Here is a 72,089-nt window from a genome sequence, read left to right as displayed (position 1 = left end):
TGATATGATTTTTAAAGGGTTTTTTCGAATAAAGAATCTAAAAAAAACTTCAAAGATCAATAGAAAGCCATTTAAGATGAATGCACCACATGCCCTTACAACCTTCTTGGGTAAAGAATAATGATAAAAAAGGTGATCAAGAACTACGCTTGAAAGCACAGTATTACCAAGCACATTCATTGTTCATAAACACCCGCACAATACCATGAGAATGTCTACTACAACATATAACAATTTTGACTTTAGAATAAGAAACCCAAAGCATATCTCATTTCATTTCCTTGCACCAAGAAGATAATAGAGATTTTTCAATTTTAGAGATAAAAAGTGTACATACTTTCCAAAATTTATCTCTCAATCAAAATTTCAGCATAGTGTTCCCTTATTTTTAAAACCAAAAGGTCCCTTTACAAAGCCAACAGGGGTCCTTATATAGACATAGAGGTTAATAACCACCTTTCTGTGGTTAGTAACTACCCCCCAAATACATGATTTGGGGGAGGTTAATTAACTTGCACAAAATTAACCTTAAATGACAAAGATCACTAATTGAAATGTATGGTTTAGATCATGTCTTTAGAAGGTTAAATCATCAACTCGTTGACTTATTTGATGCAGACTCTTTTTCATGATCGTTGCCAAGTTGGATGTATTGAGTATTGACAAAGAAACAATCCTTAATAACATCAATCCTTATTTTAGATAGTGATACTACAATCCTAACTTCCCATCGATATAGATTATAGAATTTTCAATCCTTTTGAGGCTGATTTTGATGATCCATTATCATATCCACTGGTTGATGCTTTATCGACTCTGAACCATTGACTTGATATATGCAAACCGTGATATAGTTGAATGGGGCATTGTGTCCAAAGTTAGATATAATGGAACAATTCTCTTTTCCATGGCAACCATCATGAGGCTGCACCTGTTCCTTGTAAAACTCACACAGAGAAAATGAAATAGTCAAAGTAGCAGCAAGGAGAGTAAAGGAACACCATTGTGGGATGTCTTCATATTTGCGGATCAATTTAGTATGGATATCAGGGGGACTGCTTCTAGATGTTGTGGCCCTTTGCCATATTTCCCTTCCATAGAAGAAAGAAACATGTGTGACTGTGGAAGCACTTTTCTTGTAGGTTGTCTGATCCAACTGAAATTTGTTGTTCACAATTGCTGTAATATTGTAGGTCTGGCCTTTAGCATCGAATAAATCTTTGCTAAAAATTAGAAAGTTCCTGGCGTTGTATGCATTAGTTCTCCAATAAGCCGAATGTATAAGAAAGTACACAACCAGGATATAACTCACAAACACATTGACAATAGCAAAGAATGGGGTAACCAAGGGACTGTAGAGGAACGCTGCAATTGTGCTCCAATCCAAGGCAAAAGTACCAAGTCCCAGTCCGTTCATTCCAGATCCAATATGTTGTACTGTCACCGAAGTAAGAGTCTTCAATCTGATTGATAATGGAGCTTTTAAGGGATCCTCATCTATAGCCCAGTTGGCATCTCATGTCCGCTTCAGTCCTTCCCATACAGTTGAGTTACTCTATTCCAAATGGACCTCTTGAAGATCACCATCTCCATCCTCATACCCAATTAACACAGAGAACCAATGATCAGTCGATCCTTCATTCACGTGGAACGTAATCTTCTTTCCATGATACTTGTATGGTACCCGTTTGAATAAGATGCGCAACACTCCTACATTACGAAGATCAGAAGCTTTGGAAGGAGTAGCTGCTATACCTGAAAGCATTCTCCACATCCTTCGCCTCCTTTGAACAAATCAGGGCTTACTACAGTTATCGTGGATGCAAAGGGCATTGCTTTGACAAGGCTACCGTACCCGCATACTCCAAATCTCTTGCGCTAAATGCTTTGGCAATATTCAGTATGAGTAGGCATTGAAAACGATAGACCACAAATGCTTTGAAAACTATCCAATGTTGAAATGGAACATTCATCTCATGGCATGAGACGTAGCACTCACTCTTCTAAGACTTCAAATCTCCCAAGCAAGAAACTCCAACTCCGTCGATTCATAACCATATTTTGTGATTGCTGGGAAAACTGTGGGTTCGAGGGTGATCTAGATATAATTTTATTTGATGATTTTATTCATTGGATCTGATATGTCTATGTTTCTTGGTGCCTCATCTTGAAACATATAAAATCTATGACCTTCATGATTGTTATCGAAACGGTCACCCACGTCCACAAAAATTCTATTACACCCCATTCTACCATAAAAATCCGTAAGAAAATCACCAGAAAATCTATGACCTGGCAAATAGACTTCGGGAAATATTTTGATATTGTACCCATTTCCTTGTGTTGGGGTCCAAGATTTTCAACAGAGGACAGAATATTCTAAAGAGATACGTGATTTCTTCAATCGAAACAGCAGAAGCCAAGCCACATTCTTTTGATGTCTCCGGAAGAAATTCCCACCTGTCTTCATCTATCGTGTAAACTAAACTTGGAATAGGATGCACGTGCCTGTCTTCATCTATATTGAAGAAAGAACTTGGTGGAATATAAACTCTACAGATACGGTGAATTCAAGGTTCAAATGACGTAGGATCCTTGGCATTTCATTCCCTACATGCCACCGAGCAGAGCAAAAATCATAGACCAATACACAATCACCTATCACCACTAGTTTTCTTCTTCAATAAACCAAACGAGAACATGGTGTAAGTTTAAATTCAGCAGGCATGGGAGGAAGCCTTTGCCAAGAGCTCCCAACAGGATCGTACTTTGTTATCCCACCGTGCTGAAGTAAACATATTAACTTATCAGATTTCTCACCGTTAATTCTATCTTTGCAGAAGCTGTCACTTTCTATCACTTCCCTCAATTCCTGGCTATAGTGCAAGGCTTCCAAGGCCGCGTCAAGAAATCCATTCTGGGCATATCCGGCAATTATTACATTTTATGAGACCACGTCTCTTTCAGGCATTTTGTCAAACACTAGGCGTGCCTCCTGAATTCTCTTTCAATTATCCTTTGATGGATTATCCCCCGTTCCAAAGCTCCCCTTATCTGATTCCAGATTAACCTCAACTCCAGTCCAGTACACCTTTCGAAATGACTCATCGAATTTGAATATATCAATCTTTGATCTCTCTTTGGCATAAAGAGGCATAGATCTGGTACCTTCATCGAAAGCCAGCAAGTTGAATCCTCTGCTGAATGCATGACTAGGATGGCCCATGTTATTCATATTACAACCAATCTTGGGACAACGATACAGATACAAGGAGGATTCTGTAAGATTGTGGATGAAGACCATTAGCTCTCCTGACTTGAGGATGACTACTTTGAATAATCTTTACTGGTGAGGGTTGACGACTGCTAACCCTACTAATCCTCTGCACACTAGGATAACTAGATGCCAGCAGTTGCTATTAATCTCAGATATGTCTTTCTTTTTTTTTATTGGAGCCAGTTCACCAACATTATAAACAATGGCAAGCGGATGTTCCCCCTCAACTGATAACATCACCTTAAGCTCAACTTGTTGCGCAAATGGATTCATCCACGAAGATTTAATGGTCCTAACTTTTTCAATATATCGGGTCACTAGACTGTCACTCTTTGCCGTGAACATTTTCTTCTTTAATTCCTGCACAAACTCATCCTCGACTTCTCATAGAAGAATTTTAAACAGGATAGAGAAATTTTCAAACAAGTTAATAACCATTTCAAAGAGGTTAAGAAACATGCATTTTTGGAGAGGTTAATTAACCTACTCCAAAATGCTCAATTTGTAAGTTATCATTAACCCATTTGAAGGTTAAGAAATACATGTTTTTGGAAAGGTTAATTAACCTGCTCCAAAATGCACGATTTGAAAGTTATCATTAACTTTTTTGAGAGGTTAATGGTTAATGATGAACTTGAAAATGTGTAATTTGGGTCTCTCCATTAACCTGTAATAACTTGGGGTTCAAAAGTCGGATTTTAAAAATTTCAAGTGTTGGGCGAAGTTGGGAACAATCCGAAGACATGAAGATTTAGAAACTCACAAAAACTCAGAGATAAAATAACCATTCCAATGATTAAAATGGGACATATTTCACACATAACCAGGGGATTGACAGGATCAAAAAATTGAAACACTTTATAACCGGGCAACAACTTTATCATTGTATATATTGTTCGATACAATTATCCAATTGTGTGTTGTCTTTGATGTTACAAAAATATCATACTAGTTATCTATTAGCCTTTACTGAGCTCAATTGGTTTACAAGATGATTTTCTATCTCTACCGAACATTCCTAGATTTTACCTTGCGCAGACAGTGTCTACCGAGCTCACTCGGTCGTCGAAAGATTTTGTAGTAGAAGTTAGTGTTTACCGAGCTGTCAAGGTTAGCAAAGAAAAGTTAATGTTTACCAAGTTCACTCAATAACCAAAGGATTTCATAGGATTCATAGTGTTAACCAAGTTTTTTATGGTGAACTTAGAAAATTATTTTCTGGAACACTGTTTATCGAGCAGGGTCAGCTAGTGAAGGAATTTGTTAATTTATGAATTTAGGATTAAATATTTTAATTATTATTTCCAACCAACTAGGTTAATGATTATAGGTGATTGTAACTTGCAAATGAACTAATTTGATAATCTGAATGATCTATATGAAAGGTCAAGTTGCGAATTCTAAGTGTGTGAAGTGGAATTGATATGATATTAATGTGAAGGTGAACTAATAATTTGTGAGAGAAAATTTTGAAGGATGGTCAGATATCCTTGAGGAGCATGAAAGCTATATAGGATCAAGAAGGATCTAATGGTGCAAAACAGAGATCTGTAATCAGCAATTTTAGTTACATCTCATTTAAGCCATTTCATTATTACTTTCTAATAATTGTAACAGTGATTTCAAAATATCTTAATAGAGTTGGTCTAACAGACATTTTGTAAATCCTCTAACAAGGTGACAGTTTTGTTGAATTGTTCTAAAGACCTCTAATAAGGCCACTCCTAATAGGGTGATTAAATCCTCTAATAGGGTCACACCTAATAGTGTGTTTTGTAACCTTTAACAGGGTTGGCTCTTAACAGGCCTCACTTAAAAAGAGTAAAAATTAGTAGCTAGTTACATTGGTTGTTTTTTCCATATTAGGTTTCCATGTTAAATATTGGTGTCTCTTGTGTTCATGCTATTACTTTTATGGTTGCAAGTTGTTTCATGCATGATAAGATCTGTTAAAGTTAGAATTCATTTTATTTACCGAGTTATACCATTTTTATGAATGTTTATCGAGTAAAAATAGTAAGTGATTTATTACACATAAAAGGGATCTGTTGATTTGTTTTTGTGGTAACTAATTCACCACTCCTCTCAGTTACTCCATCGACATTTTCAACATTTGGTATTAGAGAATTTGGTTCTTGCAGGAAAGGGTTTCAAGGACCTAAACTAAAGAACAAAATGTCTTACAAAAGAGAAATTCCAAGACTTAACAAGGAAAACTTTTTAGCATGGCAGAGACTTATGAGACATCATCTGGCTTCCATTAGTGATACAAGACTAAATTACCTTGATGCAGAATATGTATAACATGTTGGCACATTATCTTTCAATGGCATTGCTAAGCATAAGATGCATAACAATATGATGATAGATATTGCTTATGCCTTAGGCTATGAAGAATTTGATGAAATCAAGGACTGCAAGACTACTCATGCAATGTGGAACTAGCTAAGGAAAATTTATGGAGGTGATGACAATGTGAGGAGAGCCAAAGTAGAAAGCCCAAGAGGACAGTTTGATCAGATGAGAATGAGAGAGGATGGGAACATTGCAAAATATGTTGAAAGGATCAAGGCAAGTGTTAGTGCAATTAGAGCCTCTAGAGGAGAAATCAAAGAAGATATAGTTATAAGTAAAGTTCTTAGAACATTACTTCTTGTTTATGCAATCAGAGTATCTGCAATTCAAGAAAGAAGATGTGAAGAAAATCACAAGATAAATCTGGATTGCATAGTGGGAAAATTGACAACATTTGAACTAGATAATTTTGACAATTATGTTCTAGCTTCCAAGAACATTGAATCTGCATTTGAAGCCAAACTTTCACTCTAGTCAAATAGTGAAGAAGAATCAAAAGAAAGTTTTGAGAGTGATCTTGAAGTGGTTGAGGCATTTCTTGCAAAGAAATATTCAAGAAGTAGAGGGAAATCAAAGGTAAAGTTCCTTTAATCTATTTTTCAGGTGAAGAAATAGGTCATATTGCAGCTAGGTTCCCAAGCAAGCAGAACAAGGAAGAAAAGAAAGGTCACAAGTGTGATGACAAGAAGAATTTCAAGAGTCACAAATCTTTCAAGGACAAAGGTAAGAAGACATGTTTTATGGCTAAAGATTCTAAAGATTCAGATAGTAGTGAAGATGAAATTGTTTACATTGCTGTAAAAGATGAATTTGATAATGATGATGAAGAAGATGCGATGGCACTTATCTCTCATGTGAGAAAAAATGATACATGAATTATAGATAGTAGATGTTCACATCATATGAATCGTGATAAAGAAAAATTTGAAAACTTTGAAGACTATGATTGTGGAGTGTAAGGTTTGGTAATAATGAACGTTTTTGTATGAAAGGAAGAGGTGGAATTTCTTTAACCAAAGAACTTGTATGTGATAATGCATGTTGGGTTGAAGGACTGAAACACAATCTGTTGAGTGTAGTACAGCGAATTAACATTGGATTCAAGGTGGAATTCATGCATGGAAAAGCAATATTGTTGGATGACAAAGGAAAGCTGATTGGATCAGGCAAACAAACAAAAGGTAACCTATTCTATCTTGAACTTGGTGAATGCTCATGCTTTATTGCTCAAGTTGAAGAAATTTGGTTATGGCATAAAAGGTTGTCTCATGTAAACTTTGACAACATGGTGAAAATAAGAAAATTCAGGAAAGTAAGAGGCATTTCTAATTTGAAAAAACCTGATGTTGGTCTATGTAAGAATTGCCAGATTGGTAAGATGGGAAAGACTAGCTTTAAAAGTAAAAATTATTAGTTTGAAGATATTTTGGAAATTGTGCATACTAATTTATGTGCACCCATTAGAGTAGAAAGTTATATTGGAGAAAATTTCTTTATTGTTTTTGTCGATGACTACTCTGTAATGATGACTGTTATGTAGTTAAGAGAGAAGTCAGAGAAATTTGAGAAGTTCAAATGGTATTTAGCAAGAGTAGAAAAGGAAACAGGGAAAAGATTGAAATGCTTGAGATCAAATAGAGGTGGAGAATTCATTTCAAACGAATTCAATAACTTTTGCATTAAAAGAAGAATCAAACTGCAAGTATCAACTCCTAGAACTCCTGAGAAAAATGGAATAGTTGTAAGGAGAAATAGATCTATCATGGATTGTGCAAGAACCTTGATGATTGAAATGAACATTGCTATCAAATACTAGAAGGAAGCAATCAACACTACAGTTGATACCTTAAACCAAGTACAATTGAAGAAGGACTCATTTAAAACCCCTTATGAGTTATGGTATGGCTAAAAACCTAATGTAAGCTATCTTAAAGTATTTGGAAGCAAATGTTACATTCTGAAAGAATTTAGAAAAGACAAATTTGATGCTAAAGGTGATGAAGGAATATTCTTAGGATATTCTTCCAAAAGCAAGGCATATAGATGTTTGAATTTGTCTACTCACAAGGTTATAGGAAGTACACATATGAAAGTTGATGAGTTTATAGAAAAGACAACAGAAGAAAGCAAGAGGGAACCTAAAGATTTCTAGAGATTTGTTTTTATTGACACATTGCCAGACACATCTGTCAATAGAAAGATAGTATCTACTAAGCCCAACATAGCTACTGAGTTTGAAATAGTTCAAACCAAGTCACAAGCACTTGATTCACAGATTGAAGCTATCGAGTGAATAGCTACCGAGCCCAAGAAATGAGAACTTGAAGTTGAGCTCAAGAAGATACTAATGCAATTCATTCAAAAGGCAAGGAATCTGTGTTGGCCAAATATGTTAGGAGGCATCACACACTAGATCAAACTATTGGAAACAAATCGAAAGGTACCATGACAAGAAGTAAGCTAAAAGGTACATGTTTGCTTGCTGATTTTGAACCTGGAAATGTCAAAGATGCATTGGAAAATGAAAGTTGGATTGAGGCTATGAATGAAGAAATAGAGCAAATAGAGAAGAATAAAACCTAGACTCTTGTACCTAGGCCTAAAGACAAAAATTTTATTAGAACTAAATGGGTATTCAGGAATAAGTTGAATGAAGATGGACATGTATCAAGAAACAAAGCTAGATTGGTGTGCAAAGGATATTCTCAAGAAGAAGGTGTAGACTATGGATAGACATTTTCTCCTATTGCAAGGTTGGAAGGTGTTAGAAAACTACTTGCATATGCAACACATAAAGGATTTAAAGTTTATCAAATGGATGTCAAGTCTACATTTCTCAATGGTATTCTTGATGAAGAAGCCTATATTGAGCAACCTGAAGGCTTCATTGATCTACAAAAAAAGGACATGGTCTGTAAGTTACACAAAGCACTGTATGTTCTAAAAAAAGCTCCTAGAGCATGGTATGAAAGATTGTATAACTATCTTATTCAGATACATTTTTAAAGGACTAATGATAACAATAGTTTGTAGATAAAGCAAGGATCAGACAACAAGATTTTTTTCATAGAAATATTTGTGGATGATACTTTGTTTATAGGGAATGATGATTAATGTAAAGAATTCTAAGAGAAAATGAACAAAGAATATGAAATGTCTATGTTTGGAGAGATTAAATTCTTTGTTGGTCTTCAGATTCAAAAAAGAAAGAATGGTATCTATATCACTCAGTCAAAGTATATCAAGGAAATACTCAAGAAATTTGGTATGGAAGACCAGATATTGCTTTAGCAGTTGGTATAATAGCAAGATTCTCAGCTAAACCCAGAGAAAATCATATGATGGCAGTAAAAAGGATCTTGAGATACTTGAAAGGAACTAAAGATTATGGATTATGGTATAAAATTGGAGGAAACCTGGATTTGAAAGTATTTACTAATGCTGATCGGGTAGGAAAAATTGATGACAAAAAGAGTACAAGTGGAGGTACATTCTTTATTGGTAAAATATTGGTATCTTGGACAAGTAAAAAGAAAAATTGCACATCCCAATCAATAGCAGAGGTAGAGTATGTTGCAGCAACAGTGAACTATTCTAACATTGTTTTATTTAAACAATTATTGGAAGACATGAAGGTAGAAATCAAATAACTAGTTGTCATGTTCTGTGATAACACAAGTGAAATTAACATTTCAAAGAATCTAGTGATGCATTCCAAAACCAAGCATATTGCTATAAGCATCACTTTGTCAGAGAATCGGTGCAGGATAAGGAAATCACACTGGAATATGTCCATATAAAGGAACAGATTGCTGACATATTCACAAAGCCACTACCTAAGGATGCATTATTTTATCTAAGAGGTAAGTTAGGGGTCATTCCCCTATGTGAAGCTCACTAAAATAAAGTTTTAGTGTGATGTATCAACAAGAACTAAGTTGAAGATCTATTAGTTGATGTAGTAGAGTCAAGGAATCATTGCATATGAATCAGTACTTAAGGTATACCAAAATTTAATTTGTTGTCTTTGGCATGTGTTGTCAAAGAGGGAAAATTTACTATTATACCTTTCTAAAATTTGATTAAAGATGAAGGTAAGAAAGAGTTTTTACTATTATATCTTTTTAGAATCAATTAGAGGAGAGTTTTCTTTCAGAGAGGGAGACTCTTGTAAATACTTGAGCTATAAAATTCAAGAGGGAGAAACTTTCTATCAGAGAAAGTCTTGTTCTCAAATTTTATCATGCTATGACATGTTGTGTTGCCATCAATGCAAAAGAGAGAGATTGTTGGATACAATTATCCAATTGTGTGTTGTCTTTGGTGTTACAAAAATGTCATACTAGTTATCTATCAGCCTTTATTGAGCTCAATTGGTTTACAAGATAATTTTGTGTGTCTACTGAGCATTCCTAGACTTTACCTTGTTTAGACAGTGTCTACCAAGCTCACTCAGTCATCAAGAGATTTTGCAACAAAAGTCAGTGTTTACTGAGCTCTCAAGATTAACAAAGGAAAGTTAATGTTTACCAAGTTAACTAGGTGACCAAAGGATCTCATAGCATTTTTAGTGTTAACTGAGTTTCGGATGGTTAACTCAAGCAATTTTTTTCTAGAATAGTGTTTACCCAGAAAGGTCGACCAATGAGGGAATTTTTTAATTTGTGAATTCAAGCTTAAATGTTTTAAGCATTATTTCTATCCGACTATGTTAATGATTATAGGTGATTGTAACTTGCAAATGAGCTAACTTGATCATCTGAATGATATATATAAAAGGTCAAGTTGTGAATTCTATGTGTATGAAGTGGAAATTATATGATATGAATGTGAAGGTGAATTGATTATTTGTGAGAGAAAATTTTGAAGGATGGTCAGATATCCTTGAGGAGTAGCAAAGCTATATATGATCAAGGATGATCTAATGGTGCAGAAAAAAGATCCATAATCAGCAATTTTAGTTGCATCTCATTCAGGTCATTTCATTATTACTTTCTAATCATTGTAATAGTGATTCCAAAATCTCTTAACAGAGATGGTCTAATAGCCATTTTTGAAATCTTCTAATAAGGTGATAGTTCTATTGAATTGTTCTAAATACCTCTAACAAGGCCACTCCTAACAGGGTGATTAAATCCTCTAATAGGGTCACACCTAATAGTGTGTTTTGTAACCTTTGATAGGGTTGGCTCCTAATAGTGCTCACTTCAAAAGAGTGAAAATTAGTAGCTAGTTATATTGGTGGTTTTTTCCATATTGGGTTTCCATGTTAAATAATGGCGTCTTTTGTGTTCATGCTATTACTTTTATGGTTGCAAATTGTTTCATGCATGACAAGATCTATTAAAATTAGCACTCATTTCATTTATTGAGTTACAACATTTTTATGAATGTTTATCGAGCAATAGCAGTAACTGATTCATTAGACATCTAAGGGATTTGTGGGCTTTTTTTTGTAGTAACTGATTCATCCCCCATCTCAATTACTTCATCAACATTTTCAAAATATATGACTTCACAAGATCAGCGTGCTCATCATCTTGAGGTTGATGAGGCTCTTGTTGTGACTCGTCCTATTGTGGCTCTTGATGTGACTCCTAATGCAACTCTTGATGTGGATCCTAATGTGGTTCTTGTTGTGGCTCCTGGTGCAATTCATTGTGTTGCTCATGGTGGGGTTCATGTTGTAGCTTGTATAGCTTGTTGTAGGGCTTGAGGTGGGGATTATGTTGTAGCTCCTGGTGTGACTCCTCATGTAGGTCCTAGCGTATTGTAGCTCTTGGTGTGACTCCTCTGGTGTGGCTCCTGGTGTAGCTCTTATTGGAAGTCCTGGTGTAGCTCCTACTAGAGGTCTTGTTGTGGCTCCTAATATGCCACCTCCATGCATTAATATTGATGCAGTATTTGCATTTGTAGATTAAGAGGATTTTAGATGAGAGTAGTCTATATTGTCCTCTGGTGATGGTCTATATAGAGACATATGTGCAATCATATGTAGGAGTTTACAAGAGCTCACTACTAGATTTAGAGCTCATCATTCATTTACTCCTTATGTATTAGCTACCATATCTAGTGAGATTAGAGCTGAGATTTTAGGGGATACATATTTTGATGATGTCAATAGGGTGGCCCCCAAAGATTTCATCAAATGAGATCTCTTTCCATCATATGAGGCTACATGGGGTAGGGTGGGAGGCTATTGAGTGACACAATGCAAAGATCTTGTTATTGCTAGTATGATTTATCCTCATTTTTTAGACACACATGGCCGTTATCCTAATAATAATCAACTACCTTTTTATTTTGCATAGTAGTTGTATGCTATGTTTCACATGGGGCTCAAAGTCAACTACTTAGGCATTCCAAATTATTGAGGATAGGGGTGTGGTTAGATCGTAGATCATTTCTAGTATCACATTGTACATTATCTAACACCTCCAAATGTGAGACAGTTCATTAGACATAAACTTCCTCCAGTGACTCTAGCACTAGCACCTATTGTAGATAGAGTTGTCATTGCTTCTCAAAGGGGTGCAATTGACAGTATTGGACACATTGCATTAGTGGCTGCTAGTATCAAATATGATTCTGTTGGTCATTATATTCACACTCGAAGGATTATTCTAGGACAACCATCTTTAGAGGCATCCATTAATGCTTTGGGCACCTCCCTTGATGAGGCATCTAGATTTGTTGGACTACCAGTACTAGGCGATAGTCGTGCTCTTTTAGGATAGCATAAACATATTGATTTAGCACTATATTTTTTTGGAGGATCTGTTGCAAAGTATTATTTATATTTTTGATACACAGTGGATGCCAATTCACTTAGTTATGGACATCATTAGATACCATTAGAGCCCCATATTTCTATAAACACAAACCATACTATTGATACTCACCATACAACACATGTCACAACATTATGCACCAAGCTCATGACACACTATAGATGAATCAGGCATAGGAGTTGGAGATGTTAGGATTGCAATTGAGGGCTTTGATGATTTTGGTGAGTAGTTACAAGGACTATTTGAGATTAATACTAGTCTGAGAATGGTATTTTCATCGTACATGGACATGTTATTTTGACCTAACACTGATTCTCCACCATTACCTAGCCAGTTACACAGTCTACTTCACTGACCATTACTAGCAGTTGGAGATTTTGCCCCTAAGGGGGGGTCAATAGATATTGGAGTTTTAGGAGATGATGCTAGTGTATTACTTAGATGGGATGTTGATAGTAGAGGTGCATCAATAGATGCTATGATGGAGTCTGATGTTCATTCCCCACCTCCTGAGACCTAGGTACACACACACACACACACACACACACAATATTTTTAAATTTAAATATATGAAACTTAAAATTTTAGTTCAAATAGATATTTAATTTAAGTTAAAATAAATCATGCAGGCACAAGTTGTTGAGCACATAATTAAATCTACTGTTGGGTTAAGGTGTGTACATTAGAGAGATGATTCTATTGAGACACGCAATAATTTTTAGGTACAAATTTAAAATACTTTGTAAAGTTATTTATGTTTCAAACTGATATGCACACACACACACACACACATTTTTAGATAGTTCTATTGTATATATATTTTTAGGGCTCAGTTGATGTGCCTTGGCCACTAGATGTAGAGGAGACTCAATCAAAGGGTCATTCTATTTGTATGTGTCTTGAGGGGTCCCTCAAGTAGTAGTATATTTATCTATATTGTGATGCATTATATATTGGAGATTTTGTGTATTCTAGAGGCTTACATACACATGGGTATTTTAGTACCTTGATGACATGTACATTTCACTATTTATTTGACTATTTAGTACTTGAATGGTTGGATGGTCACGTGCATATGACTTTTTATATTTTACTACATAAATGTTTATTCAAGAGTTAGAGTTTGCATATGTATGTATTTTAATATAGATATTATACGTCGATGCTTATTCCTGAGATGCACATGTATGTGTATCTTTTTGGTATTTTAGTAAAATATTCTTCATGAATTAGATTATAGATTTTGAACTTTATATTTTTGTGATCATTGTAAAATAATCGAAGTAACTTCTCTTTACCTACTTCAATAGTAAATTATGAAGAAGTTCCAAATTGATCTATTTTGAAACCTAATTTATAATTTTGAAAAATAATAATATAGTTTGATTGAATTGAATTAATATAGGTGCTTAAAACTACAAAATCAACCCAAATGATTTAGATTACAAATTTAAAACATCATATTTGGTTGTAATAATTATAAAAGATACAAATTTGTTAAATCAATTAGTAGGAAGTTAGAAAGATACATATTTGTTAAATTATCAATTAGTAGGGCTAAAGACATTATTTTAAAAAAACTTTTACAAAATATAATATTTAAAAACACATTAATAAACTAATTTAAACTAAGAGTATGACCCTGTAATAAACTAGCATTAATATATAAATAAAAAGTGTTCATGGCTAACATTCACACCAACCAATAAAGATGATTGAAATGAAGATCACGAGATAATGCAAGTGGACTAGATCCTGGTTAGACACTCTATCGGTCACTATGTAGGGGCTTTTTGGAGGGTAAGTAGCTTGGCATTGGGTAGCCCAAGCTAGTGTTAGCAACATAAAATCTCGTAGGGAGGTACACAATCTTGTTTTTCTATACTTAACTAGGTGCTCACATATAACATTTTATTATCTAAAATTTATTACCTAGGTATTTATTTAGTTATCACTTGTTTAGAACTTCATCATGCCAACCCTCTAGGAAATAATCACCAAGGTTGCGAGAGAAGCTCCACATACCCATCCTCATTACAATGATGAGTGCCCATAGGCATGCATATTCCCCACCAAACCCCAATGAACATAACTCTATTGAGATACAATAGATAGTTCAGGCCTTGCAAGTTAACTGACAAATACACACATACATGCTTGTGTCTGGGTGTGTCATAATCCCAAATATCATAAAACAAGGGATGGATGAGAACAAAAGAAAAATAACACTCTCCCAAATACCAACTCATGAGTACAAATTCTACATGAATCTAAATGAATAATAAAACCATGAATCATTAGCTCACTCAAGTAGCCTCAAACTGGGAGTATGGATTCTACATGAGGGTAAAAGCAAAAACTTGTGTCACCTTTTATAAAGAAACATGATATCAGAATACAACCGTTCAACATTAATAGCAAAAAAAATGGTATTTTTGTTTAGAATATGAAGATGATGTAAACTGATGAAATGAGTAAAATTGTATGAATTTTATGCCTATAATTTTTATAATTTTTTTGAACAAGAATTTATTCATTTTATTATATTTTGATGTCCCTTTTTTAACTGTAAAAAAATAGGGTGTAGTTCCCGTCAAACAAGTATATGCACATCATCTTTTTTGTTTTGATTTGAAAATATCTTATAAATGACATGTATAGCTAGGAGAAAAAAAAAAGAAATAATTATTTTTGATGTATATTTTCTTTGTTATAAGTACTCAAGTTCAACCTTATCAGAATCCAATGGTTTTTTCCTCCCATCAAAACTTCCGTATCAAATCTATACCTTCTGAAAAAATAATTACATATTTGTGAAGAGGATTCTCTCCTTTAGAGATAAATATGATTTTTATATTTTTTTGGTATGATTTACTATTTTTTTTTCCTTTTTTGAGGGAGCATCTTCTAAAATGTTGAAATATCGACTTATAATATTTTGAGATTACAACATATTGTAACTAATCAAAACACTCAAAAATTTATATAATGATGATATTGAATTTGAGATCTATAAAAGGGTACTTTTAGTTTTTGAACAAAAATTATTTTTGATAAAGAAATGAGATTTGACCAAAATAGGTTTTGGTATTGTAAATGGTTACATAGATGTGTTCTTTTACCCATGAATTTGATAGATGTGACTAAACCAAACATCATGAACTCACTCAATCGGACTAAATCCAAGAGTATGTGTTCTACATGAATCCTAGTGTCCATGAAATAACAACAACGATTTAATTAGAAATAATAACATCAAATATAAAATCACTCAACAAAATACAACATTGGCAATATGAATGTGGCACATAACCCAATGCAAAAAAGAAAGGCAACAATGATGAGACTAGCATCCTATGAATAATCAAAATTCATGACCAACACCAAGCCAAGAGAACTCGAGAATACTGGGTGACACATTTATTATGGTAAAAATGTCAAAACTAAAAAACTTTGAAATTAAAACCCATTTTGTTTTAGGGTAAAAAAGCCACAAGTATCAAATAAAATATGAGTTTGGAGTCTGTATGTAAAAATGACTAGCATAATCATAGCAAACCCCAAAACCCCATCCCATAAAACAAGGAAATGCAGATATGGTAAGTGCAAGAAGTTGGGTCTCACTTTTGGGCAAAAATTGGAAGATTTTTTTTCTTACCTTTTGAAATTTCTTGTCAATTGATGTCAAAATTGGATGTGTTTAGAGATTGAATATGTAAAAACTTTAGCAATAAAAATTGTAGTGTTTAGAATCTCCTTTTTGAATATGTCATTTATTTGCATACCCATATGATAGATTTTTTTGGGTATGGATCTTTAAAAACCACTTTTTCAAAATACCTATTTCGAAACCATACCACACTCATGTACAAACCGCATAATTTGACACAAATAAATTAATTTTTGTAAATCCTTTTAAACAAAGTTACCTAACACACCAAGGATTTATGATATTATTTTTCCTTAATTTTTTATTGAATAATTATTTTAGTATTAATTTTTAATTGGCTATAAAGCTAAACTTTAAAACCTTTCATGTACGGACACCATAATTTGATCAACATTTCACTTTATGCTTATTATTATTATTATTATTATTACTTCAGAAAAATTGTATATAGATTGATGAAATATAAATTAATTTAAGAAAAATCATAAAACTAAAAATTTATTAAAGTTTTAATAAATCTCACTATTTTACATTTAGGTACCACCTTTGATTAAAAAATAATACAACAATACTAAATAAAATCATTAACCTATAAAATTTACTTTTCAGAAATCAAGACAGTGAGAGCTCTAATGGGTTTTTGTTTCGTAAAAAAATTGATTGGAATGACCCTCTAAAAATTATGGAGAGGCATGAATTTGTCAATACAATGCCTTAACCAAATCTTGAGAGGTCAAGGCATACGCATGGTCTCACTGGGCCTATCCCAAACCAAAATCTAAGCCAGGGAAAAAAAATCTTGCCCCATTCTATAACAAAGGAGCAAAGATTATTTGAAATTCAAAAAATGGGTACCCATTTTGAAAAATTAAAAGGGTCATGTACGAAAACCCCCCGCCCCCAAACAAAAAAAAAAAAAAAAAGGAATTTTTAAGAAACGGGTACCCATGTTGAATTTTAATAAACAAGCACTTGTTTCCAAAAAAAATCAAATATTTATATTTTTCAAAATTTGAAAAACTAAAAAGTACATTTGAAATCCCCCGGAAATAAAAAAATTGAATATTTTAGAAATGGATACCAATCTTTTAAAAGTGAAAAATGGGTACTTGCCTCTTAAAAATTCAAAATTTTAATTTTTCTTTGGAATAAAAATGGGCACTTGATTTTTTTAAAATGGGTGCCCATTTTTTAAACTTAGGATCAAGTACCTGAGCCTAATATGGTGCCCATTTTTATAACTATTTCTAAAGAGATCTTGTTCCTCGAAATTGACTTCCATGGAATTGTGACCCAACTTTGTGCTTTCACCCCATGCCTTCCCAATTGGGTAGAGCTAGCATTCAGAAAAAAAAGAGGAACACTAGTTCTAAGCCTCATAACAAATGACTGCGAAAAATGGAAGTAGAAATAGGGCTGAAACAATAAAATGGGAGAGCCTTACCTCATAGCCAAAAAGGGAAAAAAACAAAAACATAAGGAAAAAAAAACCTGTAGAAGTTGTCAAAAAAAAGGCTATCCAAGGTCTCCCCGAGTTGGATCTAATAAGACAAATCTCGCGACGATCCCATGCTCGTAGCTCCAACAACTAACAAAATGATATTTCCTATAGAAGAGTTTTATAATTTACTCTTAAAATTCTATTTCAAAAAGTGAGAAGTGAGGAATAAATTTTTTTTTTAGATATATATTCTCTTTTTGAGTAGAAAAAGGATTAGGGTAATTAACCAAGTCACCTAGTTAAAACCCTAAATCAATGCAAATGAAAATAGACTATTTTAAGTAATTGGAATTCATCTATGACAAAGTTACTAGGAATTAAATTAAATAAACAAAGCCTAAAATTCCCTTAAACCAAAATCATAGAATTCCTTAATTACTTTTGTGACAGATGCAAATGTATAAATGCAAAAACTCACTCATGGTTCGAATCAAATATTGAAAATGAGTCCTGATCTATTAAATCATTAGAAGGTTTAATTTAAACAATTAAATAGGATACATTGACCATACGGGGATGACATTGGCTAGATATGAGTAAAAAAGCCACAAATTCAAATAAAATATGGATTTGGATTTCGTATGCAAAAAATGACCATCATAATGGTACAAAACCCCAAACCCCCATCCTAGAAAACAAGAAAATGCACATATGGTAAGTGCAAGAAGTTGGGTCTCACTTTTGGGAAAAAATTGGAAGAATTTTTCTTATTTTTGAAATTTATTGTCAATAGATGTCAAAATTTGAAGTGTTTAGATATTGAATATGAAAAAACTTTAGGAATAAAAATTGTAGTCTTTAGAATATCCTTTTCGAATATGTAATTTACTTGTATACCCATATGATAGATTTTTTTGGGTATGGATCTTTAGAAACCACTTTTTCAAAATGCCTATTTCAGGACCATACCACACTTATGTACGGACACCATAATTTGACACAAATAAATGAATTTTTGTAAATCCTTTTAAACAAAGTTACCTAATACACCATGGATTGATGATAATATTTTTCCTTAATTTTAAATTATTTTAGTATTAATTTTTAATTGGCTATAAAGCTAAATTTTAAAACCTCTCATGTACAGACCCCATAATTTGATCAATATTTTGCTCTTTTTAATTTTTTTTTAACTTCAAAAGTATTGTATGTAGAATGATGACATAAATTAAGTTAAGAAAAATCATAAAATTAAAAAATTATTTAAGTTTTAGTGAATCTCACTATTTTACATTTAGGTACCACCTTTGATTAAAAAATAATACAAAAATAGTAAATAAAATCATAAACCTATAAAATATATATTTCAAAAATCAAGATAGTGAGAGCTCTAATTACAAAAAAGCACTTGTTTCTAAAAAACATCAAATTTGTTTATTTTTCAAACTTTGACAAACTAAAAGTGACATTTAAAATCCCCACAAAAATTTAAAAAATTGAATATTTTAGGAATGGGTACCAATCTTTTAAAGTGAAAAATGGGTACCTATTTTTTACATTTGAAAAATGGGTACTTGTCTGTTAAATTTATTATTATTTTTCTTTTTTTCCAAAAATGGGTACTTTTTGTGAGCAACTTATTTCCCTTAGAGACCTTAAAGAGGTAGTCTACTCCATGGCAGATGACAAGTCCCCTAGGTGTGATAGATTTCCCTATGAATTTTACAAACACCTCTGGGGGCAAATAGGTCCTAATCTGCACAATATCTATCTTGAAGCATATCATTCTAAAAGCTTAGGAGCCATTATAAATAAAAGAAATATCAAATTCATACCTAAAGTTGGTTATCTAGAGGAGATATGCAATTGGAGGCCCATTACCTTTTTGAATGTGTCTTATAAGATTATTGCCAAGGCACTCTCTCTTAAAATTAGGTAGATATTGCCTTTATTTGTGTGGCTTAATAAAACTGGCTTCATCAAGTCTAGATATATTTTTGACAACATCATTGCTATCTAGGAAGGGATGGAATGGGCTTGCAAGTCCAAGTAGTAGGCTACCCTTTTAAAGATAGATTTTTCTAAAGCCTATGATCACATTGAATGGCCCTTCATCTTGGCTATGCTTCAAGCTCTAGGTTTTGGCCCCAATTTCCTTCAGTCCATAGAGATGCTCTTTGGTGATCTCAATGCTTGCATTACCATCATTAATTCACAATAATGGGCTTTTAGATTTTTTCACTCAATCAAGCAAGGTTTCCCTTTAGCTCCAGTAGTTTATGTCCTTACTAATGAAGATTTTGGTTATTCGCTTGCTCATTCTATGTCTTTAGGGCTGGTTCATAGCATTTCCTTTCCTGAATCTTCCTCCTAGTTAGTCAATGGAATTTTTTTTTATGATTCCTTTCTTACTCTTCTTGAGGATGAGAAAAACATCAAGAATGTTCTAAATTGTTTGGACATCTTTTCTCAAGCCTTTGGCTCTACCATTCAATGGCACAAAATTCTCTGCTACTGCTAGTCATTCTTGCTAGCTCCACCTTGGCTCAGCCAGTTTGAGTTGAAATGGGGAAATCTTCCACTTTCTTGGCATTCCCTTTGCGTTCTAGGCTTCACTAGTGAAGCTTTAGAAAGCTATGCTCTCCAAGATTTCCAAAAAGTTGACTATTGGATCACCAAGCCGCTTTCTCTTGCTAAAAAATTCCAGATTTGTTCAAAGATTCTGGCGGCCACTCATGGGTATTATTCCTCCTATTGGGCTCCCTTCAAAAATTCATATCTAAAGCTAAAATGTTTTCTCAAAGATTTTCTCTGGGCCTCTAGTTCTGATCATCATGACTTTCATAGAGTTGCTTGGGGTTTTTTTTGTCTCCCAAAAGAGTCTAGTGATCTTGGCCTACTATCTACTCAAAAATAGGGCCTTTCTCTTTGTGAAAAATGGATTATCTGAGCTATTTCTAGAGATGAAGCCTGGAAGATTTTGGTTCATCATTGTATTTCTTCTGGCTTTCCTATTAACAGGCCTGCATGGAAGGCGATTGGTTTTCAAACCCTTCTCATAATGCATGAGCCAGTGACCATACAGGGTTCATTTATTATCAAGAGCATATGGAAAGCCTAGGAAGCTATTAAGCCTTGGCCTCATTGGGTTGGAGATGAATTTTGCAATGGCCTCTACTTGAGTAAGCAGAACATTTAGTGGTCTCCCCTATTTGCAATTTAGGGTACTCCTCTCACTAAAACTCAAGGTGCTAGTGCTCTGCATTTTTTCAAATGTGGCATTAGAAATCTTAAGGACCTCTTCTCAAGAGTCACCATGAGTTTTAGGTCATGGAAGATATGCAAGTCCAGTACCACCTTGTCCATTTAGATCGGCAGACTCTTGACCTTCTGCTATCTTCCATCCCTGTGCACTTAGTTCATAAAGTGGGGGTTCAGTTTGTTTTTCTATCGTGGCATGATTGGAAGTGATATCTTGCCACTCCATTTTCCAATTACAAGCCCAATATGGGATACAGATGGCTTTCACCCATCTTCCAATGGTGGACACACGTAACCAGCAATGGCATTTGCAATCTTTTCTTATCAATGGAGAAATGTTTTGACACCTTTTGGAGTGTTATTACAAAACCCAAGATTGCCCATTTTTCTTGTGCCTTTCCTTCCAAGGTCTTCCCCTAGGGTCTCAGCTCAAAAAAATTGGGGTTCCTGATCCCATATACCCCTTTTGTGGACAACCAAAGTCATTTTTGCATATATTCTAGTTTTGTAAGCATGCTCAAAATTATTGGCACTGGATTCATGATTTTTTCAAGCCTTTGAGGCCTGAACCATTTTTATGGCACATGATCCTACTAGGTGATTCTCCTAGAATTCCTCAGAAGTTCACCCAGATTTGGCATACCTCCAAGATGGAAGTTTTGTTTTCCCTATAGAAAGATAGGAATGTTGTTCTTTTCTCACACAAAATTTTGGATGTTACCATTGCTATGTACACTAAGGCATGCATTTGTAACAATGTAATGATGCAGATCTAGGTGCAAGATAACAAAATTTCCCTTGAGGTAACTCACTTGTAGGAGTTGCTGAACCACTAGGGAAATGCTCACTGCACTATTGCCAAAGTTCCTCCAGATGCCTTGGTAGATACCTAGACACCTTGTGGCCACCATCCTCAATGCCAGTCCTCAAGCCACCACTCACACACTCTATGCTCTCAGGCTTCTTGCCACAACTCTCCCAATGGTGGTGATGCTAGATGGAGGTTCCACTCTACTTCTCGACCCTGTGGTGGCTCTGGCGAGTTCTCAGCTTGTCCTCCTGGTACTCGTTAGGTGCATTCTAGGAAATAGCCTCACCTAGACTTGGAAATTTCTACTTCACGGCTAGAGGTCAAAGATAAGTAGATTTCCACTGATCCCCTAGTTATTGCTACTACTAATGATGGTTGGACTATTCCTAGCCTGCCTTGCAATCCCAGAGATGATTGGGGTTTTCATGATAAAGATGATCCTTCTCCCTCGGCTAGCACTGCTTTCGTAGCCTAAGGTTGCTATTTATATATATATATATATATATATATATATATATATATATATATATATATATATATATATATATATATATATATATATATATATATATATATATATATATATATATATATATATATATATATATATATATATATATATATATATATATATATATATGAATAGTTGTTGTTTCTAGCTCAGGTCATGTTTTTAAGTCTGGCTATGGCTGTGTGAACTCATTCATGGGGTGATCTTGTATCCCCTAGCCCCTTTTTGTGAATTGTAATCTCAGTATAATTTTTTGGTAGAAAAGGACTATTCATCAAAAAAAATGGGTGCCTATTTTTTAAATTTAGGATCGGGTACCTAACCTAAAATGGTGCCCATTTTTAAAACTATTTCTGAAGAGTCCTCATTTTGTGAAATTGACTTCCATGGAATTTCAACCCAACTTTGTGCATGCATCATATACCTTCCCGACCAGCTATAGCTAGCATTCAAAAATAAAGGGGAACACTAGTTCTCAGCCTCATAGAAAATGGCTACCAAAAATGGAAGTTAAAATAGAGCTGAAACAATAAAACGAGAGAGCCCTACCTTTAGTGAAAAAGGTAAAAAACAAAAAAACAAGAAAAAAAAAAACCTACAGAAGTGGTAAAAAATTAGTCTAATCCAAGGTCTCCTTGAGCTAGAAGCAATAAGACAAATCTACCGATGATCTCATGTCTGTAGCTCCTACAACTAACTAAACAATATTTCCTCAAGAAGAGGTTTGTAATTTACTCTCAAATTTCTATTTCAAAAAGTGAGAATTGAGGAATAAAATTCCATTTTTGGATATATATTCTCTTTTCAAGTGAAAAAAGGATTACGGTAATTAACCAGGTCACCTAGTGAAAACCATAAATCAACCCAAATGAAAATAGGATATTTCAAGTAATTTGAATTCGTCTATGATAAAGCTACTAGGAATTAAATTTAATAAACAAATCTTAAAGTTCCCTTAAACCAAAATCATAGAATTCCTTAATTACTTTTGTGACAGATGTGAACGTCTAAATGCATAAACAAACTCACAAGTCTAATCACATAATGAAAATGAGTTCTCATTTATTAAACCATTAGAAGGTTTGATTTAAACAATTAAGTAGGATATGTTGACCATATAGGGACGACATTGGCTAGATATGAGTAGTTGAATCACTAACTCCATGTGCCACTGCCAAGGACATAAAGCCTACACACTAAACAACAAGATCAAGTGAAATTTCATATAATAATACGGCCAAAGTGATAATCGCATTAAACTAGATTAAATAACCATTTATTTAGTCACATTAAAAACATTTATTTAGACAACCCATTTTGCATAAATTATTAGAATGAACAAGGTAAATATCCATATAACACATTATCAATGAATCCAATATGGACAATTAATTTCTAATTATTTAAGCATTTAATAATGATTTTTGAACAACATAAAAAGACACTTAAAATACATAATTTAACATGGTCATATACATGACTAACCACTACTAGAGGAGCCTAGTCTAGTGTAGTAGGATAGTCATACATAGTGCAATCTCTACACATATCTCAAGGTAATCATTGAACAACATTGTGATACTAAATCAATATTGGTAATGACTGGTACAAACCTCAGTGAAACCATCAAACACATCATCATCTCATAAATCAACCATAAGCATAGTCAAAGCAACTAATACAGTAATGTAAATCTAATCACCTCACGGATGTAGGCCACTCATGGTCCCAATCATGATCACTTTACAAAGAAACATCAAAAAGGTTGCATCCCTTAGGATGCCTCTTAGAAATAAAATTGGAAAGGCATTGCATCATCCTCACCAAAGACTAGGCTTACTCTTGGAAGCCTGCAATCCAAGGATAAAGAAAAAACACACCAAGAGAAAAATCAAAGCCAAGAAATAAGAATGACTCATCAACCTCTCCATAAGTCAAACTCAAATAACTCCAACATTAATAAACCTTCTTGTCAACCCATAAATATGTTAACCAAAAGAGAACATGTGTCTCAATAACACAAGGTCCTTCAATAAGGAACCTCTTATGTGCTATGGAAACTTGTGTATCCATAAATTCAACACTACAAGTTAAGTAAAAATCCACTCCATCTCATTAATAGGTTCCCAACTACAACATGCACCTATAAGGTGACCAGCAAGTCAAAACACTGTGCACTTCCAACAAGAGTTAGAATGATAGGGAATTACCCTCCTAAATTTTTTGAAGAATACTACCGCATGCCACCCAAGAGCAATCTTGAATCCATGTAAACTCACCCTTTGAACATAGAGGATGAAATTTTACTAAAAAAATTTCACACTCCAAAGGATACCTTCCACAACTATTCAAAAAGTATAGAAGGACTTAGTTTGTAAGGTATAAAAGCTCAACTAACACTGGGAACTAGGGTTACTTAACCCAACTAGAGAAGATATCACCTTTCTACAAGGTTGTAAATAATTTTATTAGTGGGAAAAATCATGTAGTATATGCATACCAACTCATAAGATGGTATCATGTGTCCAATGATACAATGTCCCTCCACAAACATGTTGGGAATACTACACCCCACCCATTGTTAAAATCAATCTCCATCCTCAAGTTAACTGTAAATGAAATACTTGACTGAGACAATCCTCTTTAAGATATAAGATTGGGGACAAAGAAACTATAGAATATTAGGACTAAGAGGGAGTCTCTCTCAACCTTTTCACTAAGCCATTCCAATGCATGTTAGTAGAAACTCATAATTTGACAAACTATATGAATACCTATTCACCACTAACTAAGCTAGTTGCATGATCGTGCTAGCCTACTTGCTCGAAAGATGTAAAAATAGAGGGGTACACCTGTACCAAAGGTCACAACTAGGGTCAACCTCAAAGGTGAACTAATCTACACCCAGCTATAGTAGGAATAGTTCTTAGTAATAGAGGTAAACTCCAAAGAATCACAAAAATTGCCTTCCCTCTAGGGGCCATAACCTACACATGCATACTTTTGCATACAATTGTTTAATTATCTATTGTCTTTGATGTTACACAAATGTCATATTAGTTGATAGTTAGTTCTTATCGATCTCACTTCATCAACAAGACAATTTTTGTTGTGTACTAAGTGTTCCTGAGTTTATTCTATGAAGACAGTGTCTACCACACTCACTCGAGCATTGAAGGAAATTTAGGAAGAAAAGAGTGTTAACCAAGCTCATTTGGTTAATGAAGTAAAGTTGAATAGAGTTAGTGCTAATTGATTTCACTTGATTACCAAAGTATTTTTGCAAGTTTGTAGTGTTAATCGAGCCTCTGTTGGTTAATGCAAGAAATCATCTTAAAACCAATATTTATATAGCAAGGTTAGCTAAATAAGGATTTTTTTGTTTTGGTATATGAAGCTTAATTATTGAAAGTATTGGTTTTAATTGAATATGGTCATGAATATTGGTCACTCTAATTTGTATTGAAAAAACTTCAAATTTTGGATGATATAAATATAAGTTCAAGTTGTGATTTTCAAGTGTGTGCAAGTATGTTTGAATTGAATGGAAAAGAGTGAAATAAAACTTGAAGGATAAGAAGATATCCTTGTGGAGCAAAAAAGTAATATTTGATCAGGAAGGATCAAGTTTAAGCATAATAGAGATCTAGATTCAGCAATTTAGTGACATCATAATCAGGTAATTTCATTGTTACTCTCTAACCATTGTAGTAGTGATCTAAAATCTCTTAACAAAGTTATTTTAACAACCAGTTGTAAATCCTCTAACAAGGTGGAAATTCCATTGAATTATTTCTAAAACCTCTCACAAGGCCACTCCTAACAGGGTGATTAAATCCTCTAACAAGATCACACCTAAAAAAGTGTTTTGTAACCTTTAACTGGGTTGGCTCCTAATAGGGCTCACTTCAGAAGAGTGAAAAACAATAACTAGTTACATTAGTGTTTTTTTCCACATTGGGTTTCCACGTTAAATTATGGTGTCTCATGTGTTCATTTCTTTTCTCTCATGTTTGCAAGATAATTACTAATAGTTTAAAATTTGCTAAAGTAATAGACACTCTACATTTACCAAGTTACAATAGTTTATTCTTCTTTACCGAGCATCAATAGCAATCAGATTTATTAGTCTAATTTTTATTGTTGACATCCAACAGATATGGGATTTATTTTAGTGGTAACTGATTCACCCTCCTCTCAATTACTCCTATATTTCCAACATATACTCCAATTGACTCATTTCAAATATGTCAAAAAGATCTTGACAAGGCCTACAACATGATGGATTTTAGAGATTCCTAAGTCCTAAGAGTTGATTCACTCCTCAAGATAAAGCATCAACAAAAAAACACACATAGTCTCGATCACCAAGACAAAAAGCAGATGCAATTTCCAAGACAACCAAGAGAAGAGATGTCTAGACTGACATAAGCCATGAAATGAAAGATAATTCAAACATTAAAACCAATATTACTTCTCTTTCATTACTTTATTACTTAACCTATAACACAGCCATTAATGCACAATGAAATTGACAAGTTTTTGAACAAAGGGTTCAAGAGTCACTTTCCATAAAATAGTACATATCTTTTAACATTTCTTTCCAAAATATTATCATTTAAATTATTTTCTTTATAGTAACGCATATACCTCTATCACAAACACACTAGTATTTTCCCTATGACATTATTTCTTAAATACGTAGTACTAGAGGTTCGAGATGAACATGATAGAGTCACAAAAAAAAGACTTACCAACAATAAAAATAGGTGTAGAATAGTTGCCATGAAAAAAAAAATCAAAAGGCCCAAATGTGGGAATTGTCAACTCTAATAGCTAATCACAAAAGAGCTCACTAAAACTTTTGGTGTAAATATGTACTTTACTATTTACACTTACTTAAGTTTACTTAGGTTAATGCATTATTTAATTATTTTGCATCATTTTATTATTTTTATTTGTGAGAGACTTGGGAGTTTGCACACCTCTTTAGTTGTCATGTACACAACACAGGAGTACGCAACTCTATTTGAGCACATGGTGTCTACAACACTATTTTGTGTGTCCTACCCTTGTAGGCTTATCCTCTCATCATAGCACTTACTTCCGTGCTTAATGGAGGATAATCCATATCTGGTGGACATGTGCTTGGTTGTATTACACATCATGATGCTAACATCTAGGCATTCTAGAAGCTCTCCTGAGGCTTTTATATTCAGGCACTTCTACTGTACTATGAGGAACCAGTTATTGAATACATTGTTATTTTGATCATACTCTCTCTCTACTTTGGTCTATTATGTGCTTGTGTTTGAGTTCTTAGTTCCTAGGTGAATTTTTTCCTTAGGAAAATTCTTACATGGCATTAGAGCATAGAGATTTTCTCATCACAAGATGTTTGAGACCTCTTGCTTGCTTCATCACCTCAGCTCGAATTCGAAGTGCTACAAAAATTGGGAGCATCCAGCATCAGATCTGACCTTGCCATTGCGCCCGAAATGCTAAACTAGTGAAAATTGACTATAAACTCAACTAGCTTGGCCCAAAGTCAACCATGAGGCAAATTTTTTTGCAAATCGGAACCCGGAGGCCCCGATTTTCCATATGGGTATGATCTTATTTTCAGATCTATAATTTAATTTTTTGGATTTGCATGCATCTCTACAATTTTCAGCAATTTTTTTTCAAATTTTATTTTCGGATAAATTATTTACACATGCAGAGAAAATTATTTTAGCTGAACTGGGTAGTGACACCCTAGCTCGACTCTATATTTGTTGGCAGAATTATTTTTTTAGTCGCAAGGTTTCTTATTATATCCAGGGTAAATCCCTATCCCTGACATATCAACCTCTACCAGTAGCTTTAAACATCCGAGCGCATACTCGACTGGTCACATCATAATCTGGTGCTTTGACTCTGGTTAAAACCCCATGACCCTTTGTTTATAAAGGCCACAGAGACCTGTTGTAGCATAGATGTGGGATTTTTCCCACTAACTTGATGGCCTACGCAATACTTCTCCAGCTTCTTTCTGCATTTTTGGCACTGTTTTGTGAACTTTTAGCAAAATTTTGACTTCCCATCCTCCCACGCATAGAGATCCGATGTTCTTCATCTACAACAGGTTTGCGGTGATGGCAGCCTATGCAGTAAACATTTTTCGACATCATTTTTTGAAGTTTTAGCGCAATTTTAACTGTTCTGCCATTAAAGCTTCTCGACCCTACATCGGCTCGTAGAAACTCCATTTTCTGGCGACTTGTATCCCAGCGAAAAGATAAATTTGGGGTTGTATTTATCCTCTGTGGCACCAATTTTTTAAAACTCCCAAGACTGCGAATAGCCCTGGATACACGGCCAAACAAGGAGTTGCCACGTGGTGACCATTTATTTGCCCACCACCACATCAACCTCACACCAGAATTGCCACATCATCTCGTGGACAGCCATTAATTTTTTCCATGTCAACATCCATACAGTATGGACTATCGACTTAGCTACCATGTCATCCAAGGACATGCTTTTTTGCTAATGTCATCATTTCATTATGTTAAATTTGATGCCCATTTGGACATCATTTCAAGACATTTTTCAACTGCATTAACAGTCATTTGACCTTCAAATTTAGACTCACTCTTTCTCCTCTAGACCCCTCTCTAGAATGCTTTTCAGTTTGGCAACTTGAGTTCGCGAGCCCATATCTCAAACATCCAAACTCTGATTTAAGTGCAATTTTTTTGGAAATCAGGTAGAATTTTCTGAATTTTCTAGTTGTGGTGTTGTTTTCTAGTTTTGGTGCATAAATTTTGTAGAAATTTCATTTTTTGGTGATTGTACCTGCATAATCCTAGATTTTGCAACTTTAGAAGCTCCGTACGGGCACATCTGGTCACTTTTCAAGTTATATTTTTATTGAAAGTGCATTTTTTTTGTCTACTTTCCAGATCTAAATTCAAATTCTAGTGTTGTGTGGACAAATTTCTCACTTTTAGAATTAGGCCTTCTTTGGCATTGTAATGCTTTGATTCTTTTAAGAATTCTTGTAAAACTAAGCTACAGTGGTTAAGTGGCAGATTTAAGCCTCATAAGGTAGTTGTAAAAGCAAAATTAGAAAGTCCACTTTGTTCATTTTGACAAGTGGCCCACTGTAAATGCACTACTTATAAAGTGCCAAAAGCATCTTTTTTGGGGGGATCTTTTGATTGAGTGAAAAAGGGAGGGGGGGGGGGGGGTGTACTTTGTTTCTTATGTCTCTCTATTTTGTGATCTTTTCATTTCTGCATCATGGGTTTTAAATGTCCTCCTTTAACTTCACACAACTATTCTATATGGAAAGATATTGCATGGAGTAGATTAATGGAAAAAGGATATAATTTGTATGTTGATTTTACAATTACCCAACCTACTAATGCTAAAGAACTCATTCAATGGAAAAGACAAGACCAATAGGCTTTAGGTGCTATCAGGAGTTGTGTACATGGGGATCTTCTCTTTCACATTAAAATTTGTTCATAATCTAAAGAAGCTTGGGATAAACTTGAACAGTTGTATGGTAAAGTGGATGAAGAAAAGGAATTTTAGATTGAGGATGATCTACTTCTTTTGGATCCTAAGAATTATGACACAATTTAGGATTACATCATTAAAGTCAATGAGTATAGGGCACTTCTAAAAGATTGTGGAAATCCCATTAAGGATGACAAGGTGATTCATCACATCCTGAAGAAACTACCTTCTGAGTATGCCAACTTTGTTTTGAGTTTTAATACTCACATGTTAACCATGGGATCTACTTACTAGAAGCCTTCCTTTGATGGATTTGCAGACATGTTGATTGTTGAACAATCTAACTTGATGGATTTTTGACTTCTCAAGTTATCTAAGACCAAAGCCTTGGTGGCTAGTGATGATTCCAAATCAAGTCAAGGGGGAAAAAGCAAGAACAAGAAGTAATGGAAGTAGAAAACACAATCTAAGACACAACATGACTCCTCTCAACAAGGCAGTTCTTCTTCAAACAAGAAAGGAAGTAATGAAAAGAAGGACAAACTCTTTTGTGCATACTATAAAAAGCCAAATCATGACGAGCATCATTGCAAGACAAAAATAATTGATAAGTTAGAAAATCTGCTCAAGAAGAACAAGATTCAAGTGCCACGTACTTCCAAGGATTCTACTCCTACTTCTTCAAAGGGTAAAGGTCAAGCACTTATGGCAAACACAAGTTCTTCTTCGGAATGGATACTTGACTCAGTTGCCTCCTACCACATGGGTTCTTCAAAGGAATACTTTTCTTCATTGAAGCAGTCAAAGGTACCACACATCTTTGTGGGAGATGATACTAAGATGGAAGTTGAAGGGAAAGGACATGTAGAAATGGAAGATGGGGAATTCAAAGATGTTCCCTATGTCACAAATCTAAGCTCCAATCTACTACCAGTTTACCAAATCACTCAACTACGAGATGGTCATAAGGTTGAGTTCCTTCTCGATTTAGTGATGGTGTGAAGTCTCAAAGATGATTCATTGGTAGCTGTTACCTCTAGTTTTACCACCAAGAATTTAAATTTTGAAAGTGTGGCTCGTGCAACGGTTAGTCTTGAATTAGTATTTTAATGTTATGACCTTCAAGTTTTTGGCCATCAGATCTAAGCGGTACCGACGGTTGGCACCATCGCACTATAAAGGAAATGCATGATATTTATTATAGCGCGATGATGCCCTGACGACATGTTGCAGGGGTGGGTCCAGCTTTCCGTGGGTCAGAAAAGGTTCTTAACGCCCTTGGCGCTATGTCGCTATCGCATATCGGCCGAAAAATCTCCATAACGACAGAGCGCCCGACAGAAATATTCATGGCGGCGAGTTTCAACGATCGGCAGAATCAGGTGTTGCGGCAAAAAATCAGAAGGAACCATGTGTGCCAGGTCAGAGTTCCTATTGGCATGGCAAACACAGTCGGGGCTTACGATCACCACCATCGGATTAGCTCAGATCAACGGTAAGCGCCATCGCGCTATGGAGGAGTTGCGCGAGGGTTATGACAGCGACATCGCACCCTGATGATGCATGTCAGGTGGGTCTATGTCTCAAGGCGATGCCAGGTGTATCGACATGGAGGGCAGAAACACGAAGAATGACTAGTCCTCATGATCATCGAATTGGGTTGCATCGACGAATGGCGCCATCTCGCTATGGTGGAGATGCACGAATTTTATCATGGCGACATAGCGACCATCCACCACGTGGATCGACAGGACCAAGTCTCACCATGGATTTCTAGGTGTCATCTAGAGTGCGGTGTAGTTGCAGAGATGGCGCCTAGTGGATGGGTCCGGTTGCAGATCGCAGAGTACGGCAGGTCAAAAGTTTCATGGCGACAGGCAAACAAGTTTCATAGCTCGAAAGTTTCAAAAAACGGTGAGGCGCCATGGCACCAATGAAAAACTCGTGCGTTTTTTGATGGCGACATAGCGCCCAAATGAAAAGTTCACCGTGGCAAGGAATGATCAGATAGATGGGTCCCAGCGGGTGCCGTGCAAGCGCAGTCGACGTGGTGAATCGGATGGGGACACATGTAAATCTCAAGGCACACTGTCAGTAGGTGCTATGGCGCTATGGGAATTAGGTCTCAATTTTCGTATAGCGACATGGCACCTAGCTGACATGTGGTCGCTCTACGAATCAGGCCTTAGGTTGCCAGCTAGTGTTTTGACGAACCAAATGAGGTGGTGCCATGTGTATGAGTCAGTGCACGGCGTACAGAAGGCCCAGTAGTCTCAACACAAATGGCGAGTCTTCACGATCATCGGATCTGCAGGGATCTATGACTGGCGCTGTCTCACTATCGCGACTTGCCCGAGAGTTAATGTCGGTGACATACCGCCCATGCGCCACGTGTCCTGGCGGGGCCACATTTCATGCCACCGACGCAGTTAGATTCAAGTAGCCAATAGACCAACAAGGAGACACCACGTACCAGCGGGCCCGGCAATTCAATAGAGAAGGTGGGTCGCAGGAGGTCAAGTTTTGTGACCGTCGAATTGGAAATGGATCGACGACAGGCGCCATCTTGCCATGGCGAAGCTCCAAGGTTTTTTGCACAGCGACTTGGCACCCTTTCACCACGTGTCGGTGGGGTCAAGTCTCGCCAGGATGCGTTGCTAAGGTGGTGCCAAACAGAAGGGGCCCAGTCGCACGGAAAGGGTGGTAAGCGCCCAGTCAAACGTAAAAGACTGCCAGGGTGGTGAGATCGAAGTTGTGATTGGCCTACATGGCCCAGTTCGCTCGTCAAGCCTATTTCACTGATCGATTATGATGGGTGCACAAATCATGAATGATGAGAAATCTGGGTTTTGCCACAATCTGATAGTGGGATTAATTGCTACCAACTCGGAATGAATGCCAAGTGCAGGAAGACACTCCATCCATCCGGTCGATCCATCTACCATGTCAGGGAATGTTGTGGCACCGTTCCTATCTTCTCTAGGCTCTTTCTTAGAGGGATATCAAATTTCTTGGTATGCAGGCCATGTTCATATCAGATCTTTGATTGGATTTTGAGGATGGAAAGTTAATGCCAGTAGGTGAGAAGTGAATGTAATGTAGAAATCTTCAGTTATGCCTAATCTATAAAGGCAATTTGGTGATTTGTTCTTAAGGTCGACTCTTCCTGATTTTCTCTGCTGCTGCTTGCAGAGTTGCGGTGTAAAATCCCTTTGTCTCTGAGCTAGATAAACATCCTGTATCATCTCTTTCAGCCATCAACGTGTATGTGTATCGTTTTGCCTCTCATTGATGCATTGTTGAGATCAGTAGTCTGCATACTGTATCTATCTTTGGCCTATTGAATAATATACAAGTGAAATCTTCTATTCCTAGTGTTATTCAGTTGGTCTCCTAATTTGTATGTGGTTGTTGGTTGATATAAGTCTGAATGAATGTATGACCTTGAATGTTACCCTAGTTCCATAGTGCATATATGGGCAGAAAATGAGTCTGAACACTCTATTTTGGTGCATCACTGCCTTAGATTAGACTAGGTAGATTTTCTTTAATGCTCTCTTTCTCCCTTTCCCTTTTGAGAATAGATAGGTGCGCCCTACCAGTAAGAGGAAGTCGGCCTTCTCCGGAGACTCAACCTCGCAGTTCAAGTCCCACAGCTTGGAGGTTGTTTCCATGTTTCACTAGGTTGTCCTCACACATAGGCCTTGGACAAGGGTGCAAACCTAAGTGACAACAGTTTTTGGCATGCCCGGTGGGACTCATATCAAAAGATTTCAGGTCTACTAGTGTCAAGAGGAAAGAATTCTAGAGATAAATGCTGAAGAAGTAGTGCTGGCTTCAGTTTTCGAGCCTTTAAGAGGCTGATTCTTCAAGTACTTGGCGACTCTGAACATCAAAAAAAGTCTAGTTCCAGACCAAGTTTGCAGTAATTCATGCCCAGGACTGAAACAAGGGTGTCTTCTAGAGGTAAATTTCAATATCAAGAGCTTTCTCTTTCGAATCCTAGGAGAAGAAGGACTAGAACTTCATTATCACCAGTTAGGGGTAGAATAACAGATGATATACCTGTAAGATCTATCTCTACTCCCTCTACTATTCGAACTCAGCCTAGATTGCCATCAACACTCATCAATAGAACACTTGTTTATATGGCACAGCCAAGAGTTCATGCTTTTGCCACCTTTAATGGTGGAAGTCCTTTGTTATTAGCCCAAAGACATGATATACCAGTATCTGCACTAAAAAGTATACCCAATTTTACTGGTGAAACTTCTATTTCCCCTTTAGAGCATATCCAAGAGGTAGTGAATGTCTGCAATATTCATGGTATTACAGAAGATGATGTTGCTATCAGACTTCTAGCCTCATCTTTAAAAGGAAAAGCATTACAGTGGTATAGAGGCTTAGCTCATGGTTCCATAACTGATTGGGATGGACTAGGAGCAAGATTATGCAAACATTTTGAGGATAAGAGTGACAATTTGTCACTACTAGAGCAGCTGACTACAATAAAAAGAGCCCCCCATGAATGTATGACTAATTTTAATTACAAATTCCAAAAGGTATGGGATAGAATACCTACTATAGTGAAACCTACCCCTGGTAATGCCTTCTTGCACTACCTTAGAGCTTTCAACAGTGAAATTGCCACTACAATCCAAACTATGGGAGGAGATACATTACCGAATGCTTATGAGATAGCTATAAAAGCTGAGAACATCCTAATACAAGGAGGAAAGTTGGATCCAAGGCCTCCTATGCCTTTCTTTCCTGATGTTCCCAACCACCAAGCAGCGATAGCCCGCCTTCCTACAATTTCTACATCACAAGCCCTTACTCAAGTTCCCCAAGCTTCCACATCCTCAAACAGAATAGATGAACTCAAGGAAATGCTCCAAGGTCTAGTGCTGAATACAGATAAAAGAAAGAGGACTCTGGATAAAAAATTGCAAGAGCAGGGGAAGGAGTTGAAGGACCAAGGGAAGAGATTAGAGGATAGTTTTTCTCTAATACAAAAAATGAGTAACAAGGTGGTGGCCTTAGAAAGGTAGCAAGCCCAAAGTGGCAAGCCTCCCCAATTACAACATCAGGCTCCAAGTGGTGGTAGGCCTCCTAATCATTGGAATAGCCCTTTTGATCAGAATAGGCAAAATAGTCATGTTGCTGCTTCAAGCTCAAATCAGAGTAGAGCTTTAGTTCCTCAAAATAACTTAGCCCAAGATCAAGACTTCTGTCCTTCATGTAACTATTCTTATACCTATTGCCTATGTCAGAAGGCAGAATCTTATTTGGCCCTAACTGTCCAGAAGCCCGCAGTAAAGCAATCATACAAGGAAGATCATCCCAAGGAGGCCTCATATATTCAGAGGCAGGGTGATTGCTCTTTTATGAATCACCAGGTGGAGGAGCATTGTAATGTAAACCAGGATTCTGTTGCTCATAACACAAGAAGAAAGAAGAGAGCTATGGAACATACTGCCCCCCTTTCTCCTGAGCAGGCCTCAACTTTGAGTGTTATACCTCATACACAAAAAGAAAATGAGCAGACAAACACTTCACAACAGCAAAGGCAGGGTCCAAGAAAGGAGGATGCAAGTGATCCCTATGTTGCTCCATCTCAACCTCCCATGGGTACAGCTCCCAAAGTTTTCGCCAAAATTCCTAATACACCCTTGAGTGTGGTAGAGAAAATGAAGAAAACCAATGTAAGCATCTCCATGTGGGATGCAGTTGCCACCATACCAATGCAGAAAAGGATGCTGTAGCAAGAATTGGAAAAGATTGAACCCAAAGATCAGTCATCTACCATGGAGAGTGACACTAGTTTAGTACAACCATCAGGTAATGTGGAGACAAATAAAAAGGTTAGACCTCCTCCATTCTATGTTTCTCTGATTATAGGGGGCAAGTTAGTTCATAATTGCATGATAGATTCGGGGGCTAGTAGCTCAGTAATGCCTAGGTGTGTTGATGATGCTTTAGGAATGAAATATGAGCCCATTATTAGGGATGTGTTACAACTATATGGGAGTACTATCAAAACCATAGGCATCCTTAGGAATGTGGAAATGGCCCTGCATGCATGCCCTGGTTGTACTGTGATTCAAGACATATCTGTTGCTGAAGTCAAGCCCTATTTTGCCATCTGTCTTTCAAGAGACTTCACTGCCCAAATAGGTGGATTCATATCTATTGATTGGTCTTATATGTCATTTAAGACCAGATATGGGGCCAATGCTTCAATTAGAGCAAAACATCAAGCCCTTCATCACACTAAACCCTACACTCCCAACTTCATTAATATGAATTGCCCTATTTTGGAGATGGATGAAAATGACATAGTAAATGAGCCTGCCACCTCCATAGTGGAGATTCCTGATTTCTTCTTAGATGAGTGGGCAAATACACGTCAATTTGAGCCTATGTCGAAAAATCTTGAGACAGGCCTTAGTACATATTGCATCATAGAGAAGGAGGCTCAAGTTCCCGATCTTGTTGGAGCTAATGATGACATAAGTGGAATATGGAGTATGTACTTTGATGGCTCAAGGAATAGAAATGGAGCAGGGGCTAGTGTCATGTTGATCTCTCCTACAAAAATAAGATACTACTTCTCTTTTAGGCTCCAATTCAGTTGTACCAATAATGTGGCCGAGTATGAATCTTTGATCCAAGGTCTCCTACTTGCCCAAAAGAGGGGAATTCAAGCCTTGAAAGTATATGGAGACAGTGAGTTGGTAGTGAACCAAGTGAGAAATCAGAATATCACCAAAAATGGCTTGCTCAAGTCTTACAAACACAGAGTCTGGGATTTTCTTGAGGGTTTACAAGCATTTAATATCCAGAGCATTCCTAGGAAAGAAAACAAATATGCTGATAGACTTGCAGTAGTGGGTGCATCTTATGATGTGCTAGGGAATCTTGAGGAAAAGAAGAAGCAACAAATAAGGGTGGTAGTAAGGCCTGTTGTTCCTGATAATAATACTCATTGGTAGGTGTTTGAGTCTGATGAGCAGATTGTGAGTTTCTTGTAGAATGAAACAGAATTTTCAGAAAGAAATCAGTCAAGACTACAAGATCAGTATGGTGATCAGATCATTCACCTCACTTCCAAAAAGTTTCCCAAGGGTCTCATTACCTTGGAGAGTGTCTTTAATCCTGATGATTAGTCAAGAGGCAAAGGAATGAATCTAGCTACAGAAAAATATGATCATGCCCTAGTTACAATTGCGGATGGAAAATCTCTTAACATGGGGAAGGTATGTTCTGAAGTGGTGCATGAAAATTTCATTCATCTATGTCAAGAATTTAATGATGTGTTTTCTTGGACATATGATGACTTAAAGGGGTTTGACCCTAGTTTTTTTCAGCATACCATAGATTTAGTTGATAGGGTCAAACTAGTAAGGCAAAAATAGAGGCCAGTGAATCCCAAGATTGAACCCTTAATGAGGAAGGAACTATCCAAGTTGATTGAAGCTAACATAATTTTTCCTATCAAACACTCATCATGGGTGGCTAACCTTGTCCCTGTAAGGAAGAAGAATGGAGAAATCAGATTGTGTGTGGACTTTAGGGATCTTAATCAGGCTTCCCTTAAGGATCACCATCCTCTCCCTTCTATGGAGCAAATTCTGTCCAAGGTCAGTGGGTCAAGGAGGTTCTCTTTTCATGATGGATTTTCTAGTTATAGCCAAGTGTTGGTTAAAGAATCTGACAGATATAAGACAACATTTACTACTAAATGGGGCACTTATGCTTATTGCAAGATGCCATTTGGACTAACAAATGCAGGTGCCACATTCCAAAAGGCAATGGAGGTGGCTTTCAAAAGATTAATCGACAAGTTTGTCTTAGTATACCTTGATGATATAACTGTATATTCCAAGAATGTAAAAGATCATCTTGATCATTTGAGACAGGTATTTCTAAGATGTAGAGAGTTTGGGGTTTCCCTCAATCCAGCCAAGTGTGTCTTTGCTACAAGCCAAGGAAAATTACTGGGACACATTGTATCTAAGGATGGGTTGACCATTGATCTAGAAAGAAAAAAAAAAATACTTGCCCTTCCTCTCCCTAAACACAAGAAGGGGCTGCAAGGTTTCCTTGGTAGGATAAATTTTGTAAGAAGGTTTATTCCTAATCTTGCCATCATGGTGAAACCCCTCACAGCCATGCTTAAGAAAGATATGTTCTTCTCATGGACCAAGGAGGGGAAGGAGAGTTTTGAAGAAATCAAGGCAGCCATAGCCTCAGCCCCCACTCTCATGAACCCAAATTTTGAGAAAGATTTCATCCTCTACACTTTAGGTGGTGAGTCAAGTGTTTCTATTGTCTTGACTCAGACAAATGAAAAGAATGAGGAGCAGCCCATAGCCTTCTTTAGTGAAGGACTCAAGGAATATGAAGATAAGTATAGCTTTGTTGAGAAGCAAGCCCTTGTAGTCATTAGAGCCTTGAAGAAATTTAGACACCTCTTATCCCACAATAGGATCCATTTGTTGGTGCCCCATGCGAGTGTAAAACACTTCTTGTTAAGCAAGGACATCAGTGAAAAGAGAGCTGGATGGATCACTAGGGTAATGGAATATGATGTTGATATTCAGATTACCAAATTGGTAAGAGGGAGAGGATTATGCAAAGAAATGTTATCAGGTCAGGATTCAGATGAAGGGACTGCTATGGTAATTGCAGAGCAGCAGGAGGAAAGAAATGTTAATGCCCCAAGGAGCTGGATGGATGACATGAGGAACTTTTTATCAGGGAATGGATACCCTCAGGGATTGGATAGAGCTAAAAGAAGACAATATAGACTACAGTCCATTCCCTATGTTGTGATTGATGATGTCCTATTCAGGAGGGATTTTAATGGGACCCTATTGAGATGTATTGAAGAAGATCAGGTTGAGAGGATGATTAAAGAACTTCATGATGACCCTGATGGCGGCCATTTCTCTGCAAGAACAACTGCCATGAAGACCATGAGGGCTGGATATTATTGGCCATCCCTGTTCCATGATTGTTATAGGTATGTGAGAAAATGTGAGAAATGTACTTTTTTCTTAGGCAAACATAGACTTGCAGCTCTTCCTCTTCACCCTATCGAGGTGGATTAGCCCTTCACCCAATGGGGGTTCGATTTTATAGGCCCCATTAATCCTCCATCTAGTGCAGGTCATAAATGGATCTTGGCTACTACCGATTATTTCACTAGGTGGACAGAGACAATTGCCTTGAAGGATGCTACAGAGCCATCAGTTGTTGAATTCCTTGATGGAATTGTATCTAGGTTTGGAGCTCCTTCTACTATCATCTCAGATAATGCCAAATCTTTTGTTGGAACCCAGATTTGTGCATGGGCAATGAGTCACAATATCTATCTGAGAACATCATCAAATTACTACCCCCAGGGTAATGGTTTAGCTGAATCTTCCAACAAAAATCTGATCAAAATCATAAGGAGAACGATAGAAGACAATTAGAGGGTCTGGCATAAAAAATTAAGGACTGCTCTGTGGGCTGATAGGATAACACCCAAGAGATCTATTGGGAATTCACCTTTTGTGTTGGTATATGGTAGGGAGGCTAGACTTCCAATATCGTTGGAATTCCCATCCTTGGAATTGGCTCATCAGCTGGAATTGGTTGAAAATAGTTCCATGTCAGTGAGAATGGCAGAATTGATTGAACTAGAAGAAAAGAGAAACAAAGCTATGCAAACCCTGGGGATACACTAGCAGCAGACGAAGAAGAGTTTTGATAAGAAGGCAAGGGCCAGAATCTTCAGAGAGGGAGATTTAGATCTCAAGTGGGACTCAGACAGAGCAAAACCAGGAAGGCACTCCAAATTTGATCCACTATGGAGTGGCCCTTATCTGATCTCCAGCTGCAAACAGGCCAATGCGTTCTAGCTAAATAGGCCAAATGGTGAAATTCTGCCCATTCCAGTCAATGAGATCCATCTGAAGCCCTGTTTCTGAAAAATTTGTGAATCCATGTACATAGTTAGTTTAGTTGCTTCCTGTTTGTTCCTGTTTCGCAATAAGTGCGCGTGCATATGGCTCACTTCTTGAGTCGCCAGTTCCTGAAGTTTTGACAAGTCTCAAGTTGTTGAGGAGGTCCTATTTTTGTTTCCAAGTCGCAAAGACAGAGCCAGAGTTCAAGGGTTTTTTAATGTTTTGATTTCCTCATTAAGGGTTAGGGTTTCTTGCAGCTCTCGGTTTTGTAACTTCCAGGCCCTCTTTTCTGACTCCATGGCCCAATGGATCATTCTCAGGCACTGGTCATGCATTGAGCAGGCTCATGCCCCCTGCGAGTCGCCAGAAGTGTTACCTCTGGTTTTACCGCCAAGAATTTAAATTTTGAAAGTGTGGCTCATGCAACGGTTAGTCTCGAATTAGTATTTTAATGTTACGACTTGCAAGTTTCTGGCCGTCAGATCTAAGTGGTACCAACGGTTGGCACCATCGCGCTATAAAGGAAATGTGTGATATTTATTATAGCGCGATCATGCCCTGACGACACGTTGCAGGGGTGGGTCTGACGTTCTGCGGGTTGGAAAAGGTTCTTAACACACTTGGTGCTATGTCGCTATCACATATCGACTGGAAAATCTCCATAGCGACATAGCGCCCGGCGGAAATATTCACGGCGGCGAGTTTCAACGACCAACAGATTTAGGTGTTGCAATGACAAATCAGAAGGAACCACGTGTTCTAGGTCAGAGTTCCTATCGGCACGGCAAACACAGTCGAGGCTTACGATCACCACTGTCGGATCAGCTCGGATCAACGGTAAGTGTCATCGTGCTATGGAGGAGTTACGTGAGGGTTATGACAATGACATCATGCCCTGGTGATGTGTGTTAGGTGGGGCCGTGTCTCAAGGCAATGCCAGGTGTATCGACATGGAGGGCAGAAACATGAAGAAAGACGAGTCCTCATGATCGTCGGATTGGGTTGCATCAATGAATGGCGCCATCTCGCTATGGCAGAGATGCACAGATTTTATCATGGCGACATAGCAACCATTCGCCATGTAGATCGATAGGACCAAGTCTCACCAAGGATTGCCAGCTGTCATTTAGAGTGTGGTGCAGTTGCAAACATGGTGCCGAGTGGATGGGTCCGGTCACGAATCACAGAGTACGCTAGGTCAGAAGTTTCATGGCGGCGGGCAAACAAGTTTCATGGCCTGGAAGTTTCAAAAAATGGCGAGGCGCCGTGGCACCAACGGAAAACCCGTACATTTTCCGATGGCGACATAGCGCCCAAATGGAAAGTTCACCGTGGCAAGGAATGATCAGACGGATGGGTCCCAGCAGGTGCCATGCAAGCGCAGTCAACGTGGTGAATCGAATGGGGACACATGTGAATCTTAGGGCACACTGTCAATAGGCACTATGGCACTATGGGAATTTGGTCTCGATTTTCGCATAGCGACATGGCACCTAGCTGACACATGGTCACTCTACGGATCAGGTCTTGGGTTGCCAGCTAGTGTTTCGATGAACCAAATGAGGTGGTGCCATGTGTATGAGTCAGTGCACGGTGTACGGCAGGCCCAGTAGTCTTAGCACGAATGGCGAGTCTTCATGATCATCAGATCCGCAAGGATCTACAACTGGTATTGTCTTGCTATCGAGACTTGCTCGGGAGTTAACATCGACGACATAGAGCCCGTGCACCACGTGTCCTAGCGAGGCCACATTTCATGCCGCCGGCACAGTTAGATTCAAGTAGCCAATAGATGAACAAGGAGACGCCACGTACCAGCAGGCCCAGCAATTCAATAGAGAATGTGGGTCGTGGGAGGTCAAGTTTTATGACCGTCGGATTGGAAATGGATCGGTGGCAGGCGCCATCTTGCCATGGCGAAGCTGCAAGGTTTTTTGCATAGTGACTTGGCGCCCTTTCGCCACGTGTCAGTGGAGTCAAGTCTCGCCAGGATGCGTCGCTGAGGTGGTGCCAAACAGAAGGGGCCCAGTCACATGGAAAGGGTGGTAAGCGCCCAGTCAAACATAAAAGACTACCAGGGTGGCGAGATCGAAGTTGTGATTGGCCTGCATGGCCCAGTTGGCTCGTCGAGCCTGTTTGACTGATCGATTATGATGGGTGCACAAATCATGAATGATGAGAAATCCGGGTTTTGCCACAATCTGATAGTGGGATTAATTTCTACCAACTTGGAATGAATGCCAAGTGCAGGAAGACACTCCATCCATCCGGTCGATCCATCTACCATGTCAGGGAATGTTGTGGCATCATTCCTGTCTTCTCCAGGCTCTTTCTCAGAGGGATATCAGATTTCTTGGTATGCAGGGCATGTTCATATCAGATCTTTGATTGGATTCTGAGGATGGAAAGTTAATGCCAGTAGGTGAGAAGTGAATGTAATGTAGAAATCTTTAGTTATGCCTAATCTATAAAGGCAATTTGGTGATCTTTTCTTAAGGTCGACTCTTCCTGATTTTCTCTGTTGCTACTTGTAGACTTGCGGTGTAAAATCCCTTTTTCTCTGAGCTAGATAAACATCCTGTATCATCTCTTTTAGCCATCAACGTGTATGTGTATCGTTTTGCCTCTCGTTGATGCATTGTTGAGATCAGTGGTCTGCATACTGTATCTATCTTTGGCCTATTGAATAATATACAAGTGAAATCTTCTATTCGTGGTGTTATTCAGTTGGTCTCCTGATCTGTATGTGGCTGTTGGTTGATATAAGTCTGAATGAATGTATGACCTTGAATGTTACCCTAGTTCTGTAGTGCATATATGGGCAGAAAATGAGTCTGAACACTCCATTTTGGTGCATCACCGCCTTAGATTAGACTAGGTAGATTTTCTTTAATGCTCTCTTTCTCCCTTTCCCTTCTGAGAATAGATAGGGACTCAACCTTGCAGTTCAAGTCCCATAGCTTGGAGGTTGTTTCCATGTTTCACTAGGTTGTCCTTGCGCATAGGCCTTGGACAAGGGTGCAAACCTAAGTGACAATAGTAGAAATTGGGAAAGTCAATGATGATAGGAGGTTATATTCCTTCTCCCACTTTGTGCCTAAGAGTCCTTCCCAAGCCTTGTTAACTCACTCTACTTCAAAAATCAATTTATGGCATGAGTGGTTTGGTCATCTTGACTTTCGCTCCCTTCAGCAACTTTTCTCAAAACACATTGTCAAAGGTCTACTTAATATCAACTTTTCTAAGGGAGAGTGTTCATCTTGTTCAGTGGATATGAATCTCAAGGAGAAGTATGATAAAGGGAAGTCTTCTTGAGCTCCATTTGTTCTTTAGCTAGTTCACATGGTATTAGTAGGACCCTTTGCAGTGACTTCAATCAGCCAAGGCTGCTACATACTCACATTTGTTGATGACTTTTCCAGATTCACTTGGGTCTTCTTCCTTCATCATAAGAATGAAGTAGTTCATAAGCTTCAAGACTCATGTTGAACACAAGTCAAGGAAAGCCATCAAAGTATTAAGGGTGGATAATGAGAATAGATATGTTGATAGATGACTTAAGAACTTTTGTAGAATTGAGGGGATTGATCTTCAGAACTCACCAGCATTTAGTCCACACAAGATAGATATTGCAGCTATGAGGATTAGGACTCTTAAGGCCATGGAAAGTTGGATGATAAAGGCCAAGTCTCTTGATCCTAAACTTGAAGTTGAAGCCATTAGCTGTGCTACTCACATACTTAATAGGTCTCCTCATCTAGCCTTAGATGACAAGACTCCTTTTGAGGCATGGTGCGGTAGAAAAGTATTTTTGAGTCACCTTAGAGTCTTTGGTTGTCCAGCATGGGAAAACCTATCTTCCAAGAGTTGCAAGGCACTGACACCTAGGCCTTGTACCTATATCAGTTATGAAGACAATGTGAAGGCTTACAGACTTATGGATCTAGAGACACATGAGATTTTTGTGGAGAAGGATGTACATTTTGAGGAAATTTCACCAAGCTTATCCTCTACTCCTCTCCACACATCATACATAGTGGAAACTGATAGTGACACCAGCGATAGTGCTTCAATAGGTTCAGACACGTGGGGTTCTATTGACAGTTACAGTAAGAAGTCACATTAGTCTAGTCCACATGCTTATATTGCCACAGTGAAAGGTCCAGCACAGTATGGTACATCTCATCTCCTAGCTCCAGCTTCACTTGACTTGGGAGATAGACTTGAGGACTTACATCTTCTCATTGATGATGATACTTCTATAGTTTTTGCGAGGGCTCACTCTGACCCTCATGTCCATTCTCTACATGATCAATCTAAATAGGTTGGTGCGATTGTGGATCCTTATGAACAGCAATTAGTGGACATCTCTTTGTCAGTTGAGGAGACAGATGGTTCAGTGGAATGGGTTCAACAGACATCCTTGCCAAATCTATATTCATTCTTTTCAACACAGTTGGAAGGGGCAAACTTTAGCATCAGTATAGGGATACTTGAGCAGGTCTTAGGGCTAGCACACATCTTCAGGATTGTACGTTTTCCATTGTTTCTTCCTAAGGGGAGGAACATCTTTCTGCATTCTTGGACCAGCTTCTTCATTGGAGCAGCTTTCACTTGTTGGCATTCTTCTTTTGGGGGGTGAGCCTATTCTATCTCTCTTCCTTCTCTTTTTCTCTTATGTATATATTGGATGTATGTCGTAATGGGGGGGTCTTGATTACTCCATCCATCGATGCATCCTTCCTTATCTCTCTTTTGGGGGAGGGTTTTTCCCATGAGGTTTTCCCTCTTTCTTGACTTTATGGGAGATGTCATCTCCATTATGTACATGGGTACCTAATATAGCCTAGTAGCCGAGAACCATTATGCATCTTCATCCTAGTTCGTAAGCTTAAGTGCATTCCCCTAAGTTTCACTTAAGGGGGGGTGTTGGTGTAAATACATACTTTACTATTTACACTTACTTAAGTTTACTTAGGTTAATGCATTATTTAATTATTTATGAGACACTTGGGAGTTTGTAAACCTCTTTAGTTGTCATGTAGACAACATAGGAGTACGCAACTTTATTTGAGCACATGGTGTCTAAAACACTGTTTTGCGTGTCCCACCCTTGTAGGCTTATCTTCTCATCACCGCACTTACTTTCATCCTTAATGGAGGATAATCCATATCTGGTGGACATGTGCTTGGTTGTATGACACATCATGATGCTAACTTCTAGGCATTATAGAAGCTCTCCTGAGGCCTTTGTATTTAGGCACTTCTAGTGTACTATGAGGAACCAGTTATTGAATACATTGTTATTCTCATCATACTCTTTCTCTACTTTGGTCTACTATGTCCTTGTGTTTGAGTTCTTAGTTCCTGGGTGAATTTTTCCCTTAGGAAAATTCTTACAAAAAAAATAAGACAAGTGTGACAAAAACCACCAAGAGAGCAATAGAGAAAACTTGATAAATATTCCAAGAAAGAAAAATACTAAAAATCAATGCTAGCCCAACATCATGAGGAAAGTACCTCCAGCCAAATAAAATAAGGCATCAATAAAATCAAATTACATGTGATGAATAAGAATAGTCATAGAAGATGGATAAATCACCATATAATGCTAAGGAATACATCATCCTTGTAGCGTTAGAGAACACACACAGACACACATCAAGCAAAATATCGTCAATAACCTCATGCATATATAGAACACAATAATTTCCTTAATTATTTTTCATACAATGCAACATTTAGATATCCATGAATTTTAATACAATTTCCATAAGCTTAACATACAATCAATTTGGAGAATTAATTCATTAACATAAAGGATCTTAATACAACACCTACTTCTTTGTAATAATTGAGAATAAATACTCATTTATCAATGAAAGGAAACATTTCATTAGTATATTGACTTAACACATAATCACAAATAAGATTCATTTATTTACTTACAAGAAGGAGAAAATAGGGAAAGGAATGCACCTTACTTCACAAAGAGAAACAAAAGAGGCACTCAAATCCAACACATCGACATCAATCAGTGGCTCCATCTAATAGGATCACACATACAACAAGCCATGCTAAGGAACATTGATTGTATCTAAAAACAAGGAAATACTCACTTCCTTCTCACACTACTCTAGTCACATCTACTAGACAAGAAAGTCCATCATAAATAGATATCAAAGAAACAAAACTCACAAGCTCTCAGAGAGACACTTGCACTCACACAATGCAACATCAACCATATGGGCAACATATACACAAAGATCCCAATGTTTGAACATGGGCTCTAATACCAGATGTAATTCCATGCCTAGATATCCTTAGAACACAAGGATAAAACATGCACTCAATAAAATTTTTTCTTAAGATAAATTACTTAACAATAACACAAGGTGATGAGAATAGGGAACATGGAAAGACTCACATGTTCACCTACACTAGCGAAAGTCCTACAACTACTTCCAAATATCTCCAAGCTGTAAAACACAATCATGCAAATGAAATACCATGCAAATCATGAGAATATACCAACAAGATGTTCTCATTCAATCCCAAAGTAAAAACTCCTAGCATGGTTAGAAATACAAGTCTATATCCACTAAACATATCATAATCATCAATCATAAATAGAGACAAAAAATGGTCATGCAAAAGATGAGGGCTCAAAGTTGCCACCACTCATCTACTAAACTCCATGTTGAAAGTTAAATCTTGAATCATGAAATTTGGCTAAGCTTGAACTTTCTAAAACTATAAAATTTCCTAGAATCTATATCATAACTTGGACATGCTTTGAACCTATCTCAAATCAATCATTGCATCTATTAAAAAATTAAAAACACATTAGATTATACTTCAATGGTATATTTTAAACCCCATAGAAAAATATACTAAAGTAGGAAGAAGTGTAATCCTAAAAGGTAACCAAATCACCCTTCAATTCTCAACTAAAAAGTCTAGAGATACCTGGTATTTTGTCTGAGCAAGTTTTTGCAAGAATACAAGTGACACTTTAATGCAGCTAGGCAATATTTATTACTATAGCTAGGTGATACTTTTTTCCTAGGTGATACTTTTCAATATAACTAGGTGATACTTCTCAATATGGCCAAGTGATAATTCTTAGTGTGGCTAGGTAAACCCACAATAATGGGTTCCACTTTTATGGCACGAAGGAAATTGTGAAAGGTAAAAATTACCATATTCAATTTAACATATGTTTGGGCGAAGATGAAAAAATTACATGTTCGCATGAACATGTTTAGTTATATAAGGGATGTTTGGGCGAACATACCTTATTAATATGTTCACACGAATGTATTTTTATGACAATTTTGAGATGAAAACCTCATTTTCCCCATTCTCCTGTTCATTTTTTATGGCAAGGTGAATTTGATATCGACATTGGAGTGAACATATTCGATTAGTAAGCATGTTGTGTCACTTTGTGTCATTCACTTCAGATTCTAGTCGTTGCGCAATTTCGAGTATGTTTATATGTTATTATTTGAATGTTTTGTATATTTTCACAACATGTTTTCATGCTAATTTAATATTTTTATCATTTATTTATGTTATTTAATTCTATTAATTTATTGTTTATATTTTTTTTTGTATTTGTTAGTTATATATGACTGTTGTTAGAAATTATTAAAAAGCATTAGTATAGATTATTATAAAAATATTAGGGAAAAAAATAATTTAGAATATTGGAAAAATATTAGTATAACATTAGGAAACAAATTTAGAAAAATATTTGGTTTAATTAAAAACATTAGAAAAAAATATTACATTTATATTAGAAAAACATTAGTGTAGAAAATAATAGAAAAATATTTTAAAAAATTAACAAAAAAATAGTGTAGAATATTAAAGGAAAATATTCGAAAATATTCAAAAAACTGGTATAACATTAGGAAACAAATTTTCTAAAATATTAGTTTTATTGAGAAAACATTAGAAAAAACATTGCATTTATATTAGAAAAGCATTAGGAATTACTAACAAATATTACTGTAGAATATTAGAAAACTATTAATTTAGCATTAGGAAACAAATTTAGAAAAAAAAAGTGTTGAATTAGATAAATATTAGAAAATATTAGAAAAAATAGTTTAGAATATTAGAAAAACATTAGAAAATATTAAAAAATGTTAATCTAGAATATTAGAAAAATATTAGTATAACATTAGGAAATAAATTTAGTAAAATATTAGTTTTATTAGAAAAATATTAGAAAGAATATTACATTTATATTAGAAAATATTAAATAAAAATATTAGTTAGAAAATATTAGAAAAATATTTGATAAAATATTAAGTTTATATTAGAAAATATTTTTAAAAATATTAGTTAGAAAATATTAGAAAAATATTACAATATATTAGAAAAACATTACAAAATATTTTTAAAAAAATAGTGTAGAATATTAGAAAACAAATTTAGAAAAATATTAGAAAATACTTTTAAAAATATTAGTCTAGAAAATTATAAAATATTAAAAAACAGTCTAAAATATTAAAAAAACAATAGTGTAGAATATTAGTAAAACATTACTTTTAATATAAAAAAATGTTGATCTACAATGTTAGAAAAATAAATTAGTATAACGTTAGGAAATATTAGTATTTAACATTAAAGAAAATAAATTAGTATATAACATTAGAAAATATTTGAAAAAAACATTACAAAATATTATAATAACATTATAAAATATTTGAAAAAAAATACAAAATACTAGAAAAAAAAAAATTTTAAATTAGAAAAAATAGAAATACATTAGTGTAGAAAATTAGAAAATATTAAGACTCTATCTTTAATTCTTTAACACTAACCATAATCCTAACCCTAATCCATACTCTAACCCTAATTTCTAACCCTAACTTGAAAACTCTTTTCATAATTGAAACCCTAATCTTACCCTAGAACTGTAACCCTAATCTAATCCTAACTAAAAATTGAAGCCCTAATCTAAATCAAACTCTAATAAATAACCCTAATCTAATTATAACTCTATAAATCAAACCCTAAGTTAATCTAACTCAAACCCTAATCTAAATCAAACCCTAATCAAACGTTAGAATCTAACTCAAACCCTAATCTAACTATAACCCTAAAAATTAAGCCTAACCAAACCCTAACTCAAATCGTAATCTAATTGTAAATAAAAATTGAAACTCTAATCTAATCTTAAATGAAAACTCAAACCCTAACCTAATCCAAACCCTCATCTAAATGAAATCCTAGTCAAACCCTAATCCAACACAAATGCTTGAATCTAACCTAACCCTATAAATTAAACCTTAACCAAACCGTAATCCAAATCAAACCCTAATCATACCCTAATCTTTATTTCAAAACCTAATCTAAATCAAATTGTAATCAAACTGTAATCAAACCCTAACCTAATCATAACTAAAAACTCAAACCCTAATCTAACTCAAACCTTAATCTTTAAATCAAACCCTAATCATGAAGCCTAATCTAATCATAACCCTAGAAATCAAACCTAAACCAAACCCTAATCTAGCTCAAACTCTAGTCTAAATCAAACCTTTTAAATCAAACCCTAACTCAAACTTTATAGTAACTTTTACCCTAACCAAACCCTTTAATCTAGAACTCAAACCCTAATCTGAATCAAACCCCAATCAAAGTCTAATCTTTGACTCAAATTTTAATCTATTTATATCCCTAATCTAACAAGATAACCCTAACCTAACTCTAAATATAGCTAAATCCCTAATCTAACCCTACCTCAAACTTAAACCATAATCTAACTCAAACCCTAAATCAAACCCTAATATAAACCTAGCTTCAAACTCAAACTCTAATATAATCCTACCTAAAAACTTGAACCCTAATCTAAATCAAACCCTAATCTAACACAACTCCTAATCTAACTGTAACCCTATAAATCAAACCCTAACCAAACCCTAATCATACCCTAATATTTCACTCAAACCCTAATCTAAATCAAACACTACTCAAACTCAAATCAAACCCTAATACTTAACTCAAATCCTAATCTAATCGTAACACTAATCTAACTAGATAACCCTAACTATAATTGAAACCTTAATCTAACCATAACTTAAACTAAAACCCTAATCTAACTCAAACCCTAATCTAACTCAAATTCTAATGTAATCAAGTAACTCAAAACTCAAACCTTAATCTAACAATAACCCTAGAAATCAAAACCTTTAATCTAAATCAAACCCTAATTAAACAATAATCTAACTCAATCCCTAAGTCAAACCCTAATCTAATCCAACTAAAAATTTAAACCCTAACACTAACTATAACTCTCATGTATGATCATATAATTATTGATATGCTACAAATTAGATGATGTACATGATTACATATCTTTTAAATAAAAAAATTTCTACTAGACTACATGTATATGTGTATGTGTATTTACAATATATATTATCTCCATCATTGTATATATGACTTCACATGATCAGCATGTTTATCATCTTGAGGGTGATGAGGCTCCTATTGTGACTCTTATTGTAGCTCTTGATGTGACTCCTGATGTGGCTCCTAATGTGATTCCTATTGTGACTTTTTGTGTAATTTGTCATGTTGCTGATGGTGGAGCTCATGTTGTAGCTTCTGGTGGGGCTCATATTGTGGTTTGTTGTAGGGCTCATGGTGGGGCTTGTGTTGTAGCTCATGGTGTGGCTCTTTGTATGACTCCTCATGCAAGCCTTGGTGTGGCTCCTGGTGTAGCTCTTGTTGGAGGTCCTGGTGCAACTGCAGCTAGAGGTCTTGTTACAGCTCCTACTGTGCCACCTCCACGCATTGATATTGATGCATTATTTGCATTTTCATAGCAAGAGGTTTTTAGGTTAGAGTAGTCTATATTGTCCTCTAATGATGGTCTATATAGAGACATATGTGTGACCATACTTAGGAGTTTACAAGATCTCACTGCTAGATTTAAAGCTCATCGTTCATTTACTCTTGATGTATTAGCTTCCATATCTAGGGAGCTTAGAGATGAGATTTTAGGAGATGCATCTTTTAATGTTGTCAAGAGGGTGGCTCCCAAAGATGTCATCAAATGAGATCTCTTTCCATCATATGAGGGTACACAAGGTAGGGTGAGAGGCTATTGAGTGACACGATGTAGAGATCATGTTATTTCCAGTGTCAGGTGATGGTTGTGCTTTTTCAAGATAACACACACATACATATTTAACACTGTATTTTTTGGAGGATTTGTTGCAAAGTATCAGTTATATTTTTCATACATAGGGGATGCTAGTTCACTTAGTGATGGATGTCATTAGACATCATTAGAGCCCCATTGTTCCAAAGGCACAGGCCACATGAGCAATAGTCACCACAAAACATAGCTCATAACATTTTGCACTAGGCTCATGACACACTATAGATGAATCAAGCATACGAGTTGGAGATGTTAGGATTGCAGCTAAGGGCCTTAACAATTTTGATGAGTAGTTACAAGGACTATCTGAGACTGATACTAGTCTGAGCATGGGATTTTTATCTTACATGGATATGCTATCGACATTAATTCTACACCATTACCCAACTAGTTACACAGTCCACTTCACTCATCATTACTAGCAGTTGGTGATTGTGGTGTTGAGGGTGGTTAAATAGGTCTTGGAGTTTTGGGAGATGATTTTGGTGTATTACCTAGATGGGATGTTGACAGTAGAGGTGCATCAGTAGATGATATGATGGAGTCTAATGACTATCCTCCAGCTCTTGAGACCCAGGTGCACACACACACATATAATATTTTTAAATTTAAATATATGAAATTTAAAATTTTAGTTCAAATAGATATTTAATTTAAGTTATAATAAATCATGTAGGCACAGGTCTTTGAGCACATGATTACATCTAGTATTGGGTTAGTGTATGTACATAGAGAGATGATTCTATTGAGACACCCAACAGTGCTCAGGTACAATTTTTAAATAGTTTGTAAAGTTATTTATGTTTCAAACTAGATATGTACTCATACTCATTTACAAACACACATATATATGTTTAGATAGTTCTAATGTGTATATATTTGTAGGGCTCAGTTGATGTGCCTTGGCCAATGGATGTAGAGGAGACTCGATCAGAGGGTCATTCTATTCGTATGCATCTTGAGGGGTCCCTCTAGTAGTAGATTTATCTATATTTTGATGCATTTATATATTGGATACTTTGTATACTGTGGAGACTTACATACACATTTGTATTTCAGTACCTCGATGACATGTACATTTCACTATTTATTTGACTATTTAGTACTTCAATAGTTGGATGGTCACATGGATATGAATTTTTATATTTTACTATATAAATTTTTATTCGAGACTTAGAGTTTGCATATGTAAGCATTTCAATATAGATATTAGATGTCGATGTTTATTCTTGAGTCATACATGTATGCGTATTTTTTTGGTATTTTAGTAAAACATTCTTTATGAATTAGATTACACATTTTGAACTTTAGATTTTTTTTGTGAACATTATAAAATAATCAAAATAACTTATGTTTACTTACTTCAATAGTTAAATATGAAGAAGTTCCAAATTGATCTATGTTCAAACCTAATTTATAATTTTGAAAAATAATAATAATATAGGGTGATTCAATTGAATTAATATAGGTTCTTAAAAATACTAAATTAACCCAAATGAGTTAGATTACAAATTTAAAATGTTATATTTATGTATAATCGTTATAATATAATCAATTAGTATTACTAAAGATACATATTTGGAAATCAGGTAGTAGGACTAAAGATACAAATTTGTTAAATCAAATAGTAGAACTAAAGTTACATATTCATTTCAATTAGTAGGGCTAAAGATAAATATTAGTTTTATGTGCATAAAAATATGCTAACTAGGTAAGCCAATACATTATTTTTAAATTCTTTTTACAAAATAAAATATTCTTAACAACTTTCATCCATGGTAATTAATATTATTAATATACATACATTTTAAAACACATTAATAAACTGATAAAGTAAGAGTATGATCCTACAGTAAACTAACATAATTAATATATAAATTTTTAATAAACTAATGATAACTAAGGGTATGATCCTACAATTAAAAACACATAATGAGATGAAATTCAATAGTTTGAAAAGAAGTTGATAAAAGAATTCTAACATATTAAACTATCTTTGATACATATCTATCTAATGATTGTGTAAGTTCCAAAGTTAACTTGTATTGCCTATGTAGATCAAGTTATTATTATTCATCCATGGTAATTAATATTATTAAAATGTATACATTTAAAAATGCATTAATAAACCAATAAACTAAGAGTATGACCCTACAATAAATTGAAATAATTAATATATAATTTTTTAATAAACCAATGATAACATAATCTTTAGTTTAGGATGGTAATTAATATTATTAAAATGTCACATTTATAAATTCCAATTATTCATTAGTAGGGCTAAAGTTACATATGTGTTATATGTAGATAAAAATATGCTTGTAATGCTCCGCCAGGGGATCCAAAGAATTAATCTAAAATTTCACTAAGTTTTCCAAACAATTTATTTTTTTAAACATGAAAGATAAAACATTCACAACTTATACGTAGTATCGGAAGCAATAGTAACATCCAACTAAAAGTAAACATAACATAACATAACAAATTACATTCTTTATGAATCCCTTAATGTTGAATCACATCTACTTATAACTTAATCATCTAACATCACATCCTTATGAAATAACAATGATACATCCAATGTTGTTAAACAATATACAAGTGTCCTTTTAGTAATTACAATTTAGATTGCTCAATCATCCTCTGTATATGTCACAGGATATGAAAAGCTTAGAAAAATAAACATCAATGAAAATAGTCTCAGTACGATGGCCATATCTTCCTAATGAACCATTGGATCGAGCTGAAATTGAAATATGTTGGAGAAGGCCAAGTTGTGTCAATTCTGACTGGAGCAATTGAATAAATTCAATCACAATAAAAAGTTATAAATGACTGAGTTCGGGTCTATCCAAGGGGCAGCGACAGAGCAGTTTGCGATGAATTAAGAATTTCTCCTAAAAGGTAATTGTTCTCTAAATTTACCCATTCATCCATCTAATAGGTTTTTCCATATGCACCTGAAAATATAATTTGAGAGAAAGATTACATCTAACCATTCAAATTTTCAGCTTAGAATTTCTTTTTTAATTTCAAATCTTGTCTATCTAATTTCACAATATAAATTTGAACCCAAACCCAATTCAAATATAAATTCCTCCTCAATTGGATTTAGTGTTTTCTATTATTTTCTTTTCAACCAAATAAAACATCTAGGTTCCAATACAAATTGCAAATTCATTCATGGAATATAATCAGACACATATAACAGACACGATGAAGACAAGAAGAGAAATAGTGCAAAGAGAATATGCGAATATCACGAGTGCACCTGGACACTGATGCTAATTTTTTCATGCCTGAGAAGTCCATAAAAAATCCCTTCCTTCTTCATCATTCATAATTCCTCCAAGATCCAATCCAACTGAAAACCTCCAAGTGACTAGAAGTGCTAGAAGGAGCATAGAAGTAAGTAAAAACATATGAGCATATGAGCTTCTCCAATGCATGTAAGCTTTGAAGCTTCTATTTTATCTTGAAGCTTGTAGCTTGTAGCTTCCATTAAGCTTGTCCAAACACACTAGCAGAGCCTCTATTTAAAGGCCTCTAAGATGCATCTAGAGTGTCTCTAGAAACAACTAGAAGATAAGCATGACAACCAAGCATGAGTCTTCTCCAACCTTCTAGATAAGTCTTAAGGTTGTAGACACCATGTGCTCAAATAAAAATGCTAACTCTTAAGTGTAGACAACTAGTGCATTCTTAGAGTGCAAACTTCTGTGTTGTCTACATGACAACTCTCGAGAATTTGCCAACTCCTATGTGAGCAAATATTAAAATAATGCACATTAATTAATATAATATTTACTTTACTCTTTTCAATTTAATTTACTTATTTATTAAATCTCATGCACTAACTTTAATAATTCCACTTAGTTTATCTTATTATATTTATATTTTAATCACATGAGATTTAGAATCTTTTATTAATTTAAATATATTTTTTACTTTTAAATTTTATTTTCAAAACTTAATTGCTAAAATATTTATTAGCTTTAATAATAATATTATTTAGTCATTTATTTAAAAATGAACTCCAAATATATTATTATTAAAATAAATATTGTCACATTCCAAATTTAAACTTTTAACTTTTATTTTCAAATTTAATTAGTTTATTTAATTAATTTTCCAATTAATTAAATAAAATAAATATGAAAATATCATATTAATTTTCCATTAAATTAAACCATTAATTAAATCTTTTAATTAGGCTTAATTAATAGAAAATACATCAAAGACTCATAAGGTAAAAATATGAAAACCCATCATAGCCAAAATACATACAAAATCAAACCAACGGTTAATATCACGAATTATGTAATCTAACACATTCGGAGGGTGCTCATCTTGGATACTTGTCCTAATTTTCTAATTAGGACAAATGGCTTAAAGGGTTAGGATTTGGACTTGAGAATTATCTCCCCTCTCTTAACATTGAGATAATGTGATAGGGTACGCTCATCCTGGCAATTCAGGAAAGTTGATACTCGGTACTTGCAACCTGCATAAAAACTATGCATATACAAACACAATATATACTAAACAGGCAATGGCAGAAAGTGGTGCATCGTGTAGTTCCCAACTAGCAGGTGACTATGACTCCCTTCCTTAACCACATCAGACACGCCATACAAAAGCAAACACGCACACCATACACATGCAAGTATAGGGTAAGTATCCATAAGAAAACACATATGATAATAAATCATCTTACTAATCATCATTAATAACTGCAAACACTGAAAATAATCATCATGCATACATGAAATGCAAAATTTAAGTAATCTCATCACATAATAAACTGAATCCATAGCACAATATCTGATAATCTCAAAAGAATGTTGCTAACCAACAACATAAAACTAGCTCTAAAAGAGTTCAGCAATGATAACAAAATGCGAACTAGGGGCAGGCACTACAATGCTAGCAGGTAAGCCAATACACTATTTTAAAAAACTTTTACAAAATATTTATTCTTAATAACCTTCATCCATTGCAATTAATATTATTAAAATGTATACATTTAAAGGTCTTAAAATTTGATATATCAAGGCAAACAACTTTAAATTAAATCAAATTATTATAAAATAAATCTTAAGAAGAAGTAATATATCTAGAGCCTTTAAGATAATATTATTAAGTTAATATAACATTCATCCCTTCCAATTGTCTATATTCAAAGGTCTTAAAATTTGATTTAAATTAAATTATCTACCATCTCAAAGGTCAATTCAACCATGATGTACACTTATAACATGTAATATCTTCTCATGATCCTCATTGTCTAGTCTCCACTTGCGATGTACATGCTTAAATTTGACTGGATGTAGACAGAGCCTGATAGAAATGACTAGGTGGTTGTATTGTAAAATCTTATTTTCATGTTGATAATCAAAAAAGTGTATTCCATATTGGACTATTTTCTCTTGCTTCAAATATGTTCCCTATATCACAATAGAACCTGCACCACAAATTTAAATATTTTAAAATTTGATAGATATAAAGTTACCTAGATATATATAAATTCATATATATACATGCACATGTAAGTATAATACTTATGGGGAACAATATTTCATCACTTTCTTCAGGCTCATATAACTTTGTCCTCTTTGTAGTATATCCCAATAAATAATAATTGACACCTTCATGATTTCAAGACTCAAAAATCACTGCAAAGACATCTCCTGCATAACAACTATACATACATGTGTATAGTATATATAAGACAATTCATTGATAATTAAATAACGAGCTGAGATTAACTTTTATGATACTTACCCACTTTTACCAATCTAGAGATATGATTATAATCATAAAAAATTAATGCAATATCATCAAAATTTTCATCATATTTATCAAATGTATCGAGAACATCAAGCGGTACCAAAATCCATGCACTTGTATATCTACATGTTTTATTGATGTATTCTTAATAGTCTTCATGAATGCAGCTCACACAAAAACATGATTATTCTCTTGTCTTCAATGTCCAATTGCAATTACTTGTACTTATGACTGAATGTAAGGAATGTGTCTTTTCTATCCTCTTGCAACCATGCATATTTTTATTTTTTCTATTAACACCTGAAAGTTCATTAAATTGAAAATATGGAAAAATTAAATTTAAACTTCAATGAATTCAAAGATAAAACTAAAAAATAAATTTTAAAATTTAATTACATAAAATTTAAACAAATGTACACATCCATACCTATTATCTCCTAAAAGACTGTATATGGTACGTATTGACTCAGTGTTGATGATGTCTTGACCTCATTTGATATAAAATGTGTCTTACACCATTCAACAACATCATGTATATCATTTATACAAACTCCTTGATAATTCATTTGATCCTTTTGTAGAGCACGTTTGATGCAAGCTCCAACACCATCACATTCACCTTTTCCATGGCCACTCTTAAAGAAATTCCATATGTGTTTTATATTCTCATTGTGATGATATCTACATAAAGCATAAAATGGTCTAGATGATTTGAATTGTGCCACACATCCATCAAACCAGTGAATGTTCTACACAGTGAATATCATGTTATTTATCATCACTTATTTTATGTTATTTATCATAGCTTACATAAAATATTGAAGCAATGTTCTACACAGTGAATGTCATTTCATTTATCATCACTTACATAAAAGTGATATTCCTTTTTAATTACTCATACTTGAACTATACTCTGAAAACCATCCAAATCTAACTATGTATGTCTATAAGAAACATGTACCACAATAGTGACATGCTTAGAAAAGAAATAATCTGATTGAATTTTTTTCTAATGAACAAAGGAATAGTTCTCTACAAAATCAACAACTGATACAATTATTCCAAGCAGAAAGTTATCTCTCAAAGTTTGAAACTATTGTGCTTTCCACTTTGCAAAAAATGTGTGATGAATATAAGGTTGAATCAAATTCTTAAATCTATCCATAAATGTTACTATAGGAAACTCCTCTTCAATATATTCCAACCTTTTTGTATCTTCCCCAAATTTGTTTCATTCTTCACATACTTGTAACTTTTGCAATTCAAATTTTTTGTTACATCAATATTTTCAATTTCCAAAAGAAATAGAGTCAATTCACCATTGTTTCACATAATCCATTGATGCAATTTATTTGACCAGCTAGATCATCTATTTTGTCATATAGAATGGATGATATAAACTCACTTATCCTACTAGGAGGAGCAACATGAAAACCATATGTGTCTTCTAAATTTTTTTGAAATACCTAATAGTGAAGATCAAACTCAATATGATAATGACAACAACATGTTTCAAACAATGTTTGCCCAATTTTTATATTAGGTTCTTCACTAAAAAAATGACACATATAACCCATGCTATGTTGTGTCCAACCAATTTTTTGTATGATGTTCATATTGATTATATGTAATCCTATGCCTGATAACATCTCTACTATTTAATGAAGGATGGGTGTTATTAATCCAAAATGATCTAACTAAATTTTTTAATCCCTTATCAATCCTATCAAAATAAGGTGCTCTACACATGATTGTTCAATTGCCTTCCATAGTATTGTCATCCAAAATTAATCTTCTCTTTACATATTCTCTCATTGTTTTCCTACTAAGACCCATTTCAAACAAAATTGGAGATATCTATCTATTTTGTATCATATTCTTATTTAGAACAAACATTAACATCAATTTTATTGCCATGGACTTATCTTTAGTTTGAGATTGTTTTCCTATGTTTCTCAAACCTTGTTTAACATTTTCAGCCACATCAGTTTGTATGTTAGAAAATATTCTCTTCTTTGATGTTGTATCTACACCTAACAATTCCAATGCCTCTTGCAACTTCTTTTATGCAAGAGAAAGTGAAAGCATCTAATCTTGTTCAAGTGTTTTAGTGTTATCAAATTTAGTCATTGTTCCTTTGATATTCTTACTCATTGATATTTTCTTAGACAAACTTAAGGGTTGAATAGTAGCTGCAAGTGTTCTCAATTTATCCACATCCATTTTAAGTAAATGATCTAAATTTTTATGAGAAATATAATTCTTTATAGATTGGGAAATATTTATGAGTTTTTCCATACCATTTCTTGCACCTAAACTTGACCCTTCTTTGACTTATGTTACTAGAATTTCTATAGGAAGCGATCTTAAGTCTTCTCCAATATTCATTGTTTGAGATTCTACAGGGAAAGATTTCAACCCTTCTTCGACTTCTATTTTCTGAACCTCTATAGGGAGTGATCTTGAACCTTCTTCAACATTCATTGTTTGAGATTCTTTAGAGAGTGTTCCTAACCCTTCTCGCATATGAACTTCTTCAACTTTTGTTGAGCCTTTTTCAACATTTCCTTCACCTTGTTGATTATCTATAAAAAAATTTATAAATAAATCAAATTAGATTTAAAAAAAAAAGATTGAAACATAATTAAATTCAAGACAATAAAAATAAATAAATAAATCTCTTCCTTGCATATTTATTTAGCCTTCCTTTCTTGTTTCCCATCAAAAAATCGTAAAAATAAAAAATTTACTCTTGCCTTAATAAATTTTCAGTAACTTTATAAAAATGTAATAGTAACTTTAAAACGTTTGGCTTTACTATCAATTTTTTGTCCTTTGTATAGGTGAATCATGTTTCTTGTTTTTTTGACATGTTCATGTGAACACCAATTATTTTACATGTTTATGCAAACATGTAAAATTAAGTGATGTAGGCACTTTGGAGAGTCATAAATTTTGATTTGAATTTGGGTTTTCTTAGATTTTTTTGGGTTTTTTTTCAAAATCTATAGTTGAGGTGGACTATGATGCAGGGAGTTCAGAGATTCATAACTTTTGACTCGAATATGGGTTTTCTTAGATTTTTCTGGGTTTTTTTTTCAAAATCTATAGTTGAGGTGGATTTCAACTCAGCTAGCTTTTTTGGTGTGATTTTGATTATTTTTTTAGAGGCAAAAATTCCATCTTGACCTCCAAATTTTAGTTTTAAAATATCTTAGGTGTTTTTTGATTTTTTTTCTTCCAAATAACTTTGAAATTTCTTTCTAAGTTTTGGATATTAGTTGACAATTTTCCTTTTTGATTTAAAGGATAGATTTAGGAAACTTTGAAATTGCTTTTGGAGGTTTTTTAGAAGTTACAAAAAATGGCATGTTTTTTTTGTTGTCAAAATCTGCTAAATTTGAAAATTTTCCTATTTTTTATGGTAGTTATTATTTAATGGAGTTAGAGATCCATGTAGAAGAAGTTTTTAGGAATGAAGAATTGAGATTTTGAACCTGTATTATGTTTTGTTATGAATCTAGTAATTACTCTATGAGTTGAGATTGGTCTACTACATCAATAGCTTCTTCAAAATAAATTGGATCACTATGAGAGAATAGTACAAAATAACACTCTCATCATAATATTCCTCATATTTTTCATCTTGGTATATCTCCCTTAGACGCTTAGTCTTTCTTGGTAATAGGAATGTGAGAGTGGGATCTAAATTCTATGTGCTTGTCTATCCCATGTAAGACTAGATTCTTAGATAGTGCAATTGAGGAAATGTTGTCACAAAAGACTTTGGTTCCATCCTCTTTCTTTTCATTCAAATCTATCAAGATTATCATTAACCAAATAGCTTGACATATTGCTTCATTTACTACTATGTATTTAGCTTCTGTTATAGAATGAGAAACAATAGGTTGCTTCTTGGATCCCCATGAAATTGCACCTGAACCCATATAAAACATATAACTAGAAGTTCTCTTCCTATCATCTAAATTTTCAGCACAATCACTATCAGTGTAACCAACCAACTTGAAATCATTTTTTTGTAGTATACAAAATCCCAAATCCCTTGTCATCATTTACATATGTTAGGAACTTCTTTCCCACTTGCTAATGAGAATCCTTGGGTGTTTTAAGTCTAGAAATCAAAATTACTACATGCTTCATATTAGGCCGAGTTGTAGTCAAATACATCAAACTTCTAACCATACTTTTGTATAGTTTTTTATTCACACTATTGCTGCAATCTTTCTTTCTCAACTTCAGACTTACTATTATTGGTGTTGGGGCTGCCTTGATGTTTTGCATTTTAAATCTCTCCAAAATCAGATTTTCATATGTTTTTTGAGAGATGAATATGTCATCATGTATTTTTTTTACTTCTATTCCTATAAATTGCTTCAAGAGACCTAAGTCTATCATTTCAAATTCACTCTTCATGTCCTCTTTGAACTCACCAATTAGGAAATTATCATCTCCAATGAAGATTAAATCATCTACATACAAGACAATAAGAAAAACCATATCATTTTCTATCGTGATGTAAAGAGTGGGATCACCATCACTTTTTCTAAAATCATTTCTCATCTTGTTGTACTATGCCCTTAGAGCTAGTTTATCAAAGTATAGATTCTTGAGCTAAATTATACATCTTCTAATCATTTGTATTTTCACTACTCTAACCTTATCAGTTCCTTTGAAATCTATCTCAAGGATATCTCATGCTTCCTTTAAGTAATTTTTTGACGTAATCTTGGTGAAAATAGTTTCTATCATTATTGCCTCAGTCAGACTTAATTTTTTTTCACTAGTACATTTTAGGTCAATTTCTGGCCTTTTATTTCTAACCTTTTTTTTTTAACCTTTTATTTCGACCAAGCCCTGAATGGGCTTCTTGAATACTTTTTTAAAAAAAATTACTTGAGTTGGTCAAAATTTTGACCAACTTAGGGTTTCCCAAATTGGTCAAAATTTTGACCAAATTGGGCCGATAGTAAAAAAAAATGAATGAAGGTTATTTTGTTATTTGGGCACATTGTGTTTTTTTAGCGGCAATCTATAGCAGTGTAGGAGCCATTTTTATGTTAGTTCCCTAGACATTATAAGCATGAACAATAATTATTAAGAAATGCTAAGTATAGTAAAATAGAAGTGAATGTTTAATACATTTAATTAGTTCATGTGATTCCAATTAACATGGATATTATCATTTTTTTATGAAGAGATACAGATGGAGTAAAGACCTATTAGTAATATCACTTAATATGCATTTTTTTGGTGAGGAAAAGCATATAATGGATATGTTTTAAGTCCTTTTTGGGGAGCAAAAATTCTAGATAAGGAAGATAAAATGTCAATGGTACCAATCAAATTGAGTAATTGATAGGGAATAGAATAAATTCATTAATTCAAAAATTATATTCAATATTTTTATTATTGCAGTCACCTTATATAGAGAGACAAAAAACTGATAACGTATACAAAGAATGGTTTTTCTAGGCTTGGTCTTTCAAATAAAGAATGACAAAAATAAATAGTGAAAGTACTTTCCTATTAATCATAAATTATTGTTCTAGAATATGCTACATGATCATGTTCTTATTAAAGAGATTTAGATAAATATTTCCCTTCTCTATTGAGAATTTTTTTTGAATGGATAGAGAGTTCTTAGACAAGGGTCACTGCTAGTTTCCAATTTGTCATTTTAAAAAATAATTCATACCATTCTTGAGATAATGTATGTCAAGATCAATGATGAACATTTTATGTATCCAAGTTGGTTCACTTGCCCAAATCAGCTTTTAATCTTTCTATTATTGGATTATTCTATTACATTGGAACATTTAGAACCAATAAATTATTTAGATAATAACTATGAAAACTTCAATACTAATGAGATAGGGTGTATTTGAAAAAAATATAATAAATCAAACAATTTCAATAAAAAAATTTTGAATCAAAAGAAAAAAAAAAAACAATTTAGGTGAAATTTAAGATAGAGACTAGCTTCCCAACATGGTACAACATTTTGAAAGATCGCTCGTTAGTCCTTGCACGAAGTGCAAAAATAATTGTAAAGACACTTTAAGTGTAATAAATGTGGAATTGATATAAAATAATATATATATGCTGAATGAATTTTTTAAGACATGCTTTAATGACACAAATGGATTTGCATATTTTTAGATATAGGCAGAAAGATCAATAATCACTTTGTTAGTCATTATCCTATAGGTCTGATACAAGTGATGTAAGTATATGTGAAAAAGGATGGTCTTTCAACATAGAGGATAGTGAGAATAGAATAGATTCTAATAGAAGTAATTTCTTCTAGATTAGCAGTTGTACAAACAAAAAAACATTGATGGGGAACACAATATTTGAAGAATACTTATAAGAAAATTAAAGAAATGTGATGTAAGTCAATCGGATATCAAATCTAGATCTCTTTTCCTAAAATAAATTTGATATCTTATCAATTAATAACATTTCCTAAGGAATGATGATTTCCTTATAAATATGTAGCAAGTCCTTTGGTGTAATTAAATATTCACTAATCACACTTTACCTAAGCTTACATAGGAGATTCATGAACTAGTAATTTTTCTTTGAGACACCTATAAATTTGTACCTTAATTAAGCACATGTGGTACTGGAGAATTCTATTATAGGCATGATCATTGTTGTTATCCAATTCCACTTTATTTATGAGATTCACATTTAGTCACAAGATAACCGCAATGTCTATTTTTTTAACATTTCGAAGCTTCTATTATGGAATGGGCATGTTGTAATGCCAATAGTGGTCAACTAGATTCACCAATCACCTTTCTCATAAAAGTTTCAAATACTTTAATATGTTCATTTCATGCATACTTCACCAAGTAATTTTCCAAAGTTCTAATCATTATAATAAAAATTTGTATTGCACTACATGCAATAGCATCTCCATGCGACATTTTGACAAATAACTTGAATTCCTTTGAGTACGATTCCATCCATTTATTTTTATTTTTATCATGGTTGTTTAAGAAAGGTGTTGATAATAAACATAAATCTTTGTAGTATCTACCTTCACTATGATTAAAGGATGTCTCCATTTTGTTTTTAAATTTGTCCATCCCAGAGAAGTAGCTCTGCAAAAAAATCAATTAGATAGGCATGCCTCTTTTGTAAAGGGTTAACACTGAAGAAGGTTGAGGACTATATATGTCAGTCAGCTTCTTGGAGCAAAGGCTTAATCAAATCATAGAGTTATAGATATAATTGGTGTGTGAAATGATTAAGTCCATTACTTTTCTCTTATATGAATTATTGATTTATTTATTTGATTAAATTGACAATCCACCAAGGAGTTCTAACTCATTTAGTCATTCATCAGATGTAATACAATGATATTATTAGAAAAAGAAAAGAAAACACAATAGGGATCCAATAATATGGGCCCTATCCATTACGTAGGCACTGATTGAGTTCTTTTTGTGTAGGCCCCCATTGAATTGGTTTCTTGTGGGTTAAGGGGTCAGATTGAATTAGTTCCTTGTTTGATGCTATTGGGCTTAATTATGAAGGACAATCTCCTAACATCCTATGGTGTTTGCTCCTCAAGTTTCTAATATGGTTGAAGCACTAGTATGTATGTTTAAAAATAGAAATATTCATTATATTTTGTTCAATGATTGATTCTTCTCCTAAATTCAATAACTATTCTATAACTAAGTGAAAGAAGACTCTTGCAAATAAGATTTTCCTTTGGGTTTTTTATCTTTTGAAGAAAAATTGGTTATATCCCAAAAGGGGATGTCACATGTTCCCAAAAATTTTCCATACACCACAAGCAATGTATTAAAAAATTCATGGACATTTCCCTTGCAATAGTTTTAGCCTCTTCATTATGCCTTAATTTTTTAGATAACCACAACATGACATTGAATGTGATAGCAATGAGTGTGACAAGCACCATTATTGACCTAGGTGTATTTGGGTAACTTGGGAGTTTTATATTGTAAGTAGTATGCCAAGGTTACACAAATTGCATTTCTTATTTCAGTATTTTTCACAAAGTTCATTTGCAAAAAAAAATTCTAAATTTTCCCTCGTAAATTGATGTCATCATTTATGATAAGATTATCTGATGCTCAATGCATTTCTTTGGTAAAATGATACCATGTGATTATGTTTTTTTTTCATAGCCACTTTTATTTGGACATGTGAAATTTAAATAGATGGTAACTATATGTATATTCCAAACCTATGCCAATATTATGAGATATTTTGTGTTTAGGCCTTTCAACAAATATTACAATCACCACACTTGAAAGGAAAATTTAAATGATATAATTTAGGATGCAAGTAGTACACTAATTTCAAAATAAAAAATTCATCCTAAGAGTCAAGAAATTGCAGAATTTCTTGATCAAAATATATGCATCTTTGTTCTTGATGTTGAAAGGAAACAAGTATAATTAATCTTGATGTAGAAAAAGAGAACCTCTTTGAGGCATTAGATTTTTCTAACCCAGGATCCCACTGGAATGATTTCATTTATTTAATTAAATGATATATAGGTTAGACCACTGCTAAAATAAGTTAAGGTCAAAGTTCCTTAGAAATTCATTTCACTCAAAAGTATTGCTTCTATACCATCCTACTAGAGTACCTTTACAACTTCCTTAAATGTAAGTCACAACCAGGCTAAGATCAGCTTGCTTGACTAGAAACTACATTTAATCTTTGGGAACTAAAACTTACAGTGATATTCATTATTATTATAATTATGTTTCTTCACTCACAAAAAATTTATAGTCTTTGTTAAGTCAAGGCTAATGATTGCAGTTCAATCTTTTGAGGATGAAATGGTACAATCTTAAATGAGAGATGCATACATGAATTTTGGGCTCAAGATTAAAAATCTTGTGAAGATGCTCATAAAAAATAACAACTTTTAATAAATGAATATTAAATTTCTATATTGACTATGAATTTTGATCACTATAGTCATTGAGGCAGTTCACTCTTATTTTGATAAATCATATATAAGATTTATTGCTTTGATAAATGGGAGATAGTTTCAATGAAAGTTATTGAAAAAAAGAAAATGAAAAAGATATTGCTATTAGGATTGAAGTGTAGTTTTCAAGTTAAACTCATTGACTCATGTTTCATGAGTAGTGGTTCACAACAACCCATCTCTCATGAGAATGGAAGGTACATGTAGCACTCATTGTATCGAGATGGTTCTCACAAAGGTGAAGCATTGAACCTTCTTGGGAGTATATCAATTCTAGTATTACTCCAACTCAAGTGCATTTAACTATTGAGATTCCCTAAATCTTAAGCCCACTTAGCTTGCTATGTGTTGTTCCTTGTAAACAATTCATTATGGAGCCCCTTTTTTCTCATCGGTTGATAAGTAGGAGATATTTTCCACATCATGTCATATTATGATATTCCAACTCAAATTATGTTAAATCTTGATTGAAATATCATAATGTGACTTGTTTTGGAATATATCTCCTCTTTGTCAATTGATGAGCTAAAGGGACTCTATATTCTATTGTTCATAAGGCACAACATTTGTTGAAGGTTTTGTAAATAAGGTAACAAGCTAAGTGGGGTTAACTTTGGAGGAAACTCCATGGTAATGTGTTCTTGAGTTGAAGTAGTACTAAGATGGGTGACATTCTAGAAAGGCCCAATGCTTCACCTCTATGAGCATCACCAAGATAAAATGAGTGCTAATACTATCATTCAGCCTAATGAGAGATGGGTTCCTTTGAATTTCTACTCATGCAACATGGGTCAATGATTTGACTTGAAGGCTACATAGTTTAATCCTAATAGAAATATCATGCTTTATTGGTTTGTGCTGCTTAGGTTAATGGAACCTCCATTGAAATATATGTTAAATCCTAATAGCATCATCATGATTTATTGGTTCATATTGCTTGAGCTATTGGAACCTCCTTGAAATATATTTGATTGGTTTGCATTTTAACTATCTAGGTGATAATATTGACATGGTTGGTTCAGACTTGAAGTATCACTCCTTATGTTGCTTTGGTTACTTTGTTTATTTTCTCTTGCATTGGTCACTTTGAGTTTATATTCTATGCTTTGTGGACATAAAATTTGTTTCTAATATTACTATTTTCCTTTTAGGTGACTAGTTTCCTATACTCAATAATCTTAGAATCTTAATTCATTCAAATGTTTTGAAATTGGTATACTATTATGGTGGATTATCAGATAAAGAGTATAAAAGATAAGTTTGATGACATGTTGTCTTTATTCAAATCACATGTTTTATAAACATACATCACTTCATACAAACAACTAGTGTTTAAGGAACAAAAGGTAAACCACTCTTCTTTTGAATTGTAACAAGGAAAGAACCCTTTATGGTAATTAGACCTAACTTGACATTTTGAGCCATGTCTTGTTAATATATCAAATTTTGAAACATCTAGTGGATTACAAGGAGTTGGGGGAAGATCAGAAAAATTAAGATGATTTTATCAATAAGGATATCAATATGGACAATAAATATTTGGAACTGGTTGCATTATCTTTTGTATAATTTGAAATCTTGTCTATTTGTTGTTATATATTTTTGTTGCTCTTGAATAATAGTGGGAAGACAAAGGAAGAATCATAATAATTTTCCATTAGAATTTCTTGTTGAAAACAAAGAAAAGGCTAACAATGTAGGCATGAAAATATAAATAATAATTAAGGATGTGATGAAGGTCTCCATGAAAACAATTCTCCTAATAGAATGTTTTAAGAACTAAGCTTTAGATATGGATTAGGAGGTAGCTGAAATAAAAATAAATGATCTTATAGATCACAAGTCATGATCTAATCTTACATATTATAGTATACTCTATGTGGATTTTTTTGTACATTCTTGTGCAAAAATTTCCTTGTAATATGAGGATTTTACAAGTTGAAGTTTGGGCAGTGTGGAATTTCAATTATCGACATCGTTGGCACATGCTACACTTACATTTGGCATAATCTTTATTTCCTTTTGGGTGCTACTTTTTCAGCTCATTAGAGGTGTTTGGGTAATATCTTTGGAGTAGTTTATACTTCTAATCAAGTTGTGTATGGTGATAGGCATGAGGTATGTAGTTCAGGTGCAAACTAGACATCCTTAGATGCAAATAGTTGTTTCTATCAACCAAACAATCTGAAATCTAGACTAAGAAAGGTTCACATATAACTGATCTAGTGTAAGAAAATAAGTTACTAGGTTCCCTATATTTAGTAGTATAATTTCTTGAGCATTTAGTAGTTGAATATAGCATATGGTTAGAACCTTATAATGATTGTCAGATTGCAATGAATTGCATATGATTGCAATCAATGAATTTCATCCTATCTCAGTAACTAACTATGTCATGGTATAAGGTATTTTCTTACATTGCATCAATATATATGATTTTTCCATTACAAGAAGCAAGGAAGCTACAATTTTTAAGTATCCAAGATACTCTCTCTTAGTTTATCAGTGTGAGCTAGTGGGTGGTGTAGGAGCACCTAGGTAGACCTAGGTATTCCTTTTCTTTTTGTATTTCAATGATTATTAACCACCTTACTAATATAATCAGAGGTCATATTTGGTCCTTAGGCATGTTCAGGAGAGTTAGAAAGACCCAAAATGGCCAAGTTGATAGAAAGTGCAAAATATTGCCAACTAGGTGACTTGGGTTCTAGAAAGGATAAAATGGTATACTAAGGTTCCCATGGCCTTGGATATATTAACTGAGGATCGTTAATGCATATTATATGCCCACTTGGTCTATGGAAAAAGTTTGGAGGTCTAACTCGAATTTGGAAAAAATTGCTAAAATGTTGTCATGTTTTCATGACAACATTTTCTTGGTGAGAGAAACTTTTTGCAAGATTTTGCAAATTTGTGTTTGCAATGCTCTAACTGTTTGGAACAATTATGAAACCGATGGGGGAAAATTTAAAATCACAAGGAAAATATTTTCAATTGGTTGGAAAAATTGGAGAAAGTATTGTATGGAATGTGCACAATATTTTGGTTGCTAGTCTTGAAAATAGCTTAATTAAAATAAAATGTTTGTAATTCATTTCCTAAAAGTTAAAAATATTAATTTCACTGTTCTATTCTATATTTCATCATAGGTCATGAAAAATTTCTCCTTAAGACCTACATGGAGAAAAATAAAAATGATTAAAACAGAGAGAAAATCATTAATGCCAACCTTTGTGGAATAGTAACTCTTTTTGCATTTTCTAGCAACTTTTGCAAGTGCTATCGAGTATCTATCAACTATATTAGCATACATCAGCTATATGATCTTATACAACATCAACATAAACATTCATGTCTAACTTTATTGAACAATAGTACATCTATATCAGTAAAATGTCTTCAATATGCCACAAAAAATACACCAAAACTACAACTCATATGTGTCACACCCTTTTCACTAACACTATCCAGCCAAGAGGACCCTCCTTCTAGTGTAGTTATCTATCTTGTTGTATGCAGTCTCTATATGGATGCATCAGTGCTTCAACTATTTGAATCTCAATACTTGACACTATTGTAATAAAAAATATAGCCATGGGTATTGTTGCAGTAGCATCTTGTTTCTCCCTCCCATGCTCCTCATTCAATTCTTCTACAATTTTTTCTAGTACAATATCAAATAGGGACTTCCCCAAAAATATTATATCCTATGTGAAGCCATGGGATATTTTTCACATAATGATTCTCTCTTTTACATCTTGTAACAACCTTTCAAACTTTTTCTTGTCTAATCTCAAAGTAACTATGACATGCATATCAACCTTGTGAAAATGAGTCTCCTTAATGACTCAGTAAGAGCTCTATTCCTACCATTGAAAGCATAGACATTTCGAAACTTCCAAATGAGTAATGAAATTTCAACAACAAAGCAAGACCAAAAGACATTGCAAAAAATTGATAGTTCACATGAGAGTCAAATTTAAATAAATTATCAAAACTAAAGCATTAATACTATAGAACATCCTTGTGGCATACGAGTTTGTTATCATGCTTTCTTATGTATATTTTGAGTGTAAGAGAGTCAAGATATTTGTAAAAATAGAGAAGGTGGTAGTCCCTTGAAGTTTCAAAAGGGAAAACAATTTCTAGAGTACCTGGTTTGCATTAGTATCCATTTTCAAGGATCGAAACAAGTAATTTTAATCCTTTAGTAGTCATAGAATAGAGAGAAGTGAATATGGTAATAGACAAAGGAGACAATCCTACAATGAACATTGTAAATATGTTGGTTGGGGGACAACATAAACAAATCAATGCATTGCACTGTTGGTGGATATGGTGGCTCATTTGGGGACAATAGAAATAATAATAATACCAATATTAATACTAACAATAATGGCCAAGGGTATCAATTCACTAAATAACAACATTACAAATCAGCATGCTAGAATAACTAATAGTAGACCTAATGCCTATATTTCTCCTAAAGTCCAACCACAAGCTCAAAATGAACCTACATAAAATGGTTTTCAAGATCACTCGATGCAAATCTAAAACAAAATAGTAAAGTGTAGGTCCAACTTCATTAGAAATAGGGATTACTGAGAGGAGGGGGGGTGGGGGGCCTGAATCAGTAATCTACAAACTTTAGTAGCCAACTAGATATTACTAGTTGTACTTTAAATCATGCATAGTAGAGAAATAAAGTAATGTTGAATAGTAACAATAGAAATATACAAACATAACTCATAACACCATATTTTGTTAGCTAGGGAAACCCTAGCCAAGGGAAAACCCTAGTGGGGATTATACCGACTAGATAATATATAGATATATATATTCCTTATTAGAGGATGGACCCTATTAGAAGTCAATGAGAAAATTTAGTATAACCAGTCCTTGTAAGGAGACTTTGAATCACTGTTATGAGATTCCAACCCTATTAGAAGTTGTGCCAACCCTATTAGGACTTGTGCAAGAAGAGCCCACTGCCCAAACATGCAATTTCAACTACAAGAAGATCTCTTTCAATCAAGTAATTTATTTTTGTTTTCCTTCCTTGTATGTTCTCCAATCTTAAACCCAATTTTGAATCACTAAATATCTCATATAAAATTTTGCATATATCAATTTCACATATAGTCACAATTTTCAATTCACACTTTCACTTCACTTAAATAATACATAAAGATAACACATTACTTATTGCAAGAAGTCCTTTGCATGAGTACCATGCCTTTACAAAAATTATTTTTGGGTCAACTAAGAACACAATTCACATTTTCGAGTTACAATAAACATCTAGGATGTTGGCCCTAATTGGACAAGAAATTATTTTGTAAAGAAAACAATTCTTTCCTACAATTCTATTGTCCAGCTTCATTACCCCTTGTGGTATATCAAAGGAAGGAGCCAATTACTTCTACCATCAATAAATTGGCACAAAGTAATCTAGTCTAAGTCACTGAAAGTGAACATGATAAAGGTGATATAGTTGGAGAGTAGAAAGATGAAACAGAGAAGACTGAAGGAACACAAGTTCAAAGAGGTTATGTAGGCACTCCTACACCTATAACACAAAATCAAGGTGCATCTATGAATTTAGATAAAGCAAATGATAAGAATAAAGAGCTAGGTATGACTACCAAACTTGAGGATCAATTAGCAATACAAACACTGGTAACTTTACGAGAAACTGCTACTCCTAGTCATGTTCTTCATAGGCCGAGTACAGAATTTATACCCCTACAATCATCACATTTGAGTCTAAGAACATCTAAGGTATATGAAGTCACATAATTTGATAATGTGAACTTGGATGAAGTGATTGAGTTTACCAAATTTTATTATGCAACTATCACTATTGAGTAGATGGGCATACTACAGGATGCTCTAGCAAAGAAGAAGAATCAAGAATTGCTCAGAAAAGAGCATAGGTACTTGAAATATATTAAGAAAATTTTCATTGATGTATTAATTCTATTGGCTCCAGAGGAAAACAATCCAAAAATTAAATAGTTAACTATTTTAGTGGAGAAGCTAAATGACATAGACCTAGACTCAAATGTAAAATCACTTGAATGGTCTAAGAGATTGTTCCAACATAAAGTTGATGAAAAGATATCAAGTGCTATTGCACTATCATAGGTTGAGCTAGCAACCAAAATAGACTATGTGAAGAAGGTACTAGAGAAAATATTCTCTTTGAACACCAAGTTGTGTAATCCCACACTCTTCAGATCAAAAATTAGGAGTCATATTCTTAGTTTGGAGAGTCATATATAGTCATTGTTTAAATTTACAAGTGGGAAGTATACTTCTGAGAGGGGGGTGAATTTGAAGTACCAAAATTTAAGCAATAAAACTTTTAGCTGAAATAAATACATGCATGTGACATTTCTAATTAACATGAAAGTAAAGGCATGCATGAAAATAGTCAACAAAATATTTGATCACCTAGAAACCCTCCAAAATGGGAACATAAAATTGGGGTGAGGATGACACCCACAACTTATCACTACAACAGTA

The sequence above is a fragment of the Cupressus sempervirens genome, chromosome 11, assembly GCF_028749045.1.
Source record: "Cupressus sempervirens isolate cs-2001-9-10 chromosome 11, ASM2874904v1, whole genome shotgun sequence".
NCBI lineage: Eukaryota > Viridiplantae > Streptophyta > Pinopsida > Cupressales > Cupressaceae > Cupressus > Cupressus sempervirens.
The sequence above is the reverse complement of the archived record's forward strand: the minus strand, read 5'-3'. Positions refer to the sequence as shown.